This window comes from Tachyglossus aculeatus, chromosome 8 (assembly GCF_015852505.1).
Source record: "Tachyglossus aculeatus isolate mTacAcu1 chromosome 8, mTacAcu1.pri, whole genome shotgun sequence".
Classification (NCBI taxonomy): domain Eukaryota; kingdom Metazoa; phylum Chordata; class Mammalia; order Monotremata; family Tachyglossidae; genus Tachyglossus; species Tachyglossus aculeatus.
The window spans coordinates 22,375,633-22,447,721 of NC_052073.1; the positions used below are offsets into that span (position 1 = coordinate 22,375,633).

The 72,089-nt window shown below is 45.7% G+C and overlaps 1 protein-coding gene across 1 annotated transcript; it reads right to left on the reverse strand.

Annotated features, from left to right (window-relative positions):
* Positions 1-9,206: 9,206 nt before the first annotated feature.
* On the reverse strand, positions 9,207-54,451 carry PRPF6 (pre-mRNA processing factor 6). Its single transcript, XM_038749985.1, has 21 exons — positions 54,300-54,451; positions 43,855-44,023; positions 43,052-43,170; positions 41,151-41,229; positions 40,289-40,465; positions 37,880-38,035; positions 37,682-37,776; positions 36,888-37,044; positions 35,306-35,468; positions 32,219-32,337; positions 31,144-31,362; positions 29,855-29,977; positions 28,751-28,872; positions 26,441-26,579; positions 24,361-24,480; positions 23,644-23,820; positions 21,855-21,988; positions 20,436-20,527; positions 18,098-18,212; positions 14,441-14,567; positions 9,207-12,473 (listed from the first exon to the last, which is right to left on the reverse strand). The coding sequence occupies exons 1-21, from the start codon at positions 54,368-54,370 to the stop codon at positions 12,321-12,323; spliced, it is 2,826 nt and encodes a 941-aa protein (XP_038605913.1). The 5' UTR covers positions 54,371-54,451; the 3' UTR covers positions 9,207-12,320.
* Positions 54,452-72,089: the final 17,638 nt, after the last annotated feature.

A 72,089-nucleotide genomic window follows, 5' to 3' on the forward strand; every position in this document is an offset into this window, starting at 1 on the left:
TCATAGTCCATTTCCACACCTCTCCCCTTGCATGGAACTTCTGCTCTCAAATCCCTCTGACCGCTTCTCTCCCAACCTTCCAAGCCCTCTTGGAAAGTCACTTCCTCCATGTGGCTATGCCCACATGTCTGGTCATATTTTTCCAGGCTAGCCCTCATGCGAATGTCTCTTTTATGATTCGCCTACTTTTGTTTTTATCATTTGACTCTTGGCTCTGCTCAGCCACTTATGACAGCATCTCTCCCCATGAACCTCTAAGCTCTCTGTGGGCAGAGAACATGTCTGCCAACTCCCAAGCGCTTAGTACAGTGTTATGCACATAGTAAGCGCTCAATAAATACCATCGATGAGACTATAAAAGAGACCATTTCTTTTGGTTATACTGGATGGTCCCACGTGCCCAATATAGTGCTCTGTGCACAGGAGTGATTAGGGTTGCTTTTGACAACAACAGTGAGGAGGAGGAGGAGTGTTTCTGGTGCTCATGGCACATGGTGGCTCATGGTGTGTGGGCGGAAGGAGGGGGAGGTATAGAGGGGGTGGGGTCAGGGGGTGGTCCTGCAGAAGAAGATCTGACGCCAAGCAGCTCCTTGTGGCAACCTGGCTGTGACATCATCCTGCAAGCTCACAATTTCAGAAAACCATTGGAGGGGAGTTGCAAGAAACCCATTGGAGCCCAGAAAAATAATAATAAGTTTCAGCGGTAAGATGGAAGCGTCGAGTTGATGGGGGCACGTTATTTATTGCAAATGGACGACCAGGTTCAGAGGGGCAAAAAGATTTGCTGAACTGGAGAGTGTGAGGTCTATTTTCTGTTCTGCCATTACCTTGTTTTGTGGCTGTGGGAAAGTCCCTGTTCCCTCATCTGTTTGAACTTTACAAAATACTCCCCCCAAAAAGCCCCAAAGAATGGTTAGGTTTGATTTCCGCAAAGGAAATGTGGATAGTCTCATATCCGTTTCTCTGTCCTGAAGAGTCATTCAATCGGGGTCCCCTGCCACCAGGTAGGCACCAACCCAAACCCAAGAAAGTCTCACCTAAGCCAAAGATCTTTCCAGTCTCCTGTTCCAGCGCTGTCAGAAAGTTATTCCATAGACCTAGCCTGCATTGCTCCTGCTGCAGGCTCAGCCCTCACAGCAAGAAGAGTCAGAGGCTCTGGGTTCTAATCCTGACTCCTGCACTTACCTGCTATGTGACCTTGGGCAAGTCACTTAACTTCTCTGTGTTTCAGTTCCCTCTTCTGCAAAATGGGGATTCTCCCCCCACCCCACCCCCAATTCTTAGACTGTGAGTCCAATATGGAACCTGATTACTTTGCATTTACTCCAACACTTAGTACAGTTCTGGCACACAGTAAGCACTTAAATATTATTATTATAGGGTGGGGTGCCCCCCTCCCAACCAGCAGGGGCAAGCTGTCAAATGGGATGCCTCTCTGACCCAGGCATGCTGGCCTAGAATGAAAGCAGTCCAGGTGAAGTGGAGAAGCCAAACACACAACAGATCGGTCCGGTAAACCCCTCCCTTTCCCTGGCACCTCCAGGAGGGCTGGGAACTCACCAAGATCTGGATCTCCTCGAAGATCACAGCTTTGTAATGCTGTAGGACATCGGTAATGCTGCACCGCTTCTTGTTGCCTTTGCCCAGCATGAAAGCCCCCACTGCTAGAAGAACAACCCAGAGGAGACTCCTGGGGAAAATCTGGAGAGGGAGAACAATTATACTTGAGCATCAGACGCCGCGCCAGGAGCTGGACCTCAGTCAAGTGCACTTTGGCTCCGAGAAACAGCTGGCTCCGTCTAATGGAGATGATTCCGGAGAAGCCGGGAGCATGTGAGTGCTCAGGTTGCCGTGTCCTCTTCCTTCCGGGGAAAGCGAGAATGGGTTAGCAGGCAAACACATGGGCAGTCAGGTGGACAGACCCAGAGGCTCAAGGGAGGCACAACTCCGGCCTTATAATGGAAATGACATTTCCGTGGGTCTTCTTGGGGTCACATGCCTGTCCTCCAGATACTCTCCCAGTATCATCGTTGACAACAATACCCATTTTTTCCAAAGCATACATTTAGAAAAAAACAGAAGACTTTCGGGAGGCAGGGTGGTCTAATGGAAAAAAACATGGGGCTGGGAGCCAGAAGTCCTGGGGGTTTTTTGATAGCATTTATTAAGTGCTTACTATGTGCAAAGCACTGTTGGAAGCGCTGGGGAGGTTACAAGAAGGTTATCACCTTGTAACCTCCCCAGAGCTTAGAACAGTGCTTTGCATGTGGTAAGCGCTTAACAAATACCATCATTATTATTATTATTATTACAAGGTGATCAGGTTGTCCCACGGGGGGCTCACAGTCTTCATCCCCATTTTACAGATGAGGTAACTGAGGCACAGACAAGTGACTTGCCCAAAGTCACACAGCTGGCAACTGGCAGAGCCGGGATTTAAACCCATGACCTCTGACTCCAAAGCCCAGGCTCTTTGGTTCTAGTCCCCATTCTGTCCCCGGTCTCTTGGGTGACCAACTCACTTTAACCTCCCTGTGACTCAGTTTCCTCATCTGGAAAATGGGGATAAGCCACCTGCTCACCCTACTTCTTAGACTGTGAGCACCCTGAGGAACAATCCAGTGCTTAGCACAATGCTTGACACTGAAGGACTTGGTAAAATACCATAATTATCATTACTAGGCACCCAATTACCCATTTCCCCTCCTCTTCCCCCTTAAAAAAAATTGACTGCTGGATCGTTGTGTTCTAAATTTTTTGGATAGCAATAAACTCACTGGTATTCACTTTTGTTCTTAAAACCTCTCTGTCTTTGGTACATGAAAGGGAAAAGTCTGTGTTAAAAGTTCTCACCTGATCGGACATCATTCACCCCTTGCAAACTTGAAAGCTTCTTGCTTTCCATGTAATAATGAAACCCAGCCTAGAAGGGCAAAGCCTCTTTCACTTGGCAGTTCCCATACAGAGTAAATAAACTTTATCTTTGACAAGAGTGCTCAGTGCACAATCACCCAAAACCCTTGGCCCTATACAATCACAGAGAAACAAAGAGGTTTTAAAAAGGCATTTTGAGACAGGTTTACGATTCTCACATTAATATTTAATACAAACAATCGCCACTCCCTCACACACCCGCTTCCAGTTGGAGACCAGATTTTCAATTCCCTAAGCATGGACTACTAGAGACGCGGAAGTCTAGGAAACCATTGCTCGCGTTCCCTTACAAAGAGGCATTTCAGTGAACCTTTAAGTCCCTTTCGTGCACAGAAGCCTTTTCCCAGAAATTGGCCAGCCTGGGAAGGGTGAGGACGGAACTCTTGCCTGCAGGGTGGACTCTTCCAGTTCCCCAGACTGATGTTTGACCCCACCGGTGCCTTTATCTTCCCAAATCAAAAGCAGTTCAAGAATTGAACCCCGGGGCTTTCTAACTCCTCGTCGGCATTTGCATTCGATTCCCTTCCTACGCCAGACTTTCTTGTCTGGATCTTTTAAATAGCAATGAATTTGAGGTCAAAATGCAATGAAAACATTCATCTCTCTCAAAAAGTGACTTCATGCAAGCACATATACATGATGCAGACTTTCTATTCTGAGCATGGGATGGGGGGAGGACGAGAGGAAGAGGCTGAGTTTTCTGATGCTTCAACAGCACCCCCCCCAACTCCTACCCCATCTTCCAACCCAACTCCCACCCTTCATTCATTCAATCGTATTTATTGAGCGCTTACTGTGTGCAGAGCACTGTACTAAGCGCTTAGCATCCTGGGGGACAAATGATAGTCTCTCCCCTCCCTCCCTCTTCCTCCTCAGCCAGCTGGGCAGTGAGAGTGTGAGAGGGCAGGGGGCGGGACGGGGGTGAATGTGAAACTATCGTTTTGCCTCCCACACAGACCCCTCCAGCTCTTTGCATGCTCTCTTCTGCAAAGCCGTAGTCACACACAGGGACCTCTAAAACCCAAAATGTACAGACAAGCCGAACACATCAGAGCACAAGCAGTTAGAGGCACAAACAAGTTAGCAAGGCTGGTGTGAGGCAGTTAGCAAAGCAATTCCCACATTATCGGCTGAGGGATCGTTTTATGCCAGAAGCCAGGAATGGGGGATGGCCCCACTGATGACAACTGATCATCAAGGTGACTGCCCCACTGGCCTTCTCCTGTAAAAAGGGAAGACTCCGAGGTCTGCTTTTTCATAGTTTCGACAAGTCCTGCCTTGCTAAGAAAGGTTGTCCGTTTTTCCTCCGCAGAGGGCAAAGAGACACTGCACTTGGGAAGATCAAGGTTCATTCTTAGGAAGAATTTTCTGGCTGAGTGGAAGCTGAAAGGCAGACCCAGGACCTCCTTCCAGGAAGATCTTTAAAACCAGAAGCGATGCCGGCAGGCTGCGGAAGGGAGAGGATTGGCAGCGGCGACCTTTCAGCCCCTTCCGTCGGAGGAGCCGGTCCGTCTCCTGCCCGGCCCACGCGGGCCCGACCGGGCCTTGTACTTTGGACACGGACTGTTGGGTTGGGAAAAAGGGTGGGAAAGCGGGTCCGGGAAGGCGTCTGACCTTCCCGGGGCTGGGCCGGGCGGGTTAGAGCCCCCTGCCCCGAGCTGACCGCAAGCCCCCAGGCCCAGAAAGAGGACGACGACGAAAAGAGGGGGAAGACGAGGGTCGTGGGGGAGTGAGGAAGATGATCGAGGGCAGAGCAGAGGAGCCGGCAGATATGGAGACCCCCCCGTACCCCCCAACAGTAGCCCCAATTAGGAGCGACCCTGGGTCGCAGAGCACTGGGACTAGGAGGACCGGGAGGTAGAAGGAAAGGAAATGTGTATAGATCTGCTCTGCACCACAGTAAGCGCTCAATCAATACGATTGAATCTATAATTCTATTTATTTTAATGGGATTGACGCCTGTCTACTTGTTCTGCTTTGTCGTCTGTCTCCCCCCTTCTAGCCTGTGAGCCCGTTGTTGGGTAGGGACCGTCGCTAGCTGTCGCCGAATCGTACTATCCAAGCGCCTCGTCCAGTGCTCTGCACACAGTAAGCGTTCAATACGATTGAATGCATCTATAATTTTATATATTTTGATGGTATTGACGCCTGCCTATTTGCTTTCTTTTGTTGTCTGTCTCCCCCTTCTAGACTGTGAGCCCGTTGTTGGGTAGAGACCGTCTCTGTTGCCGAATCGTACTTTCCAAGCGCCTCGTCCAGTGCTCTGCACACAGTAAGCGTTCAATACGATTGAATGCATCTATAATTTTATATATTTTGATGGCATTGACGCCTATTTATTTTGTTTTGTCGTCTGTCTCCCCCTTCTAGACTGTGAGAGCGTTGTTGGGTAGGGACCGTCTCTGTTGCCGAATCGTACTTTCCAAGCGCTTAGTCCAGTGCTCTGCACACAGTAAGCGTTCAATACGATTGAATGCACCTATAATTTTATATATTTTGATGGTATTGACGGCTGCCTATTTGTTTTGTTTTACCGTCTGTCTCCCCCTTCTAGACTGTGAGCCCGTTGTTGGGTAGGGACCGTCTCTAACTGTGGCCGAATTGTACTTTCCAAGCCCTTAGTCCAGTGCTCTGCACACAGCAAGGGTTCAATACGATTGAATGCACCTATAATTTTATATATTTTGATGGCATTGACGCCTGCCTGCTTTGTTTTGCTGTCTGTCTCCCCCTTCTAGACTGTGAGCCCGCTGTTGGGTAGGGACCATCTCTAACCGTGGCCGAATTGTACTTTCCAAGCGCTTAGTCCAGTGCTCTGCACACAGTAAACGCTCAATACGATTGAATGCACCTATAATTTTATATATTTTGATGGTATTGACGCCTGCCTATTTGTCTAACTGTGGCCGAATTGTACTTTCCAAGCGCTTCGTCCAGTGCTCTGCACACAGTAAGCGCTCAATACGATTGAATGCACCTATAATTTTATATATTTTGATGGTATTGACGCCTGCCTATTTGTCTAACTGTGGCCGAATTGTGCTTTCCAAGCGCTTAGCCCAGTGCTCTGGACACAGTAAGCGTCCAATTCGATTGAATGCACCTATAATTTTATATATTTTGATAGTATTGACGCCTGCCTATTTGTCTAACTGTGGCCGAATTGTACTTTCCAAGCGCTTAGCCCAGTGCTCTGCACACAGTAAGCGTTCAATACGACTGAATGCACCTATAATTTTATATATTTTGATGGTATTGACGCCTGCCTGTTTTGCTGTCTCCCCCTTCTAGACTGTGAGCCCGCTGTTGGGTAGGGACCGTCTCTGTGGCCGAATTGTACTTTCCAAGCGCTTCGTCCAGTGCTCTGCACACAGTAAGCGCTCAGTAAATACGATTGGATGCATGAAAGGAGAAGGGCCCCCCACTCCTATCGGGGGAGGTCGCCGCTCCTCGCCCCCTCGCTGCCAGCCGAAGCCCAGAGAGGGTGGCAAGGGGGAGCACCCCCTCGTTGCCCGGCTGGCATCCCCCCCGCAGGATGGGGCCGCGGGGCAGCGTGCCCGGCTGCCGGGAAGTCCAGGGGCAGGGGGCAGGGGGGTTCCTGTAACAGTCGAGGGGGGAGTTTCCCGGCTGGAGGGTTTCAGGAAAGGAAATGGCAATCGCCTGCCCACCCCGCTGGCCAACCTCGCCCGGGTAGCCGGACCCAGAGAGCGCATGCCACCCGTGGGGAACCCAGGCCGCCCCAGCCCCCCGCGATGCCCACAGCCCCCTTACCATTGAGCAGCAGATCCCGGGCCCGTTTTCACGCCGAGCAGCTCGCCAGCAGCAGCAGCAGCAGCATGGTGCCCCTGCGACGAGGGCAACTCCTCGAGGGTGCCTCCTGCCAAGGCCCTCAGCCCCCCGGGCACCCCATGACCGGCTGCGAGGCGCCCCCTCCACCGGTTCCAGCGGCTGCTCGTCCCCTCGCTGTGCCCGGCTCCCTCAGTCGCCACCGGGCTCACCATTTGAACTTGGCTCCATGAACCGATGTAGGAGTGAAAGAGAGGGAGGCAGGGAGGGGAGAGAAAGAGGGAGGGAGGGAGGGGAGGAAGAGAGAGAGAGAGAGAGAAAGCACTTTGGAGCCTTCTCAGTTCTGCCCCCTCCCCCTGTTCATATCCTGTCTCATCAAGTCTTCCAGGCAGATGATCAATTAACCTGCTCTCCCTGCCAGAGCCCTGGGTTTCCAACTTCACTAGTATCAGGAGGGCCTTTGTCCTTTGATTAAATAGTTATCGGCAAAAAGTGAAAAACATCACAGAAGCGAAATCTCACACATGTCAACAGGCAGAATGTGTGACTCCACTCCGGGTGGCCCGGCCCTATCGGCTACCCCGGTCCACTTTCACGCTTCGGACTAAAGGCAGGTCCGGGCAGAGGACCCTCCGAGATACTGGATCCCGTGAGATCCGGGCTTCCCGAGGAGCTGAGAAAGAGATTTGAATTTGCTGATCACCCAGTCAACAGACTTTTTACACCAATGCCAGTCCCCGCCCTCCTCCCTCAACCTTGTGGAAGCAATAGCAATTGGTGGATTTTGCTTTCTCCTTTAACAAAAATGAAACGCAGCTCCGAGTTGGAGTGGCTGCCAGAGGATGGTTATTTTACTGTGTCATGGAAATGTCCCAGCTTCTGGGTCCTCAGTAAGGGAAGCAAAGAAAAAGCAAAAACTCCTTTCTCGCTTCCATTCCAGTAGAGCCAATAAACTCGGGCCTCTAGAGCTTTCAAATCAGAGCAACAATAGGCTATCAATGTAAAGGCCACAAGTGTTCTGGCAAACATCTCCCCACCCCATCCCCCTATCCTGGACTCTCAATAAATACTGGTTTATGATGATTGGAAACAAATTCTCAAAGCCGTGCGTGCAGACAGGGAGCTGCTGGAGCTTCTTCTCTTCAAGACCTATTTGAACTATATACGGGTTCCTTCATTTACCAAAGGTCCACAAGAGGCCAGACGCTGGGGAGACCCGAAAGATGCGTGACTTCCAGGAGCCTGCATGATCCTTGCTGTTATGGATTTCTAAGTCTATTTGGCATTCCTATTATACAAAGAAATTTCAGTGATCTCCAGGTAAATTCTTCCTTTTTCTTTCCAAACTACCAAGAAGAAAAAACAGGATTTAATACATTTCAACCAGGAGTACTCTAAAAAGAACTTTTATTTCAGGAGACTGATTTCCTCCCTCCAGAGAGCACAAGGACACCACGCAAATAGGTGTCTTGAATGGCCCACAGAGACACTCTCCCCCTTCCCCCACCAAGCTTCTCTAAGGTATAAAATTCCAGGTGACTTGAAACCATCCAGTCCTGTCCTGTCCCACGCAGCTCTCTATCATGGGGACTTCCAGAGACCAGGCTTTAAATCGGATCAAGAACAGATTTGGAGGTTTTGACCGTTCACAGCAACTCTCCCATAGTATACATAACCCAGGGGGCCCCTAATTGTGGAGTTGGTGGTCCTGGGGGATATGAATGAACATAAAGGCACTGAATCTCTATTTCCTGAACACTTCCAGACAGCCTGGGGGAGAGAGAGAGGAGTGGGGTGTCCTGCTCAGTTACTTCTGGTGCCTTTCACTCAGAGTGAAACCTGGCTCATCACTGGAAGGCACCTCCTCCCCCCACTACTCAGAGACAACTGACACAGCACAGACACAGAATTCAAACAGACGAGCTTTCTCATCTATGACATGGATGCAAGACTTATCTACTTCGAAGGTCATTTGGAGGACCTTGTCACAATGTACATGGAAAAGTCCTGAACACCCCCTCCACCCACCTACTCATGCAGACTACACACACTCGATTTGGGTGGGTTTTTCACCCCACCCCTGTCCCGAGTGAACTTTACCCAGGCCAACTGCAGTTCTCATGGAGGACATTTTGTCCTGGGAAAAAGATGTGGAGTGTTAAGGATGGGAGGCAAAGGAGAGCAAATAATGGTCAGGCACTTTCAAAATACTGATCTGGCTGAAGACAAAGACTAATGTTAATTTACAAGATTTTTCCTCCTGAAACTAAGGTCACTTAGACAACAGCAACTCTCCAGAGAAATCGTTGCACCCATTTACCTGCTCTCAGCAGAGTCCTAAAAGAGCAACTCGTTAACAAAAGGTTGATTGGGATCAGAGGATCTCCCAGCCCATTTCTTCCATGGCAAGAATAATTGGGTAATATCGCTGAAGAGTAAAGAAATCAAGCCTCAACCAAAAAAGGGATATGAAAGAACAAAAAATGGTGTCATTCATGTTTATTTATCCGAGTACTATCTTTAGGAAAAATTTGCAGCTAAAAATTATTCTTTGGGGATGTACAAAAAGTTTAAAAAAATAAAACTGCCACCCCTTTTCTTTTCCCTCTCGCACCCACTAGAAACAGCAGAGCTTTTCTAATTCAAGGCTGACTTTAATCAAATCAACATACTAGCCATTTCAATGTTTTCATGAAACTGGGCACCAAATAGCAAAAGGAAATTCATTTTGAAACAAGAAGGGGAACACAGAACAGCTCTGAAATTAATCAGGTGCGATGGGGAACAAGTCTTAATGACTTTCGCACAAAGTGTCCTGCTGTTTGTCAACCAGAATAAAAGGTTTTTCCCCCCTCTATGAATTTGTTTCTGAAAATGTATCCTCCAACAATCACTGATTGTACAGTTCAAGTGTTGCACAAGCACAGAGACTCCAAAGAAAGATTTCTTAGGCTTTAATAAAAACACCAGTCTATCTTATTCTCGTCACCTGGAAAATTAATACCGGCATACTCCCTGAAAAATTAGTCATGCTGCCTTAAATCATCCTGTTACCAGTATAAGCAGCACACTTCCAAGATTGAATACTCTGATATCTGTGAATGATCCGCTGATTGGTAGAAAGGCAATTACACTCATTTAGCTAGCAACAGGAGCTCACAAATTTACCAAGTCACTCAGGACTCATTTGATCACATAAAGGGTTCTGCTCTAAAATACTCAAATACTGATCACAACTTCTCACAGAACTCCCTAGGACACAGCTCTGAGAGGAAAAAAAAAACCCCTATGTACTCAGGAAGAGTGAATTTTGATATGAGCAGCACGAACATCCTGCCCCTCCATTTTAGCCCCAGACCAGTCAACTCACTCCATGCCCACCCAGGGGGAAGGAGGTGGGAGGGGGAGCAAAATCAGTGACAGTCTCCTCTCTCAGAAGAAGTGATCTCCCGTGAACGTTCTGCTGAAGGTGAAAACTTCGGTTCAGGAAACAAAGTCACCGGCAGCACTGTCTTTGCATACCAAGAAGAGTAACGAGGGGCACCAAACAAAATTTTCCTTTCTCATGAGAAACGTTGTTTTAGTTGTTCTCCCCACAGGATCCCGACATTGGTGCGAATGACTAAACTCACTGTACGCTCATCTAACTGCACCTTATATGTCAACCTTTGTAAAGTCTCTCCAATTACGATGCTTTCAGCAGGATGATATATAATCTTTTGTCTATCCTAGGTACTCTCCCAGTCTAAATGGAGAAATGCATATACAAAATGACGGATCAGTATTTTTCTGTACTGCATTTGTAAAATGTCCTCATGCTGACATTCAGTTTTTACCTGAACCTTTGGAAAGACATTCTCACAGTACCAGTCAGATATCTCCATCTACCTTCCATTAACTCTTTTGACAGTCAGAAGCCTCCAATGTTGGACACATGGCAGTGGAGAAGCTGGTGATCATATAGGAGCAAAACAAACAATAAGTAACTACGTAACAGGTTTATATTTTACACAATATCTGTACAGCTTACCAGAGTTGGACAGGAAATATCATTAAGTCCTAGCAATAAATGAGGTGTGAGGGTAGATACAAAATAATTAGATCAGACAGACCCAAATTTCTAAATCCTATTTCCTAGGTGAACTTATTTTCCATCTCACTGAACAAAAGTAGTAGGAGATATGATTCTCCCTATTAGCAATTCCTTACCCCAAATATGGACATTCACTAGGTTCCTTTTTGAATGAGATACTGCCAATCCTATTTACGTAAAAGTCATCTATATAATGTGGAAAATGGGCTTACGGCTCTCTAGACTTTAAGCTTGTCATGGGCAGGGAACGTGTACCAACTCTGCTATATTGTACTCTCCCAAGCGCATAGTATAGTGCTCGGCACACATGTAAGCATTCAAATAATACCACTGATTGAATGGTAATCTCTTACTCTGGCAAGCGGAACGAGTGATTGAGAGGAGCTACAACTCAAAATCTCAGGTTGACCATTTTCTAGAAAACAAGAGGAGCTGCTCTCTGTATGAATGGAAATGGTCTTCGTCCCTTCCGTTCATCCCTTCTAGAGATCAACTTCAAGGGCTGAAGGTATTATCAGTAGTATTGGACCTTGCCCAGAAAGATTCCATACGGAATGTCTCATCATGCAATACCTTCAGGCAATGTCTACATAAGCATTTCAACATTGCACTATTTTCAATGGACTCCTAGAGATCCCTAAATACTACTTGCAAAGCAGTGGATCTTCAGACTGCAAATCTTGTATGCTATGTACCAAAGGTAGGCCTGACTCCAACTTCCTTTTTGCTGTTAACGAAATCACTTCTGTTTTTTTTTTCTCCTGTAGGATGTGTTTTCCTGCTATTAAAACCTTTGGTAGAAAATAAAGTCAGTGGCTCTATCTAGAATGCCTGGTTGAATGTACTTGTAGTCTTAAAGTACACAGTTCAAAGCCCGGTCCCAAATTAGCCATGAAAATATGATGCACAAACAGGACTTATAATTCAAAATGGCAAAGGGCTTTCCCTAGGCCCACTGAACATTTCTGGTGATTAATAGCTCCAAAGATCACCTCGATCTAGTTGGAATTAAAGTGTACGTCAGCTCCAAGGGGCATCTTGGGGCAACCTCCCTTATGGGAAAACACCGGGAAAGGTCAAATTCCAAAAAACGGAAGGAAGGTAGAAAGGATTGGAAAGGAGCTCAAGACAAAGAAGGAAATCAAAAGGAAATGGAAGGTTATGAGGCTACATGTTGAATTAAAAAAAATAATTAAAATGAAAGGATCGGTAAGAGACGGCTCCGTACAATAGCTATCTCTATCCCTCTTAAAAAGGCTCCGCAACCAGAACTGTATTACTGATGCCAGAAGGGAAATTCTTGAACAAAACCCAGTTCCTTGGGGACACTGTCAGTACAGCTTCTGAGGGTGGAGCTGAGCCTTCTCTTTCAAAACGAATCTTGGAAACCAGATGAAATGACTATCCTGTCCCCAGATGGTGTGTGTGTTTTAAGGATCCCGCACTCTCCTGCTGGTTGAGGGTAATCCACTGTCCCGGGGTTGCTTTCGGAGGAAGAGACAAGGCTCTAAAAGGCGTTTTTAATTTTGGCTGCCACGAGCACAAGGATCTCGCCGATCTTCTTCTGCCAGTTCTCGATATCCTTGGACACATCGCACCACAGCTCTCCGTGGCGGGGCTCAGCATTCTCACAGCGCTTCTTCGCCTCTTCCTGCTGCTCCTGGAAGGGGAGTCCAAAGAGTGGTGTTAGTGACCACCCATGGTCCCTGAGACCCTTGCTTCACCCAGAAAACCCTAGCTCAACACCCCAATATATTATAGCCCCAATCTCAACACTGGGGGTCAGATGAGGTGAAATAAAATTTGCGCTCATGAAAGATAATAGCTTGGCTACAAGGAAAGTTAAGTCTTCCTCAAGTCAGAGAAAATGCCCACTGATCTGTCCATGGCAGTCATGGTTTCCCCCTCCCCACAAATGATATTGCTACTGTGCACTATGCAAACCTAACCGACTTCTTCCCCCAGGGCACAGCCGGGCAACAAAAATCACAGGGGGAACAAAGAGCAAGTTCCATGTCTTAATTCCTAAAGGCATCACATTACTCATGGCGCTATTACACTGTAACTCGATCCTCACTAGATCATAGGCTCTGAGGGCAGGGTTCGCGTCACCTTTTCCCATACGCTCCCTCCCCACGCAAGGTGCCCGGGACAGAGCACTGTGTTGAGTGGGCTCTCAATAGGCCCCGTCGATGAGTTGAGGTGGAAACTCAAAGCGTAACAAGCACTCACCTGCAACTAATGGATTCAGCCCACCTTAAATCAGTGAAGGGTGTTGCCATCTTGTACTTCCCAAGCGCTTAGTACAGTGCTCTGCACACAGTAAGCGCTCAATAAATATGATTGATTGATTGATTGATTGAAGGCCCCTCCTGGTTGCCCAGCCCATGTTACCACATAGCAAGGACATCTCGGTTACGGGAGGGTAAGGAGGGTGTCCCAGATCTCCTTTTCATTTTTTTGGCTCCATTAGCTCCCACTCAAGTCTCACCCGAGTCAAGAACACTTGAGTGGGGCAAAGAACAGCCAGTGGAGCAGTGGAATGCTGTCCCGAACTGAACCGAACCCTACTTGCTGCAGGGAATGTATCTGTTATATTGTTCTTTCCCAAGTGCTTAGTACAATGCTCTGCACACAGTAATGCTAAATAAACACAACTGACTGACTAAAAGGCAGCTGCAGCCAATTTCTTGAGACTCCACAGAGCACGCTTCAGCCCGAGATTCTCGCAACCGCTTTGGGGTGCGGGTTACTTCACTGGAAAAAGATTTGGTATGCCTTGCCTTCCCATACTGTAAGCTTTGTAGAGAGGGGTGAAGGATGACTGGAGAGCCCATTCCAGGAGTACAATGGCATATGCCCCAATTGGATGAGTGATTCACTGCCAAGCAATCCTCATCCATCCCTGCTCCTAAGCAGCCCTGGACCAAAACAGGTCATACAGGCTGAAAATGGGTCAAAATTCAAAATGTTAAGGCTCCTTAATTCACCCAGTTCACAAACAGCTTGGGTAATTTGAGCTTCTGGACATGGGGTTCTAGAGCCTGAGGCTCTTCCATATTTCTGCAACAGATTATACAGCCATTTAAGGCCCTCCAATCATTTCAAAATTGTTTGTCATTTATTTTAAAATGATGCATAACGGTTTATGTTTCAAGCTTAGGAGAGGGTGGCTACAAACAGCTCTAGATAAGTGAAGTGACACTGGGTCCGTTTATGTTTCCCCATCTGTAAACATTAATCATTACCTACTTTTAGCCCTTAAAAGGTTCATCTAGAAGACAATTAATCCTTTTCTGGCACACCAAAAAAAAAAAAAATATCATCATTATCCAATTAGCAACATCAAGCTTTAGCCTCTCACTTCTTGGACTCCAAGGCCAGGAACTCAATCACGCAAAGGGCGTATTGCTCAACAAATCACCCTCCGGCCATCCTGACAAACCCTGAGAAATCCCGCTAAAATTTGCCCCTGTATAAGAACCTGGTTCCCCCAAAGGGGAGACATGGGAATTCTGCATGGGATATTGGGGGTTCTTCAGAAGGAAGGCAGGCAGGAGGCGAGTGGGGGTGATGCCCGGGGAACGGCTCCCAGACCACAGCCTTATCCAAGAGAGTTTTCCTTACCTCTGTGCCGTGCTGCAGCTCAAATTTGTAGAAGAAAGCCCAGGCATCCCCTAAATCAGAGTCTATCTTCACTGTTCGGTGGAACCACTCTCGGGCCTTGGTTATTTTCCGCTCACTCCAAAACAACCTATTGCGCAGGCCCAGGAAAGAGGAAAATGTGGACGTGAGTCAACAATCAGTCTTCCATTTACTCCATAATCATTAGTCTGGAAGGGTCCTCAAGTGGTCATCTAGTCCAGTCCCTTGGGCTACGCAAGGGCTACACCTCAACCAACCTGGACTAAAGAAGGGCTCTCCTATTTCTCAAGACAGGGAGAGATTCTATCACCTCCACAGAACACTAAAGGTGATTCCCTTCGTCACTCCTCTCCAGAAGAAAATTGAGATGAAAAAGAAAGACTCGTGCATTAAGAAACAATTCTATTCTGGATAGGACTGATGAGAGAATACCTATCCATGATTTCACTATTTAGTTTCTCAGTTAATTCCATAACCAGGAAAAGGAAGTAGAGAAATTATCCTTTAGGGGAAGAAGGAAGTGTGGATCCTTCAGAGATTGTCTGACTCTCCCTGAGCCAAACAATGTGGAACGGTGCTGGGAACCAGTACTCAACCAAAAAAATAGATTTCCTTGGGAAAGCTAACTTGAGGGCTTCTCCTTCCAGGTCTCCCCTCCACACACTCCCTCCCCTCCCCCCTCCCCGGCCCCATGGTATTTGTTAAGCCCTTACTATGTGCCAGGGACTGGCTGGGATAGATAAAAAGCAATTAATCAATCAATCAATGGTATTTATTAAGCACTTACTACATGCAGAGCAATGTACTAAGTGCTTGGGAGAGTACAATACAAAGTAATCAGACTGGACACAATCAGACTGGACACAGTCCATGTCCCACATGGGGTTCATGGTCTTAATCCCAATTTTACAAACGAGGTAACTGAGGCAGAGAAGTGAAGTGACTTGCCCAAGGTCACGGTAGACAAATGGCGGAGCCACGATTAGAACCCAAGTCCTTTCTGAGTCCCAGGCCTGTGCTCGATCCACTGAGCCACACTGTTTCTCAGGGTGACCACTTTTGCTTGTGATTGTCAGTCCACAATGCTCACTGGCTGCAAGAAACACAGGGCATGGACAGAATCTATGGGACCCAAATTTCCAGGGTGTTTTTTCTCACCTCTAATTTACCTCCCCAGAAAGGCCTGAACTGGTCAAGTCCCCAGAGGCTCGAGGGGGCCCATCTTTTTGATGGATGGTCTGGCCATAGCCCTTTGAGAGTCTGAGCACCCATGCTACTAGGGGGACCCTAACCATGGCTTCCAAATGCGGCACCTGGGAGTAACAGCATGGCCTAGTGGAAAGAACACGGATGGTCCTGGAAGTCAGAGGACCTGGGTTCTAGTCCTGGCTCTGCCACTGGCCAAGATCACTTAACTGCACTATGCTTCAGTTTCCTCATCTGAAAAAAATGGAGATTCAATGTCCATTCTGCTTCCCCCTGAGATCAGGAGCCCCATTTGGAAAAGGGACTATATCTATTATCGACCTGACTATATCTTTTATCGACTCCAGCTTGGCACATCATAAGCCCTTAACAAATACCATCATCATCTTTGGCACTGGGCTCTTGAGTAGTTCTTGCTCCTTATGCTCCATTTCCAGAGCCATACTCCTCTGGAAGGGTAGTGACCCCATGGCCCAGAGCTGAGGAGGAACTTGTCAAGGCCCCAGTGAGTGACTACAAAAGGAGAGTATAAATTTTGGATGGGTTAGTCTTTTTTTTTTCTTCCATTTACAAGCCTCTGCCACTCAGACTCCAAGCTAACCCACTACCAGGCATTACACTTCGCCACCATGCAAGGCTGACCTGCTAGACCACCCCACTGCCAATTTAGCAGGAACCTACAACACATGAGACCCCCACACCAAGCTCACGGCAACCCACCCGGTGTTCATCTCCAGGGCAGTTTGAATTTTCGTTTTCTCCCAGGGCCAGAACGACAACTGTGCAAATACTTTATGGGCCAGTTTCTGTACATCAAATAAGGCTCAATTAAGCAAGTTAGTTCTTTATGAATAGGTGACTGTTTTGGCTGGTCCAAGTTACTAAACCGTATAATTTTTATGGTCTGATAACGTGATTGTTTTTTAAGCCTTTTGATACCATTAATTGCTCAGTGTTAGATAAACTATGATTTAAAGAGCATGAACCCTGATAGGAAAGATACAAAACACCAGCATGGGAATGACTAAGAGTAACTTATTTACTTTAACAAAAGCCTTTTACAAGGTTGTTATAGTTATCCATATCAGACTGTCATATATTAAAGTCATTATGGGAGGCGGAAGCAACATGAGCTGGATTTCGCTGGGTTACTAAATGGGCTGAAGTTGGGCCAGGAGGAGTCTGGAGAAACTTTTTATAAAGTGAAAGTTAAAATTCTTATTCTTTGCTGACAAAACTGAACTCATCAGCTGTCACCCATCTGGCGGCGACTAGGGCTGCAGCCACTAGAGCAAAACAGCCTTGATTTGCTCTGGCTTGGGAGAGGTTGTGAAAGGGCTGGTATACTGCTTTCCACGCCTCCTCTTTTAAACTCTTCTGGCATTTAAGAGCAAATCAAGTCGACAGCTGGATCTGATCACTATATCACCAAGTCAGTGCTACTCTGGAATAGGAGCCTCAGAGAGGGGAAAAAAAACAACGAGTGCGGGTGGCTCAGCAGTTATGTCTTGGGCCAGAGGCACTAGGCTTTTTACCGAGTCAAGTGGAGGACAAATGGAAGAGCCTGATCATCACTTCTGCACTCCAACGGGAAGTGGGAAACGGAAAGGGAAAGAGAGGAATTGAGGAGGATTTTACCAGGCCTCTGGCTACATGCATCAATCCCTCACTTTCGAGGCAAGTGGGTTCTTCTAAACAGTTTTCCAAACAAATTAAGATCAGGTTTGACGAGTGGCCTGGATCAAATGTACCAAACAGCTTCAGGAGCGATACTCAAAGCAAAAATGCAGACTTTCAAGAAGAAGCTAAGGCTCTCACTTGTCAGAAACGGTTTAGGCAAAGCTCAACTTGGCAAGGATCTGGACTAGATCATTCACAAAATCCCTGTTGGCGCTAAGATACTAAGTTCACTAATATTGCCATTACTTGGCTGCTGAATTTTCATTTTCTTCACTCATGTTTACATTCTGAAATGAAATCCATAAAACTAGTCCCAAGGGTCCTGTCAAATGACAGATTGTGGGGAAAGAGGAGATGGGGGAGGAGGAAGGGGAGTAACAGAAGGCAGGGAGCTCCCCTCTAGACAGTAAGCTAGTTGTAGGCAGGGAACGTGTCTACCAACTCTGTTATTTTGTGCTCTCCTTGGCGCTTAGTACAGTACTCTGCATACAGTACTCTTAGCACTCTGCAAAGAGTAAGCTCTCAATAAATACAATTGAGTGCAGAGAGAGGAGAATCTAATTCCACCTCTCCTCAGGCTCCTGTGAGCTCTTCTCTAAAGTTCCCCTGAACAGCCCTTCGCCCTGCCAACATTCCCTTCCACCCTCATTTTTTCGGCAGCTCTCAGGGGCAGCTGCTGACTGGTCAGAAACTTCTGACCTATGCCTAGGAATCTGATAACCAACACCTCAGATGATCCAGGCAGGTACTCACTTAGCCACAGCGAGGAGAACGTGGGGATCGTGCTCGCATTTCTTCAGGGCATCCACACTTTTGGTCTTCCTCTGTGGTCTCGCCTCGAGGAAAATGGCTTCTGACCACAAGATCCCTAAAATTCACCAACTCGTTACTGGAGAAATCAGACTTCCGGGCTTCTAAAGCTTCTCCCACAAACAAAACCTGTTCTCTATGCAGTACAATTTACATTATTTGGAATTCCCAGTATTCCTTACTTTGTGAACACAGAGCTCAGCGCTGATCTCAACTCTCCCCATTATCTCCCTGGTATCTGGTCTCTAAAACATCCGAGAAACTTAGGTGGGTTTCCTCAAACACGAACATTAATGTAACTGGTGAACTCTAGAGACTGGCCTTTGCAGCTCCTAACTTCAATCCTGGTCATCAATTTCGAAAGAATCCAAATCAGCCTAGCATCTAAGCAAATCCCATACTGGTACAAGTTTTCAAAATCTGCATAGTAGTAGTAACAACACTTATTATGTGCTTATTTATATAGTACCAGGAAAGAACCCACAGGTGGAAATTACACATGGTCCCTGTTATTCAAGGAGCGGCCGACAATCTAATAAAATTGCATAAACTTTTATTATGTACCTGAACAAATCACGCATACTGTCTGTTGCACTTGTGGGGTGAGGGAGAGAGACACAGTCCACCAGACTCCAAAATCTGGTGGGAAGTGTGTCTTCTGGCATTTTCATCATCCCACAAACAACAATCAAGCCACATAGGCAAGACTATCAGATTTGAATAGTTACGCAGATTAGCAGACGTCCAGGGCCCATATGAAATCAGTTTAGATCTTACAAAAATCAACCAATGAGCTAAAAGAAATATGACTTCTGCCTCTGACTTCCTATAATAATAATAATGATGGCATTTGTAAAGTGCTTACTATGTGCCAAGCACTGTTCTAGACCCCCTGGGTGAGGTCTTCCTATAAATTTGTGGCGGGGAGTGCGTGGGGGCATTCTACAAGAGTTTGCTGGGAGCAGATCTTTGTGGAGTAATAGACTGTAAATTCCCTGTGGGCAGAGATTGTGTCTATTGCACTGTACTCTTTTAAGGGTTTAGTACCTTGATCCATACACAGTCAGCACTCAAAAAATACCACTGATGGATCAATACAAAGGTAAAGAGTTCCATTTGGGAATCAGAGAAGCAGTTTGCCTCGTGGATACAGTGTGGGTCCGGGAGTCGGAAGGACCTCGGTTCTAATCCCAGCTAAGCCACTTTGCTGTGTGGCCAGGGGCAAGTCACTTCACTTCTCCACACCCAAGTTACCTCATCTGTAAAATGGGACTTTAGACTGAGCCCTATGTGGGACATGGACTGTGTCCAAGCTGAATATCTTGTATCTACCCCAGCACCCAATACAGTGCCTGCACATAGTAAGCACCTAATACCAACGGAGGGGGAAGAGTGGGGAGAAACACCAGTGGAACCAATGCAAATTGTCCAGGCCAATTACTATTTCCATAGGCCTGGAGAGTATTTTTTAATATAGTAAGCATCGTCTGAAAATACAGATCCATCTGAAATACAGTCCCATGTTAATTTCAGATAAGGTCAAGATGCCTATGATATTGTGTAACAAATATATTTTACACAAATGTTTTTACAATACTTAAAGAATAAAAAAGATTTAAATCTTCAGAGGAAAAGACCTCAATAAACTATAAAATGAACTGTCTACAATCCAATTCAGAGAAAAGCTGAAGTCATTCAATGGCAACATGACAATGGAAAGAAAAGTTCATTTAGATATGCATATGGGACCCCATCCTAGAAACTCCAGAAGCTTAAAAATCTCTCTCCCCGGAGGGAATTTTCTTTTCCTCTGACTGGAAATGGCTTGCATTTTAAGTGAACATAAAAGCATGATCTCCTCCTGTTAGTCCTAGTGGGAATTGTGTTCAAAGATTTCCTGATGGAACAGTCTCCTTTCCTGGGTGATGCAAGTGGCAGCCAGTCTATCTCTAAGAAGCAAATGTTCAACTTCATTTTCCCTTACTCAACAAGTTAAGGATAGTGCTCACAGGCTCATGTGATTGTCCCCTGTTGGAGGAGTGAGGGGAAGAAACAGACTCAGAGTGTCAACTGCTCAAATCTGTTCCATTTGGTTTAGCTGCCTGACCTCCTTGTTCAAGAACTATTTAGTTGACATTCCAATTTTTAACTTAAGGCCCCAGTTGATTCAACGCAACCGCTTCAACTAAATTCCAAGCTTCGGGCTCTAAAGCTGCGGCGGGTGAGGATCTCTCAATGTCCACTGAGTTAGCATAATTTAACTGAGGAAAACTCCTCCTACCTGAGTTGGGGCACTCCTGCAGCGCCTTTGCCATCAATGTATTGGCGATGTTCTTCAGCCCAGCTCGATATTCCAAGCGCACGGACTCTAACCTGTACCAGGAAGAGGCATAGCTGTTAAAACTCCGCAACTGGTGAATTCATCAGTGAATTCAGATGACACTTCGAAAGCCCCTGTTAAATTTTAACTCTACATATGATGGCTGAAGCACTCTTTGCAGGCCTAGGATCACCAATATTAGGTACGTATCTTTAGATTCTATATTATAGATTACTTATATTGTCTGTCTCCCCCTCTAGACTATAAGCTTATTATGGACCGGGATCAAGTCTGCTAATTCTGATTTATTGTACTCTCCCAAGCGCTTAGTACAGTGTTTTGGACGTAGCTAGAGCTCATAAATACAACTGACTGATATCCGCTGGGTGCTGAATGACCTGTCTGCAGAAATCATGGTGGAACTCAAGTGTTCTCTTCTCACTGCTTAATATTAAATTGGCAATTCTGAAAAATGACCCGAGAGGGCTGAGATCGGATACGCCACCACATTGTTTAAATGGAAAGGGAGGAAAGGTGAAGAATGATGCTTTTGCCTTCAAATACCTTTCTTGTTTAAATCACGGTGGCGACCAAGGAGAGAGACTCATTACTAAATGAGAACTCAAGCCTCTGGGCCCAACACAAGCCACAGATGGGCAGTTGCAGAGCAACATTTCACGGGAATGCAGGCAAGGAAAGAGACATCGGCCCTTGTTTTGGACAGCAGCAGTTGAGGTGAACTCTCACCTAGGCACCTTCAAGCGTGAGCCAACGACAGCTGGAATTCAGACTTGCCCCCTCTGGGTTACATTTCACCGAGGGTCAACTGCACCTTGGTGGAAGGATTATCCTCCCCTCTCCTGTGCACGGCTCCCACGGGATGAACACGGCAGAGGTGCAGCCCAATGCAGCCCCCTCCAAACACAAGCCCCTGCCCCAGATGGCCCTGATCTCACAGGGCTAACACAGGGAGACAGGAGGGGAAGTGAGAGGTGAGGACGGTGTATGGGTCTCTGTTCCACCCCAGGGCTCAAGAAGGGGCATCTGGGGCCCACATCTTGGGCAATTGGCACGGCCCTGACTCTGTCCCATACTTGACCTCCTTGCTGCTGTACGTGCTGCTCGGCCAAACCAACTGCCCTAACCGCAGGCCGTGGCTGGCTTAGGGACATGACCCTGGGGGCTGTTCCCAAGACAAAGGAATGGATCCTGAATCCAGAGTTTTCCCCCCTCGGCTTCCCCGGCATCCCCAGGGGGAGGAAAGACTCGGTGAGCAGAGGTGACCCTGGGCCAGGCAGGAAAGGTAGGGAAGGGTGGCTCCTTTTCTGTTCCCTCCTCACCTGCATCCACTCGCCCTGCCCTCGTTCCATCTCTACTCACCACAAATCTGGGTTCTTGGGATTCTTCAAACGAGACTTCTCTAAGATGGCTCTTGCTCTGGTCAGCTGTCCAACCTTCTCCTCCAGTCTGGAAAGTAAAAGCCACAGGGGTGTGGAATGGGGACACTTCTTCAACTGTTTTCGAGAAGAAAAGGGGGATGAAAAGAAAAAAACAGCGGCAGTTATGGTCATCCATGTTTAGAAACTGGGTTACAGAAGTGAGAGGGAGTCTACAGCCCCAAACAAAAAACTCTCGCAAATATAGTTACACACTTTCTCCTACTTTCTAAAAATTTCTCTCTTTGCCCTGTTCAGAATCAAAAGGGCCTGAGAAGGGGAGTTCAATTACTCTACACACTCCCAGAAATTCAATGGAAAACATTAATCTTGCATGTAAAACAGAGAACAGAAAACCAGGTTATGGACAAAGCGTCATTCTTAGCACCTCCTAATTCAGCTTTATGTTTTCACAGAGCACTTTGCCTACCAGAGAGAAACTGAGGCAGGGAGCCTATCTTAGCCGAGTCAGTGCTTATTTCCGGTTCATTCAATCGTGTTTATTGAGCACTTACTGTTTACAGAGCACTGTACTAAGCGCTTGGGAAGTACAAGTCGGTTGAACTCAAATGCTCCACTCTTCACACCTGCAGATTCCCCTTCCCAGAGGCAAGCTTCTTTCGACAGGCCAGAAGCCATTCCCAGGGCATACGAATAGACATGCTCCTGAATACTGCATTTTTCTGGCATGATAGAAGCTGTATCAGGTTTTCCTCTCAGACCCCACCGGTTTTTCTCCTGCCCGGAAACATTTCTCAGTTTCTTCTTTAAAGGAGCTTTGAGGCTCGCTGATGCACAGCCAAGTCCTTGAGTCTGAGTGACTCAAACAGCACTTGAATGTTTGATGAATGCCTCACGGCAACAGCTATGCTTTCCTTGGAGATGCTTTCCCCGGCTTTGCCCTGTCACCCTCACTCTGTGCCCAGCTGCCTCACAAACGGAATGGCGCACCTAGGACTCTATTCAGAGTTCTGCCTTGATAGTAAATTAGGTACTTTGGGAGGAGGCTTCAATTTTTCCAGACCTCTAGGGAGGCTGTTAGAGCACTACTGCTGCTCACAATCTCCATACACTGCAGTGACGTACTAGTGACAGTCTCCTGGTGAGCTGAAAGAGTTCATGCTCCGCCAGAGCCTAGCAGACACCCAGAAGTGGCTACCAAGGCACTGGGAGGACGGGGCTTGGAATTCTTACAGCGCACCTACTGAAAAGTCACAGAAACAAAATAGGAACACTGGGTTTAAACATTAGTACACTAAATCCCCTAACATGTGTATATTGGCCCAGGTAAAAACCAATACTAGGTCCAGCAATTCAGAAAAGATAGAATTAGGGACTCTACAGATCTGACTTAGGCCATAACAGACCCCAGTTAAGCATCACAAAGAGGGAAGCTGTGTGGCGTAATTGAAAGAGCCCGGGCCTGGAAGCCAGAGATCTGGGTCCTAATCCTGGCTCAGGCCACTTGTCTGCTCTGTGATCTTGGGCAAGTCACTTAACTTCTCTGTGCCTTGGTTTCCTCACCTGCAAAATCAAGATTCATTGCCAGTTCTTCCTTCCGCTTAGACTGAGCACCATGTGGACTGTGTCCAATTTAATTAACTGGTATCTGCTATCTGCCCCAGCACTCAGAACACTTAATATGTCTTCAACAAAATAATAATAAGCACTTAACAAGTACTATAAAATGGGGGAGGGGGGAACCTAAGGACCAGTTGAATCTAGTCTCATACCCCTTGATTATAGGCTTCCCGGGCCTTCTCAATCAACTCCTCCTGCTCCTCAATCTGTCCTTTCATCATCCACAGTTTGGGGAAGTCTTCATAGTGCTTCAAGGCTTCTTCGCAGAGTTCCTGAGCGGCAGCAATGTTCCCAAGCACCCACTCCAGTTTCACAGACTTCATGAACACCTGGCCAAAGGGCAGAAAGAACATGCTTTATCACTTGTGGCCATAAACCACTATACAGCTCCCCACACATACTGGAAGAGCCTTTCTGACCCCAAGGACCTGCATTTTAGGGCTAATAATGCCACCAGTTGGGCAAACACTAGAAATCAGAATAAAAGGAATCCTACTTCAAACTGAACGGTAAAGAGGTCACCACTCCACTTAGTTTTCTGCAGAAAGGTATTGCGCAAAATGACAAGTTGGACAACATAACCTTTTGGTTGGTGGGGCCTGTCACTATTAGCACAGTGTTTACTCCTTCTTAAGGACAAGGCCCCTTCCTAGAAGCCAGATCAGAGTGGCCATGTTCGAAAACACCATATGTTTCCTCGCGCTAATGCCCACTTGCTTTTCAAATCAATTCACTTTTCAGAAAACTAAGAACCATCCTACCACCACAAGCATTCATGCAAGAGAAAGGGCTTCCGCAGGCTCTCATCGCAAGCCGGTAGTCATTCAAAAGGCGATAAGCTCAAACCCTCTCCCCCAGTCTTTCCTTACCCGGGCTGTAGGCGCACTGCTTCTAGCCTTAGCCAACAATCTCCTGGCCCGCTCGTACTCGTTATTTTCAGATTCCAGCTTCACGGCAGCCAACCAGATCTCCTCACTGTTGGGATTGGCCTATGAGAAAAGACAGACAAGTCATCAATAACACATTTAGCCTTTTCCTGGTTCAAAACAAACAACAACAACAACAATGCAAGAACTGGACTTCAATTAAGCAAAAACGGCTTCATGAAACCGGGACCTCTCATTCCCTCCGGGATATTTTCAGTCCAAGCTTTTCAAGGGTTTTCAGAGACACCCGAGGCTATGCTGGCGGTAAAGATGACAAAGACCCCTTCTCATTCTGGGGGTAGCACAGCCAAGCCTGAGGCTAGGGAAGGGAATAGGGAGGAGGCCAAGACACACAAATCAAAGATTGAGGGCATTTCAAAGCAAGTGTTTAAGTTTTGGAATAAGATGCCCGTCCTAAGCAAGGCCCTTCAAATCCAGAGTGTAGGCTACCAGTGGCCCTTGAACTCATCCGTGTCATAAATAGTGAGATTTCAGAAGGAAGCCCAGACAGTTCTATTGGTAGTAGTTCTTTTAATATTTAGGTATGGTGACCCCTGTCTTCAGTCATCTTTAATGTGAGTGTTACCGTCTCCTGCAAGTGGCAGGGTCCTACTCTAGTCATAGTCTGTACATAAGGCGCAAATGTCTGGGCCAGATAACACCCTTGTCAATAGTCCAGCCTGGCCTATTTTTCCCTGGACTCCTCTTCAGAGGGTGCCCAGAGCAAGACATGGTGACCTAATAAGTCACACACTGGCAGAAACAGAGGCAGGTGATATAGTAATAACAACGCAGCTCCAACTCTCCATGGGATTTTACATGTTCCGAGCGTTACATGAAGCACGGGCTAACTGATCGGCTGAAGGACTGCCACATGTCACGGGGAAATCCAGCTCAATCAAAAGGTAAGAGAACCTGGCAATTGCAGGGATAATACCTGAAGAATTTGTTGTGAAGCAACTGTGGAGACATTAGAAGACAGGCAAAGATTTTGGTGACTGGGGTGGTTGCTTATCAACTAGTTAAGGTTCCTGGGAATACATTATTCGTAGGCAACAACTCACTGGGCAGTACTTCTGGATATCTGATTGTTAACAGGTTTTTGGCTAAGCTTTGTATTGTTGCAATGTGTAATAACTGGATTAATCGGGGGAATTACGATACAGTAATATTACTCAATGATTTGCAGAGGATAACAGTAATGAAGTGCAGTGCACACTCTTGGAGTTGTGTTCAGAACCCAAGAAAACTTAAAACCAGGCTGCCAGTCATCCCAGGTGCCACTGGGGAAACTAAGATGGTTCTTCCAGCTTTTTTCAGGAGCACAGGAGGCAAAGCCTCACCCCTGAAGAGCTAGTCCATCAGAAATGGGCTGCCTTTCCCCTTCTGCCAAAACAAAAATATGGCAATCTTTTCAGCAAGTCCTGAAACTACTTCACTTTATAATCTAAAGTAGTATGGTTGGAAAGGTAGTGTTTATATATTTGCCGTTCTTTGTGGGCGGGAAGCATGGTGTGACTTTGGTCTCATCTACTCCGCTGGGCCAGCCACCCAATATGTTCATATTTTGGCCTTTTCAGGGTGAAGAGAATCTAGGGGACAAGCTGAGTTGTCCCATCTACCATCCTCAGCTACGAACACAAACCTAAAATTGTGGGAACAACAAGGTGACTGAATTCCTAGCCTGCAGAACGTAAGATGTTTTATCATTTTTGTTGAGCCGTCAAGACAGCCGCCAAAGAGGAACCAGATCTTCCAATGCCTTTCCCATTTCCTCAGCCTCGTGATGCTTGAATTTTTTCACCCTCATATGAAAGACATCACTCCACCCAGCCCCTTCAATTTTCTAGGTAAAAACGAGATAAGATTGATGTTGACCTAAGCTTCACCAGGCTGAGCAAAGCGACTAAAGTACAATGCCTTCAGGACAGCTCTGCTGAACAACCCCAGACCCCAGTTCTCTCAAGACTCTGGAAGCTCCACTTCTCACAGTGGTATAAAAGGAACGACTACATGTACACACCTGAAAAGCCAGGGCCAGAATGCTTCTCGCAGCCGGCACATCACCGGCTAGCCACTTTGACTTGGCCCCCATGAGCCAAAGGACTTCAGCTTTGGGACAGTGAGCCACCGCTCTCTGTAACAGGGCTTCCAATGATTCCCTAGAACAACAACAGGTAGAAGCTGCATCACTCAGAGCCACAGCCATAAATCTCAGCACACAACACAGCCAACTTCCACTATCACCTGATGCTATAAATACGGTGGCAAAGTCCGGAGCAATTCAATGATTCATCAAGGTTTACAATGGGGAGGGTGCCGGGAAATCTTTTTTTTTCCTCTTTGGGTCCTAAAATCAACTTCTGAAAAAGACTCTACAAAGCACCTCATTGTTTAGATACCACCTTATGATAAAGGCATCTGCTGAAGAGACCCCATTTATAACTTGGGTATCTTGGAAAGGTGCTGTTTACAGGAGCAATAACCCTGCCTGGAGATGGGGGCAAGGGAGGCCTTTTCGGCTTTAATCACTGAAAACAGCCAAGACCCCACTGATAAAGATTATTGTCCTGGGTCTATTCTTCTCTCAGGAAAGAGAGGTTTTAAAGATTTAAAAACAAAGCAAACAGAAAAACCCACTATTACTTGAGAGGAAAAAAACTCCTTTTGGGCAAATGAGTTTGCAAGGGCAATTCCCTGCTTAGAATCAGGATCCAGGACTTCTACAGTATTAGGTGTCCTGTGATGGTGCAGAATAACTAAAAATGCAGGTGGGTGGCGAACAGAGATGCAATGTTCCACTACCTCATTAAAAACTGGACAGCTCTCAGATTGTGTTCACATGCCAAACTGCCAAAGGGCTCAGATGTCAACAGTGCATGCTTCATCCAACAGTCTGACGTGCCCCCAGACAAACTTTTCGAGGGCAAAATGATGGGACCGGTGTTGTGCAAAGATGAGTCCACGGTTATAATCCTAACCAGCATCTCTGGAAGCATCCACACCCAAGACTCCTATTCATCCCCTTGCTTCCTTACTAATAAGCCAAATAGGATTTAAGACACATGCAAATGTCCCATAGGGTGGAACCAGATCACTTCACTGCACCCTTTCTTATCTGACACCCTTAAGATGACACACGGCCGAGGTAGCAGGGAAGAGGGAGCCAAAAGTTCAAACCCTCAAAATAAAATAAGGATGTGGTAGGGATTTGACTGGGTGCAGGGGGGAAGTACCTAAAAAAAGGTTAATTATCTAGCTATAACAGAAGGGTGGAAAAGCATAATTGTCTACAGAACCTTTATACTGGACATTAGTTTAAAATTACGCCAGTTAGGAATTCAGTATGATTTGAGCTTGTCCCTGCAGTAAATGTCAGTCATACATCATACAAAGTATTAAAGTAACATTAGCAATAATGTATGTGCGTCTGTGTTAACACCCAGGGGGCATAAGCATTTAAAGAAAGAAATTGCAACACAATTTAATTTGATCAGAGTTTGCATCCAATAAAAGCACAATATTTTTTCAATTAGAGACAATTTGAAAAAACTATCAACGACCTCCTAGAGCACATAAGTTGGCCAAAAGCCATGGCCAGAACAGTTTAAATGAAAAACAGGTGACCCTAACCCCGAAAGAGACTTCCTCCCACACTGCTAAGAGCCTGATTCCCAAGCTATGACTCTAAGCACCCTTGTTCTCATAACCCCAGCGTAGCAAGCATCACCCCTGACCCGGGCAGTTTGTCATGATCCTTTCCTTATCAAGCATTTTGTCCACCACCTCGAGATACAAATGGCTCAGTCAGCGAGGCTACAGACTGCACATTCTCCTACGGAGAGTTCTAATCCTGGTCCTGCCACCACCTTCCCGTTTGATTTTCGGGGTAAGGATCATTCTCAGTCTGTGCCCCCGTTCCCGCATCCATAAAATGGGGATAATGCCAGCAAGCCAGAAGAGATGAATACAAATGACTGCAGACAAAACACCATGAAATACTTTGCTCATCTCCACCGCAGACAAAACACTATGAAATACTTGGCTCATCTCTACCTGTTCTTTCATCTGGTCTCTCTCTCTCAGACACTCACATTTGAGGATGAAGTCTCCCCACTGACAGCATCATCTTTGAACTGAAAGGTCACTCTACTACACCCGATCACCAGCACAGTGCTACTGGGTCCTCTCTGGGGCTCCTTAAATCTATGGGGCATTTTTTTTTTTTTTACATCAAGCTGCAATTCAGAGTTTAAGGGTACTCTTCCGTGTTTACAACCCCCAGGAGGACCTCCCTCCACCTCCCTTCCCTGAAAAATCCATTGCAACGTACCTGGTACCGTGGTTTTTTTCAAAATAGGCTGCACGGAGCCAAACGCTCTTCTTACTGGGGAAGACTTGCAGGGCATAGGCATAAATGGCTCGAGCACACTCCAGGGCATTGTGGGCAACACACTAGAAAAGGTCGAAGGGAGAAACAGATTGCTTTCTGCTGTCAAAATGAAGTCCAGTGGGAGCAGATGGAACAAATCATCTCTCCACAACCTTGTGGGATCCCAGAGGAATAATACTGACAAGGGATTACATAAAATTGGTTGATTCCAATTAAATGGTGTAATCTAGAAAAAAGAAACTGTTGAATAAATACTGAAACCCCAAATAGGGAAATGGTGAGGTGTTTTGGTTGTGGCTGGTTTTTGCCTGTTAGAAATGTTAAAACTGAAACTCGAGTGTCTGCTCGGGTGAAGGACATAGGCCTGGGCCCATCCTCCCCCATCAGGCTGCACGCAGGGACTGTTGGAATTCAAACCCCCCACAATTAACGTTCAGATAAGACTTGTGCACCCAAATCTTGGAAAAGCTAGCCTTCATTTGCCATTCCCGAGATACAGAATGCAGTTAATGTCAAATGACAATCACAAAATCAGTGCAACTCCATTAACCCAAACCACATTAGCCAAAATTTGCTCCCCATCCTTTCCCGGCTCAGCTGAGGTTGATGCTCCCTCTTAAAGGCTAAACCTTGAATCATCTGAAGTAACCCACCAATTAAGATGCTTTGTGTGCAGAGCAAGGTAGAAGTGGTAAGGGCTGTCTGTGCTGGCACACAAGGAAAGCTTGGTATGTTCTCTGTATCAAAGTTCAAGGTGACTCAAAATTGGGTACCATCTCCCTCCTGGTTCAGCCATAACTTACTGATGGCTCTCACACTTGACTCTGGCAAGTATGTTTTAACCACGGCAAGTATGTTTTAATCCCATGGCTTTGTAAGGGCACTGCAATATGCCCAAGATGTTGGACTGTGGCCTCCACTTTCAGAAATTGGGAATTGGGGGTGGTGAGGGGATAGGTTTATGGATTCTTCAGCTCCTATGTCTAGTCTGTTCCCACTCCAAAAATAAATAAAAACTACAAAAAAAAATAATGCCAGACTTACACTGTCTGCATCTTCCATCCAGGTGTGCTTTCGATCTTCTTCCTCAATTCCAATACCAATCACAGCTCGCATGACAGCCTGGCAAGTGGCTACACTCCCAGCTTTATCACATTCCTCGGCATCCTGTAGGCAATTCAACACCAAATGGGTAGGGCTTGTGCTTGGGGACAGAGCACACAACAACTAGCACATCCCTGAGTTAGGGCAACAAACCTTGGAAACTAAAACTAAGCAAAGCATTCCCCATGTCCAACGCTCTGCCTTGCTTTTCTTTCTCCTCCACCCTAAGTCAGCAGGCCAATCCAGTTTCTTTAATTCTGGTACTTGCAAACCCGATCAGATATTTTGTAGGGTGAAGCCTAAACATTCCCTATCTTTTCAAACCAGAGGCCATATCTCCCTTTACAAACTCAAATTTCAGTTCGGCTGGCAAAGTGCCCCTAGTTCCCAGGGTGTAATACAGATCAGAAATACATTTCCAAAATGCTTGAACAAAGACATTTACCGGGGAAAAAAAGCAAGAACCTATGTTCTAAGGGATGCATGAGAAAAACAAAATGAACATCTTCACAGGAACAGGGACATGTCTAATTGCCACGTGTATTCTCGTCCAGTGCTCAGTACAGTGCTCCACACACAATAAGCACTTAAATACTATTACCACATCATGAAGGGGAGGTAGTACCGCCTAATGGATAGAGCACAGGCCTGGGAATCCGAAGAACCTAGGTTCTAATCTCAGTTCCACTTGTCTGCTGTGTGACCTTGGGAAAATCACGTAACTTCTCTGTGCATCAGTCACCTCCTCTGTAAGATGGGTATTAAGGCTGTGAGCCCCATGTGGGACAAGAACTATGTCCAATCTGAATACCTGTATCTACTCCAGTTCTTAGCAAAGTGCCTAGCATACAGTAAGCACTTAAATACCATATAAAAACCCCCACAAAAAACCCCACTATGTAATTTTGCCAAGGTAACTAATGCTTACACCAATAACCAGGTTTTCTAAACATTATTCTAACACGGCAAGTTTTAATTCACATAGAGGCCTTTTAAATGAAAGAGAGGCAATCATCACCAGCAGTATTTATCACCGATGGCATTCACTGAGAGCTTATTGTATGCAGAACTCTGTACATAGAAGAGTACAATGCAACATGGTCCGCAGACTTATCCCTTACCCACAATGAGCTTACAGACCAGAGGCAATGTATACTTTTGGACTCCAAACTGAAAACCTCACTTGATCCTAATCTTTAAAGACTTACAAGGGGGAGGAGGGGGAATACCTGGATCCACTGCTCTCTGTTGATTTCTACCCCATTGGCCCTGAGGGATGTGATAGCTCTGTCAATGATTTTCTCCACCATCTGAGTATTTCCATTGGCTTCCTCCAACTTGGCAGCAGTAATCCAGATGTGCCGGTCTGTGGGGATGTTCTCACGGGCTTTGTTCAAGACCTTACGGGCATTTTCATAAGTCTCCAGTCTTGCTAGAGCGAGCCATAGCTGAAGGCAAAAATCAGTAAATTTGAGATTAACAGAAATATGGGAGACACTGCCATGGGACACAGTGCCATCCCAGGCTACAAATGAGCCAAAAGACATGACTCTAGAGGAAGACACCACCACTTTACACACCTCTCTCACAATACAACTGGGTTGCAAGCATCTCCCTTAAAACTATACCGCAGATCTCTTTATTAAAAATTACAGAACTGAGCTATCTGATCTTCCTTATAGAAGTGACCTTCTGCTGATGAGATGGTCTGTTAGGGCGATTACGGAGTTAATGAGTAGTAAAGTGTCCAGTTGACAATCTGCAAAGACACACTAAGCATCCCACCCAATTATTGTTATAATTAATCCATCACTTTTACGCACCGAGAAACAAAAAGACATTTAAAATGTGGTGAGCTAATAGGCTTTTATGAAGGGGTACTGGATCCAAGTTGCCTCTCCCATACACAGCAACGATTTATCCAACTTCTACCACTGGGAAACCGTGCTGTACACTGAACGACAAAAACACGATTAAAACGGAAATATCCAATCTAGTCATTGTGGCAATAATCCTTCTCAAAGTGCCCCCCCGCCGGCTGTTCTCTCTGTTTACAAATTCAGTTTCTTCATAGGAGCCAAGCTCGGGAAAGACCCAAGTGATTGACAACCCTGGCCAGCAGCTGTGCAATAATTAACCCCAAATGCCCTGACTCTCAATCCTCGGATCAAACACAAGGAACCTGGACGGGGGCTGAGTTCAGCATAATCGCTCGTTTCCAGGCTTCCGGACCCGGGGCCCATCCATTCGCTGAGCCCCAGCCTGGGCTGATGCAGTACAGTGGAAGTAACTTCACCGACTCACCTCCACGCTAGTTGGACAGCATTCCACAGCTCGACTCAGCATTATTCTAGCATCTTCTGGCTCCTCTAACTCCACCGCTGCCTTCCACAAGCGCACTGAGTTTGGAACATGCTCAAGGGCTAGGGAAAAGCGATGAGAAACAGAGTCATGGAAAAAAAAAAATACAAGATTTGGATGGAGAAAGCTTATGTCGGTTGTGAACATGGTTGCCAATATGATAAAGTGGACTCTCCTCTGGGGGACATTTATTCAAAGAACAGGTCTAGAGTCTTGCCCATTAAAAATGTTAAGAAACCATCCATCCTGAGGGCCCCTGAGGGCTTTTTCCCCCCTGCTTTGGAAGTGGTGCCAGATAATGCCTTGGAGGGGAAGAAAAAAAATCCAAGAATAAAACGCTATACCCAGCAAGGTTGCTTGTTTGCAGGCTCTGTGTTAACTCTTTCCTGTTCAAAAGACAACTGAAGCCACTTCTGAGGGCAGAGCGACAAGGAAGTTATAAAGTATTCAGTTCCCTGTTACTACACAGATGATAAGGGCCAGCCAAAACACAAGGCACTTAGGTAGAAATCAAACACAACCGCTCACTTTTGAAGGTGCTGTTTACTATAGCCAAGTCCATTGTTTCATTTGCTATATTTACACCGAGCAAGACAAGGAGGAGGAGGCAACTGCCAATGCTCTACTTCCTTGTATGCGAAGTTTCCATTTGGTTTAAGTAAAGCTCCGAGATACTTTGCAAATCCAAGCTATCATCCCCAACTGTGGCCTTCTTCTCATAATCACACCCACATCTTCAGCGAGTGGAGCCCGGGAAGAACAGTGGAGCAGAGATCAAGGGATAAAGCCAAACACCAGAGCAGACAGGCAAATTCAGTAAGGCTGAAACGCTAGGCCTTTCTGATACAATCTTGCTCAAGGACTCAACCCCATAAACTCACATCAGGTCATGGTTGATGTGCCATCTCAGAGGCCTGGGACCCACTTTGAAGAGGCAACTCTCTAGTGAAGGAACTCGGAATCTGTGTGCTCACTCATCACCTGCAGCAGATTTCTCAAGCAAAATCATCCTCTGATAATACAGTTGTCATTCCACAATTCGCAGCAGCTTAATGGACAGCGGTCTAGCTTTTCCAAAGGTAATCTATCATCACGTCATCCAAAACCAGGAGTGCGTGAGAATAAAAAAAAAATAATCTCAGGCCAATACTAACATTAAGATCCAAGCAACTGAAGCCTAAGGGTCACTTCAGTAACACGATACGCTTTCAATTTCACCAAGGGGTTTTCAGTTTAATCTTAGCCAAGCATTTTCTCCCCAAGAAAGAAAACATGCCGTCAGCAGATCTGCTGGGCTGCACCATCCAAAATTTCCAAGGCAACAACGAACCACTCTACTCTTTGCCTCCTGATGGCTCCAAAATGTAGTTATACAAACACTGACAAACAGTCAAAGATTATGCCACCATGGCAGTTTCATTCCCCCTTATGGATGGAAACAATGAAACACAGTCAAAAGTCCAACAACTGAGGAAATGGCCACCCTGACATTAATTACCCAAATTCATAGCTGCAGAAGATTTCTGTAGCGCTTTCCTAAATGAATAATGAGAATCTCTAATAGCTTTATGTGTTACTCATCCATAAACTGTTTTTCTGGTTGCAAAGATAAGCAGTCGCAACCCAAGACAGATGCTAGCTCTCAGCCTGTGGCCTTCACGCCAAGACATTGGCACAAAACCCTCCAGTGGACAGGCTAGATTACAGAAATGCAACTAGACTTCAGCAAAGCAAGACACACATGAATGCACACACACAAACACACACTGAGCCAAGGAGAACGGGGGAGCACAGATCACACGAGAAGCAGATTTCATCTGGCATTTACCAGGAGGGGCGAGAAAATAGTCAGAAACTGAATTTAGTAAGGGGTCTGTTTTCAAAAGGTTATTCATCTGAACACCTCTGGCTGTCAGTCTACCAATGCGTTCTGCAGCAGAAAGTCTTAAAATCAGCATGACATTAACAGCAATATGGTGGAGAACAGAAACGGCATGAAAAACTCCCTTAAGCTTACACAAACTATTACCAGAAAACACATCAATCCTTTGCCCTTCGATTCACAATTTCATTTCTACCAAAAATATATTTTACTACACCTGGGCTACTAGGCCTTGGCTGTGAAGAACATTCTCACAATTAAATCTGAAATAGCCTTGCAACTAACATCTGTTTATCAATTACTCAGTAAACTTCCAGGCACAAAGTTCAAAAAGGGCTTCTCTGCTCTGGTATTCTCCCTTGCATGGAACTACTTTAAAGAAAACGGCGCAATCAACGGCATTTGTTGATTGATAATAAAAATATAAAAAAGATCATAAAACAAAAACAAAAGCTCCATCAGCTGCCCTGACATGCAAACTATTTTCTTCCACGATACGAGAGAAATGGATTTCCTCACATTGCCAACTGATAACAAACCCAACCTTGGATCCCACCCAAAGCAAGAAATAAAGCAGTCCAGGCCGGCCGCCCTCTGTCCCGCTCTGCTGCAGCCATCTTGATAGCAGCCTGAGTGGCTGCTGATATCTCTCGGATAATTTTTTTCCGTTTCTGAACCAAATGCAGTGCCTTTCGCCTCGCTAGTTTTACGAGGAGATGCTGGGGCTAAACAGAACTGGAACACTAACATAATACGAGGAATAATAAAGCTCCAAGATCGGAGGCGCAGGATTCAAACTCTGGAGAATCTCACCCACACAGATGGTGTGGCTTATGCCGTCTTTTCTGCTATCAGGGAGGCCAGGAAATACATATTCCCCCCTCCTCCTTTCAGAAAGGGGGATAGGAGAGCCAGGTCGTGCCAGCACCTCATTGGGTTGGCAAGAGCTGGAAGCATCAGAAAAAGAAAAATAGTTCATTCATTCAATTGTATTTACTGGGTGCTTACTGTGCTTACTAAGGGCTTGGGAGAGTACACTATAACAACAGACACATTCCTAGGCTTGCTCTTTGAGGACATGTAGTAGTTGCTTTTCAGGAAGGCTAACGGACTCACTCATCCACATTCCACCAAGGAGAGGGGCTCACCTTTCCTCAAAACCCGCTTCTTCGCTCGAATGTCTGTTTCTAGCTCGGCTGCTCGGATGTAGATCCGGACGGACTGGGGGAGGTGGCGGACTGCTTGGGCCACCACGGCCTTCGCTGTGTCACCGGGCTGTAATCGGGCAGCTTCTAACCAGACATCTTCACTCTGCGAGCAAAGAAATTAAATCACTCTGTGTACTTGCAAACCAGAGAGTGAAATCGGTGGGGGTAGCCTGGGAATTAACATGGACAACTCTCTCCAAGAAAGACTGAGGGCAGGCTTCAGAGAACCACAGAAAGACAGTCTCTCTCTGCTTCTGAGGCAGTGAATGTTTTTATCACCCAGAAAGACAACTTTTGACTTTTCAGAGAGATCCAAGAATGGAAACCCCATTACCTCTCTCAGTAGCCTATTCTGGTATTTTATTAACAGCGAAGTTAAGAGGTTCTCTTACGGCCCAACAGAATCTTTCCCACTTCTTCGTTCCCCAGAACAAACGGTTAGTAACTGCCCCTTAGAAAAACCTTGAAGATAGTTATTCAATCACCTCTTTTCTTCTCTCCATGGTGAATCACCCCCAATTTCCCTAACCTCACCTCAGAGACCTTAACTTCTATTCTGTTGATAATTTTTATCACTTCCCTGACCTCAGCTTCATTTCCACCTTTTTAATGCGAGAGGACACATTTGGACACAATAATATAGTTCTCATCACTGAATAATACGGCAAGAAAGATTGCTTCCCAACTCTTGTCAATCATATTCTTAGCACATGCTAATATTACATTTCTGCCCAATTAGGCTTGTGTTTGAGTCTTTCCTGCACTAGGGCTTAACAGAAAAACATCTATTTGTGTTGCTTGGCTTTTATCCCAAAGTGAACTGCCTTGTATTTCTTCTTATTAAGTGTTTTTGTCTTTATAAGAATTAAATTTCCAATTTATCGAGTTCACTTTGAATTTTATTTTCTTCCTAGCTACCACGTTAGTGTCTGCAAGCATGATGCACAGATCTTCAATTGCATCATCCCAATCCCTTTCTTTGGACTCCCTCTCAAAGAAAATTATGAATTGCCCTCTTCGTTCATTTTAGGAGTCATTTTCTCATCACCCCACCTTTTCTGCCGCCCACTCAAAATGCTGGTAAGAAGCAGAACTTTAGTTTCAAGTTCTCTTTATACTGGGCCCAGAGGGAGTTGACTGACTTGTCTCTTCCAGTTATCACAGCTTAAAGAAGGAGCAATGGGACTAATTCCCATTGACTGATAAAGCGACAAGTCAGAAAACAAAGTTAAGATTGGGTATTTCAAGTAATCACACCCAGTGGAAAGCAGGCAAAAAAAAAAAATGCCTGTCTACTTTCTCTCATCCCCTATTTCCCTTTGTTGTTGTTACAAATTTGCTTTTCTGCTGCACTTTTCCCATCTTTAAAGCATCTCCCTGGGTGGCATTCATCTTAGTCCTATCACAGTGAAAATCAGATATCCCCACCAGTCTCTACTGACAGCAGGATGGCAAATTGGGACTTTTCAGTGGCAATGAGCAGTCCTTAAAAGCAGGGAAAACGCGCCTCAAAAAGTCTTACCTTGGGACACATCTCTGTCCCCTTCATAATGAGGTTTCGAGCTACTTGTAATTTTCCAGTGACTTCTTCTAAGCGGGCTGAAGCGATCCAGGCAGGAGGGTGATGAGGATTAGTTTCTCGCACAGACTTCAGGAGTAAACGGGCTTTTTTGATGTCACTGATGGGGCAAAATGGAAACCGCTAAACCTTTCACGGTATCAGAGACCACACAAATTAGCAGCACTACTCCACCCCATCGTGCCAAAATATTTTTAAATACCCACACAAAGATATTTTAACACCCGTCAGACCACTCCATTAATAAACAATGACCAATCCAGATACCATTCTGCCAAGTACCCAGACCTCACACCCCCAATACAGGGAGGAGAGCTGGAAAGAAAGTCTGTCCACAGGGTAAAGGGCTCTCTGCCTTTAAAAGAGATTAAGAGGAGTGAAGATGCTGAAGAGTTCTGAACCAGCTGAATTTCAAGACACTTCACACAGATGTTTACTGAAGCAAAGACAGATCCTACTGAAAAATACAAGACCCTCGGGTCTCCTATAAAGCAGATTTGCAGTCTTGAAGAATGCTGCATTAGGAAAAAGTTCACGGTGCTGCATCTGCCAAAGTCCAACAACTCAGGCCCAAGCACAATTTGTTCCTTCCAACGCCGCATCATGCTGTGCCTGTCCGGAGAGATTCCCCTAAATCTGCTATCAGTGAAAACCCGAGTTTTGGCATATCTGAGTGTACTGCAAGATGCCAGCTGACCAATACTATCCCCAAATGCTCTGCTCCCAACACTACTTACTTGATATCCCCTCCATGAGTGGGGATCATAGAATTCAAATCTGTCAAATAGCCCTTAGGATCCACGACAGTCTGCCCGCTTACTGAATCCGACACCTGAGAAGATAAATTCAAGTGACCACAGCACCATTTGGAAAACGAATGGCCTTAGCTCCAAATTCCACATTCCCAGAAAAGTTCTGAACATCAAGCGCCTTACCTGGCTTAATCTCATATCCATCAAGGTGTTCCTGGCTTGGCCAATCTTCCTCATGTCCAGCTCACCTGTCCCAGGCGTCATTAGCCCTGGTGTCATTCCACCTGGATAAGGAGTATTCAGTCCCCCGGGATAGGGAGTGTTGAGGCCCCCAAATTGCTGAAAGAAACAGCATGAGAAGTGGTTTCTGCAGCTTAGTATTTGGGGATCAGTCTGGTATGGGCTGGGAATCCGAATTTACCCCGATGCAGCCCGAGCCCAGACCCAGCCTGACACTGTTACTGGCCTCTGAAAGCTGATCTGGGCTCACTTCCAGGCTCTGCTACTGAGCGAGGGCTTCCGCTAGCTCACCTGACCCCACCCACATTGAGGGGATTATTTATTTATATTAATGTCTGTCTCCTCCTCTAGACTGTAAGCACGTTAAGGACAGGGAACATACCAGCTAATTCTGTTGTACAGTGCTCTGCACACAGTATACGCTCAGTAAATACTACTGATTGATTGATTTTAGCCCAAGGGGCTTGTCAGGCCCAGCCCAAATCTGTCTGGGTTCTACTTAGTGCTGGCCCAATTGTCCTTACAGGCCCTGAATCTGCCAAGCTCAGCCCACGCATGACTCCAGTGAAAAACTACAGTACTCTCTACACGTTCAACGGCTGTCCCTTGGGAAAGTGTTTCCCAGTGGCTAATGCTCTGAGCTTGCTAGTAATGAATAGGTCACCAAAATACACCAAACCATATATTAGTCCAATTACATTATTCTACAATTTAAAGTATTTTAATTGTACAAACATCCCAGAAGTGTGACTCTTGTCCAATTCTCCCTACAGCCATTACATTGCGAGTTCCTTGAGGACAGGGACTGTGAACTTTTCCAGGCACTCTTCCCAATGCTCTGCTTACAGTAAGCACTCGATAAATACCTTTGATTTGATTACTGATTACATTTCTGCTCTCTTCACTCACTAGTCCCCAGCTCGTTCACTTGAATTCTCCCTAGAGGAGCTTCTAACAACCTCACACTCGATTCTCCCACCTCCATCCCTTTGCTCACACTGTTCTCCCAGGCAAAAACTCCATCTCTCCCCAAATCCATCAGACCACCACCTTCCCTATATTCAAAGCCCTCCTGAAATCCCACCTCCTCCAACAAGTCTTCCCAGCAACACATGTCAAACAAACCCACCAGCCATCCCTAGCATTTATGTATTCATCTACACCCATTCGGCACTTGCTTATTTACGTAGATTACTCACTGCATTTATTTCTAAATCTGCTCCCTCATCGCAGTGCAAGCTGCTTGTGGGCAGGGGATACCATCATTTCTTTTGTAGTGAATTTTCCCAAGCACTCTGCAAGTGTAATGCACTGAACCGGGTGAGTAATAGTAGTATTTTTTATTGAGCACCTACAGAAGGCAGAGCACTGTATTCAGCACTTCAGATATATAGAATTTAAAAAATGACAAATTCCCCGCCCACAAGCAGGTTACATCTTAATCGGGTTGGCAAACATGTTTACAGGATTAGTCAAAATAACCCGGACAACCAAACAGACATAAGTACAAGACTGCTGAGGAAGGGCATGCAATAAATACTGTCCTCCTAAGCACTTACTGAGGTGCTCTGCACAGAGCAAGTGCTCAATAAATACCACTGATTAACTGATTAGTAATGCTGCTGCTGCTTTGTGGGCAAGTTCTGGGTTGAAACAGTTGCATGATGCGACTAAAACATTCCCGGCTAAATGTGCGTGCGTCAGCCCCAACTGAGTGACGTTTGATTGCATTAAGCGCTTAGCACAGTGCTCTGCACATAGTAAGTGCTCGGTAAATCCCACCGATTGATACATTCCCAGGCTTGGAGGTTTGGTTACTATATGGCAAAAGTGATGGCAAAGTGTTTTCTTGGCTCTTTAGGTCTAGGCCCTCTCCAGTAATTTTGTTTGTTTGGCTTCTTATTTAAAATAATCATAACGTTTTGTGCTGAAGTGTTTTTGTTTTAATTTCCATCTATCCAGTCTTTTGGATAGCACTTGCTACTCATGTGCCCCAGCTATGGTATGCTGGTTCACTGGACACTTTCAGGTATGCTGCTGCTACTTTTCATTTGACTATATGTACAAGAACACGCTCCCCCATGTGAGCCAATTCCTGGGCCTGGGATTACACTCACCCTGGGAAATCAAGTAGCAGAGTCCCCAAACTGTGTAATTCCAAACTCCTAAATGATGGGAAACACTGATACGTGGGATCTGCCTCCAAAGCATCTGATCAATTCCAGCCCACTCAGCAATCTGATAAATAGTAAGACCAAAGCCCAACTCCAACACTAAAAATCAAACCCTACAATTACTGAGAGCATCCAAGTTTGACGGCAACAGCTTCTTTCCCGTCCTTTAGGTTCTCACCGTTTGTCGGGGATCAACCGAAGTGTGATTTTCTCCTGTCTGTAAATGTTTAGCAAAGAAACTGTCAGGTACAGGAGTCAGTTTCTCATATCGGGGGTTCCTCTGACGTTTGTTTCTAGCATCTCCAACTTCAGGAATACTCAGCCATTCTTCCTCCGTGACTTCTGCCAGCTTCCTCTGGAGAAACACGTGAACCACACTGGCTTCATCAGACATGAGGGCATTTATTTCTCCTGAAATGCTTTCACATCCCTTCTCATCTTCCCCTCCCAAGATGCTTGTGAGGTCAGGAGGGGCAACTACGGTTAAACAGATGAGGAAATGGAGGCACAAAAAAGCAATATAATTTGCCTGTGGTCATCCACGTCTCCAGACTCCCAAAGCCATGCTCTTTCCAGTAAGCCACTCTTCTACCCTTAATAATAATTTAACTCCAAAAAAACAATTCTTGGCCTTAGCCAGAGAGGACTAATAGTCATATTTTTTCCTACATCTATCAATTTCTATTTCGCTAGCAACTGGCTCCTTATTAGTTCTACTTCATTTCATTTGGCAAAAAAGTTTACGGAGTCAAGAGGGCAGATTTTCCGGGTAAGCCAAACATGTTTTCCCTGAGGGTTCAGCTTTTAGATTTTAAATGTGTCCCCCGACACACACCCAAAATCAGCAATGATATGAATTGTTTTACTGTTGTTAACCCTATTTTCAAGGGTGAGCAATTTTTAAAATGTTGAAACAGGAAACCCCCCAGTGACTCAATCATTTTGAAACAAATGAAATGGTAAACAACAAAATTAAAATCATTTTGTCCCAAGAGTAAAACTACAATGAATCACACTGGCATACAAGAAGAGTTGCTTACTTTCAGATCTGAGAACTGTTGCTGAATTTTGGGACGCTCCATACGGTATTTTTCAATCTCTTCTTTCTCCCTCTGCTCTCTAGAGGAATAAAAATATTGAGTCTCAGTTCTACCAGCATGATTGAACCTTACCGCTCTTTCTTAAGTGCATGACCACCTTACAGAACTATCTCTCAAGCTCTTTAGTTAGGCCACATAATGAATTATCGCTACTGATCATATTTACTTGGCACTCACATGACGTTCAGATACTTTCAGAGTCAGACACTACAAAATGCAAAACATAACAAGGTGGAATAAAAGATATACTGTGAGTCTAAAATTCAAATTACTACACCGGAACCTTTCTGGCACAGGCATTCCATACTGTGTACTGCTTTTTTTTTTCTTTCTGGAAAACTGGAATCACGTAGCCAAGCGGAGCGGGCATGCACAGGAAGGGCTTCTTCTTGTTCATGAATTCTGTATACTAAGCAAACTCCTGCGCAATGCCAGATTCACTGGGGATGCTTAAAAAATCTGTAGATGCTGATGTATGTCTTAAATTCTTATATGTGCAGACTTGCTTTTTCCCTTGTACTAAAATGAATCAGCAGCTCAATTATACTGCGCAATTCAAGACACGCTCATTTTAATGGGCCACCCCACAATATGTGCAACCTAGGGCATCATTTTGCACTAGTGGCTGATTTAGCTCAGCATACATACACCCTGCCCCAAAATTACTTCCAATCACTGCAGGTACGTAAGTTACTCCATGTCACCTCTCCCCCATCACCTTTCCCTCCTAGCAGCTTTCCGGCACCACCCTCCACACCTCAAACTCGGCTGCCTCTCCCTTGTTTCCCCAGTCTACCTTACCTTTTCCACTTCCCAAAGCATTTCCTTTTTTTTTTTTCCTGTTTGATCACAGCAGTGTCACTGCCACATTCCCCACTCCCTAACTCCTTCCTGGATTGTAACCCGCCTCCCACCCACAGCCATAGGGACAGGGACAGACTAGGAGACAAGAAATGTGGTATGGTCCCTTTCGGGCCACCACTGCCCCCCAATCCATCCCTATCCCCATCCCCAATTTTTGGCCAGGGCAGAGTTAGGGCTACAAACCACTGAGCAGGCAAGAAGAAGGGATATGAAGGTGGGGTGGTGGTGGAGGTCATGCCCTCAGCAAACGCTACTGTGATTAAAAGTCATACAAAGAAAAAAAATCCTAGGGCATGGGGGCGCAGGGGGAGGAGAAACAAGGGAGGCTTAGTTTGGGGTACAGAAAGAGGAGGGGTAGGACAAAGGGAGGGGGGGGCAGGGAGAGATTTATAGTAGAATTTTTATTTAACCTGAGGGCTCAGCCAACCTGTCAAGGCTGGTTCTGGAGTGGATGCTAATTGTATGGAAATTTACAGAAAAAAATACCCTACTCTACAACCATCTTTCCGGGGATTGTAACCCAGTTACATGGGGTATGCCTACAGATGGAAAAATTAATACAAACTAGAACTCTCACTTAATCCAATACTTCAAAGAGATCTTAGGCACAAAAAGAAAGCAGTAATGCTTAATAGTTTGGAAATATTGTCCTTTCAATCTCTAACTGTGGTCATGTCCATGAAACTTCAGTGATGTCAATCAATATCGACAATCATGTTTCACAGGTGAGGGATAGAGAGCACAAAGAAACTAAGTAACTTGCTCCCTCAAGTTTCAGGCAGAACCAGGTTTTCAACTAGGAATTCTTTATTGATTACAATCAGAAATTTATAATTTGTGGGGGAAAAAAATCTAACAAGATCATACTGCTTCCTTCCAATAAACCAAGACATGGCCCATCAGGATGCTACCACAGATGAAAAATCTAAGTTCCCTCTTCAATAGGTACCAAAATTTGGAGAAATAATTAGTCTTACCTTCTTTCTTTCCTTCTTTCATCCATTCTTTTGTCTAAAGCTGCATAAATAGCATCTGCTTCCTCATCATCTTTTTCATAGGGCCCACTTGAGAAGAGACTTCCAGCATAGCCGTTAAACTGAAAACAAAACAATATCCTTAAAAGCCCAATTTATCTATCCAGTATAACAGGGATAGAAATAAGGAAAAAAGAACCAGAACACCTCTAACAACAAAACACTTTCCCTCTGAATACTGACTCTATGGAGAACCCTTATTTGTAAAAGAATAATGTATTTCTGTAAACAAAAAAGAAACAAAGCAATGAAAACAGAACAGTAAAGTTAAAATTCTCAGCTTATTCAAAACCTTATTTAAAGTCAAGATTGAAGAAAGCCTCCCAAGCATTCAGATATCAATATGCAATTGAATAACAAAGATAGTGTCTATTACTAGTATTTATTAAGTTCACTGCTCTTTTCACAGGAAGCACTGGAATAAAACTTAATTCCAAAATAACCGCCAAGGCTGCATCCTCTTGATTTAATTTTATCCTTTTAAGTCTTTCTTCTTGTTAGCAGGCTACCTTTAATACCTACTCAAACCAATAAAAACCAGAGCCCCAACACACAGGTGCTCTCATAAAATCAGTCTACAAACATCATTCTTAGTGCCTAACACCAAACTAACACCTTGGGGTACATAAAAAACACGGTTTCTGACTTGAGATTTCACTCAGTGTTCAGATTTTAACAAAGAGCATCTCATAACTGTCTACACGAGATCGATGAGGAAAGTTTGGGAAACGGCCAAGATGTGTCACCTCATCGTAATTGGTGTCGTTCAGATCTTCATCATCATCATCTGCAGCCTGGTTTTTCTTCATCTGATCTCCCACAGTCCTCTTGCCTGGGGGTGCATGGCGGTCATCAACAGGATCATTGGCGTCCCGAGCGGGGCCAATATCTGATCGTGTCGTGAAACCGGTGGCGCTGCAGAGGAAGATACGGGAGGGTCATTGTTGGGTAATCCCGATGGCACAACCAAAAGACCTTCAAAGGCCTCCTGACTGTCCACAGTCCTGGCCCTCCTCTTCTGGAATACTTCTAGTGTTGCCAGGGAGGACTGGCTGGAAAGGAGAGGTGGGGAAGAAGAGAGGGTTGGGTTCCCAGGTCACACCTTAGCCTAGCTCAGGACCCCAAGTCCCAAAACTGGACTCTCTGGTCTCCCAGGGAATTTTACATCTTGAACAGGACGGGGAAGGGAACTGGAGATTCCTTAACTTTACGGGCAGTAGACCAGGACCTTCCTTGCTGGACTATGGAGTACCTTCATTGGCACTTCAATCAAGAAACTGTATTTACTGAGTACTTTCTGTGTGCAAAGCACTGTACTAAGTGCTTAGGAGAGTACAATATAAGGGTTGGCCTACCGACACATTGAAGGAACTGTGGTACAAGTGGTGAACGAGTATGCTTATGGTGTTATTTTATTTTAATTTTCCAAGTTCGGATACAGGAGCAAAGATGCTGCAAGCCTGATATGGGAACTGGGGCCTAACACTGCTTGGTAGCCAAAAACTGGAAAAATAGAGACACAATTTAGGGCATACAGAGGCACACTGAGTTTCTCAAGTCTGCCTGGTCTTTCTGATCCCTCTCCCCAGGCGCGTCTCCTGACATTCTGCCTGCACCACACCAAATATAAAATCTCACCCAACTCAATTTATCCTTCACTACTCCAAACCAAGAACCACTTTAAAAAGCACCAATTTTCCAAAGACTTTAGCAGAGGATGAAGCTATCCACCAGCCACTAATACAACGCTCATTTACTGTAAAGTGGTTACAAACTGATCCCCTCTGTTGAGGACGATGTCTCCCCTGTCTTTTTTCACTAATTTAGGTGATGAGTCAGGACAGGGGCAGGTGGGGTGAGACTTCCCAGTATCTGGATCTGTTTCAAGGAGCTGGGGTACTAGGATAAGAGCGAAGGGCAAGGCGAAAGGGAAAGGAGGTGCGTGTGGCGGTGCTCCCAGATTTGCAACTCCCAATTACCGCATGAACAAGCCCAAGTTATCTCTTCCACCCCTCCTGGGAATTGTGAAGATGCTTTTCTTTCCCTGAAGGGACAAAGCTGAAGAATTTTAAGCTACTATCATTACTGCTGTTGTTTCGGGGCAAAGCATGTGTGACTTTGGGCAAGTCACTTAACTTCTCTGTGCCTCGGTTTCCTCCCCTGTAAAACAGGGATTCAATACCTGTTCTCCCTCTCTTCTAGATCGTGAGCCCTATGTGGGAAAGGGACCATGTCTATCTACCCTGTATCTACCCCAGCACTGGCACATGTTTGGCACACAATTAACAACTAACAAATGTTCTTGCCTATCTTATACCTACCCCAGCACTAGCACATATTTGGAACATAACGGTCGCTTAAACTAAATCAACCTTGAACTGTGCTTGATGGACACCTGGCCCCAGTTCCCAAGATAAACACATAAATGAGAGACCAACCAGAGAGGCAGTGAGGAGACTGTGATCCCTGTGTGGGCCAGGGGCTGTGTCCAACCCAACTTGTCTCTACCCCAACGTTTAGAACAGTGTTCAACACATAAGAAACACTTAAAAGCATGGCTTAGTGAAAACAGCTGGGCTTGGGAGTCAGAGGTCGTGGGTCCTAATCCCAGCTCCGCCACTTAGCAGCTGTGTGACTCCGGGCAAGTCACTTCACTTCTCTGTGCCTCAGCTGTAAAATAGGGATGAAGACTGTGAGCCCCATTTGGGACAACCTTGTACCTACCCCAGCGCTTAGAACAGTGCTTGGCATGTAATAAGTACTTAATAAATACCATTATTATTATTAACAAATAGTATGAAGCAACGTGGCTTAGTGGAAAGCGCCCGGGCTTGGGAGTCAGAGGTCATGGGTTCTAATCCCAGCTCCACCACTTGTCTGCTGTGTGACCTTGGGCAAGTAATAATAACAATAATAATAATAATAATGGCATTTATTAAGCACTTACTATGTGCAAAGCACTGTTCTAAGCGCTGGGGAGTTTACAAGGTGATGAGGTTGTCCCACGTGGGGCTCACAGTCTTAATCCCCATTTTACAGATGAGGTAACTGTGGCACAGAGAAGTTAAGTGACTTGCCCAAAGTCACACAGCTGAGAGTTGGCAGAGCCGGGATTTGAACCCATGACCTCTGACTCTTAACTTCAAGTCACTTAACTTCTCTATGTGAACCCCACGTGGGACAACCTGATTACTTTGGATCTACCCCAGCGCTTAGAACAGTGCCTGGCACATAGTAGGAACTTAACAAATACCATTATTATTATTATTATATGTGCCTCGGTGACCTCATCTGTAAAATAGGGAGTAAGACTGTGAGCCCCACATGGGACAACCTGATGACCCTGGATCTCCCCCGGTGCTTAGAACAGTGCTTGGCACAAAGTAAGCACTTAAATACCATCATTATTATTATTATTATTCTCTGTGTCTCAGTTCCCTCATCTTTAATATGGGGATGAATAATAATAATAATGGCAGCATTTGTTAAGCGCTTACTAGGTGCCAAGCACGGTTCTAAGCACTGGGGAGGATACAAGGTGATCAGGTTGTCCCACGTGGGGCTCAGTCTTAATCCCTATTTTACAGATGAGGTAACTGAGGCACAGAGAAGTGAAGCGACTTGCCCAAAGTCACACAGCTGATGAGCGGCTAAGCCAGGATTTGAACCCATGACCTATGACTCCCATTCATTCATTCATATTTATTGAGTGCTTACTGTGTGCAGAGCACTGTACTAAGCGCTTGGGAAGTACAAGTGGCAACATACAGAGACGGTCCCTACCCAACAACGGTCTCACAGGCTAGAAGGGGGAGACAGACAACAAAACAAACCATGTAGACAAGTGACCAAGCCCAGGCTCTTTCCACTGAGACGCTGTTTTTGTGAGCCCCACATGGGACAACCTGATGACCACGGATCTCCCCCAGCGCTTAGAGCAGTGCTTGGCACATAGTAAGTGCTTAACAAATACCATAATAATTATTATTATTATTCTCTGTGCCTCAGTGACCTCATCTGTAAAATGGGGAGTAAGACTGTGAGCCCTAATTGGGACAACCTGATTACCTTGCATCCTCCCCAGCGCTTAGAACAGTGCTTGGCACATAGTAAGCGCTTAAATACCATCATTATTATTATTCTCTGGGCCTTGGTTCCCTCATCTGGAAAATGGGGAGGGAGACTGTGAGCCCCACATGGGACAACCTGATGCCTTGGATCTCCCCAGGTGCTTAAAACAATGCTTGGCACATAGTAGGCGCTCACTAACTGCCATATTATTATTAACAAATATCCCGCTGATGATGCTGAGAAGCAGCGTGGCTCAGTGGAAAGAGCCCGGGCTTTGGAGTCAGAGGTCATGAGTTCAAATCCCGGCTCCGCCCACTGTCAGCTATGTGACTTTGGGGAAGTCACTTCACTTCTCTGTGCCTGTTACCTCTTCTGTAAAATGGGGATTAAAACCATGAGCCCCACGCCCCCCACCCCCGCGGGACAACCTGATCACCTTGTAACCTCCCCAGCGCTTAGAACAGTGCTTGGCACAGAGTAAGTGCTTAACAAATGTCATCATTATTATTATAATTACTCTCTGTGCCTCAGTTCCCTCATCTGTAAAATGGGGGTGAAGACTGTGAGGCCCATGGGGGACAACCTGGTCACCTTGTAACCTCCGCAGTGCTTAGAACAGTGCTTGGCACATAGTAAGCACTTAACAAATGCCATCATTATTGTTGTTATTATTATTCTCTGTGCCTCAGTTCCCTCAGCTGTAAAATGAGGGTGAAGACTGTGAGCCCCACAGGGGACAACCTGCTCACCTTGTAACCTCCCCAGCACTCAGAACAGTGCTTTGCACATAGTAAGCGCTTAACAAATGCCATTATTTTTATTATTCTCTGTGCCTCAGTTCCCTCATGTGTAAAATGGGGGTGAAGACTGTGAGCCCCACGGGGGACAACCTGATCACCTTGCATCTCCCGCAGCGCTTGGAACAGTGCTTGGCACATAATAAGCGCTTAACAAATACCATCATCATCATTATTATTATTCTTTGTGCCTCAGTTCCCTCATGTGTAAAATGGAGGTGAAGACTGTGAGCCCCACGGGGGACAACCTGGTCACCTTGTATCTCCTGCGATGCTTAGAACAGTGCTTGGCACATAGTAAGCACTTAACAAATACCATCATCATCATCATCATATTATTCTCCGTGCCTCAGTTCCCTCATGGGTAAAATGGGAATGAAGACTGTGAGCCCCACGGGAGACAACCTGATCACCTTGTATCTCCCGCAGTGCTTAGAACAGTGTTTGGCACATAATAAGCACTTAACAAATATCATCATTATTATTCTTTGTGCCTCAGTTCCCTCATGTGTAAAACGGGGGTGAAGACTGTGAGCCCCACGGGGGACAATATGGTCACCTTGTAAGCTCCCCAGCGCTTAGAACAGCGCTTGGCACATAGGAAGCGCTTAACATATACCACCATTATTACTATTATCCTCTGTGCCTCAGTTCCCTCATGTGTAAAATGTGGATGAAGACTGAGCCCCACAGGGGACAACCTGGTCACCTTGTAACCTCCCCGGTGCTTAGAACAGTGCTGGGCACATAGTAAGCGCTTAACAGATACCATCATCATCATTATTATTATTCTCTGTGCCTCAGTTCCCTCATGTGTAAAATGGGGATGAAGACTGTGAGTCCCACGGGGGACAACCTCATCACCTTGTATCTCCCGCAGTGCTTAGAACTGTGCTTGGCACATAATAAACGCTTAACAAATACCATCATTATTATTGTCTCGGCCTCAGTTCCCTCATGGGTAAAATGGGGGTGAAGACTGTGAGCCCCACGGGGAACAACATGGTCACCTTGTAACCTCCCTAGCACTTAGAACAGCGCTTGGCACATAGTAAGCGCTTAACATATGCCATCATTATTATTATAGGGACCGTCTCTATATGTTGCCAACTTGTACTTCCCAAGCGCTTAGTCCAGTGCTCTGCACACAGTAAGCGCTCAATAAATATGAATGAATGAATGAATGAATGATTATTCTCTGTGCCTCAGTTCCCTCATTTGTAAAATGGGGGTGAAGACTGTGAGCCCCACGGGGGACAACCTCATCACCTTGTATCTCCTGCAGCGCTTAGAACAGTGCTTGGCACATAATAAGCGCTTAACAAATACCATCATTATTATTGCCTGGGCCTCAGTTCCCTCATGGGTAAAATGGGGTTGAAAACTGTGAGCCCCACGGGGGACAACCTCATCACCTTGTATCTCCCGCAGCGCTTAGAACAGTTCTTGGCACATAATAAGCGCTTAATAAATACCATCATTATAATTATTATTATTCTTTGGGCCTCAGTTCCCTCATGTGTAAAATGGGGGTGAAGACTGTGAGCCCCACGGGGGACAACCTGGTCATCTTGTAAGCTCCCCAGCGCCTAGAACAGTGCTTGGCACATAGTAAGCACTTAAGTGCCATCATTATTGTTGTTATTATTATTCTTTGTGCCTCAGTTCCCTCACGTGTAAAATGGGGGTGAAGACTGTGAGCCCCACGGGGGACAACCTCATCACCTTGTATCTCCCGCAGTGCTTAGAACAGTGCTGGGCACATAGTAAGCGCTTAACAAATACCATCATTATTATTCTTTGTGCCTCAGTTCCCTCATGTGTAAAATGGGGGTGAAGACTGTGAGCCCCATGGGGGACAACCTGGTCACATTGTATCTCCCGCAGCGCTTAGAACAGTGCTTGGCACATAGTAAGTGCTTCACAAATACCATCATCATCATTATTATTCTTTGTACCTCAGTTCCCTCATGTGTAAAATGGGGGTGAAGACTGTGAGCCCCACGGGGGACATCCTCATCACCTTATATCTCCCACAGTGCTTAGAACAATGCTTGGCACATACTAAATGCTTAACAAATACCATCATCATTACTATAGGGACTATATATGTTGCCAACTTGTACTTCCCAAGCGCTTAGTACAGTGCTCTGCACACAGTAAGCACTCAATACATACGATTGAATGAATGAAGGGTTATTCTTTGTGCCTCAGTTCCCTCATGTGTAAAATGGGGGTGAAGACTGAAAGCCCCACAGGGGACAACCTCATCACCTTATATCTCCCGCAGCGCTTAGAACAGTGCTGGGCACATAGTAAGCGCTTAACAAATACCACCACCATCATTATTATTATTCTTTGTGCCTCAGTTCCCTCATGTGCAAAATGGGGGTGAAGACTGAAAGCCCCACAGGGGACAACCTCATCACCTTATATCTCCTGCGGTGCTTAGAACAGTGCTTGGCACATAGCGCTTAGCAAATACCATCATCATCATTATTATTATTCTTTGAGCCTCAGTTCCCTCAAGTGTAAAATGGGGTTGAAGACTGTGAGCCCCACGGGGGGGCAAACTGGTCAGCTTGTAAGCTCCCCAGCGCTTAGAACAGTGCTTGGCACGTAATAAGCGCTTCACAAATACCATCCTTATTATTCTTTGAGCCTCAGTTCCCTCATGTGTAAAATGGGGGTGAAGACTGTGAGCCCCACGGGGGACAACCTCATCACCTTGTATCTCCTGCGGCGCTTAGAACAGTGCTTGGCACATAGTAAGCGCTTAACAAATACCACCATCATCATTATTATTATTATTTGTGCCTCAGTTCCCTCATGTGTAAAATGGGGTTGAAGACTGTGAGCCCCACGGGGGGCAAACTGGTCAGCTTGTAAGCTCCCCAGCGCTTAGAACAGTGCTTGGCACGTAATAAGCGCTTCACAAATCGTATTTATTGAGCGCTTCCTGTGTGCAGAGCACTGTACTGAGCGCTTGGGAAGTCCAAGTTGGCAACATATAGAGACAGTCCCTACCCAACAGTGGGCTCACAGTCTAAAAGCTGTGCTTGGCACATACTAAGCACTTAACAAATACCATCATCATCATCCTTACTATTCTTTGAGCCTCAGTTCCTTCATGTGTAAAATGGGGGTGAAGACTGTGAGCCCCACGGGGGACAACCTCATCACCTTGTATCTCCCGTGGCGCTTAGAACAGTGCTTGGCGCATAGTAAGCGCTTAACAAATACCACCATCATCATTATTATTATTATTCTTTGAGCCTCAGTTCCCTCATGTGTAAAATGGGGGTGAAGACTGTGAGCCCCACAGGGGACAACGTCATCACCTTGTATCTCCCGCAGCGCTTAGAACAGTGTCGGGCACATAGTAAGCGCTGAACAAATACCACCACCATCATTATTATTATTCTCTGTGCCTCAGTTCCCTCATGTGTAAAATGGGGGTGAACACTGTGCGCCCCACGGGGGACAACCTCATCACCTTATATCTCCCGCAGCGCTTAGAACAGTGCTGGGCACATAGTAAGCGCTTAACAAATACCACCATCATCATTATTATTATTCTTTGTGCCCCAGTTCCCTCATGTGTAAAATGGGGGTGAAGACTGTGAGCCCCACGGGGGGCAAACTGGTCAGCTTGTAAGCTCCCTAGCGCTTAGAACAGTGCAGGGCACATAGTAAGCGCTTAACAAATACCATCATCAGCATTATTATTATTCTCTGGGCCTCAGTTCCCTCATGTGTAAAATGGGGGTGAAGACTGTGAGCCCCACAGGGGGCAAACTGGTCAGCTTGTAAGCTCCCCAGCGCTTAGAACAGTGCTTGGCACGGAATAAGCGCTTCACAAATCGTATTTATTGAGCGCTTCCTGTGTGCAGAGCACTGTACTAAGCGCTTGGGAAGTACAAGTTGGCAACATATAGAGACAGTCCCTACCCAACAGTGGGCTCACAGTCTAACTACTAAGCGCTTAACAAATACCATCATCATCCTTATTATTCTTTGAGCCTCAGTTCCCTCATGTGTAAAATGGGGGTGACGACTGCGAGCCCCATGGGGGACAACCGCATCACCTTGTATCTCCTGCGGTGCTTAGAACAGTGCTGGGCACGTAGTAGGCTCTGCCAATTGTCAGCTGTGTGACTTGGGCAAGTCACTTCTGTGTGCCTCAGTGACCTCATCTGTAAAATGGGGGTGAAGACTGCGAGCCCCCTGTGGGACAACCTGATCACCCTGTAACCTCCCCAGCGCTTAGAACAGTGCTTTGCACATAGTAAGCGCTTAATAAACGCCATTATCATAGTAGGCGCTCGACATATACGATGATGATAAGCTCGCTCTCTTCCTCCCTTCAAGGCCCTGCTGAGAGCTCACCTCCTCAAGGAGGCCTTCCCAGACTGAGCCCCTTCCTTCCCTCCCCCTCGTCCCCTTCTCCATCCCCCCCATCTTACCTCCCTCCCTTCCCCACAGCACCTGTATATATGTATATATGTTTGTACATATTTTTTTACTCTATTTAATTTACTTGTACATCTCTATTCTATTTATTTTATTTTGTTAGTATGCTCGGTTTTGTTCTCTGTCTCCCCCTTTTAGACTGTGAGCCCACTGTTGGGTAGGGACTGTCTCTATATGTTGCCAACTTGGACTTCCCAAGCGCTTAGTACAGTGCTCTGCACACAGTAAGCGCTCAGTAAATACGATTGATGATGATTGTTTGGTTTTGTTCTGTCTCCCCCTTTTAGACTGTGAGCCCACTGTTGGGTAGAGACTGTCTCTATATGTTGCCAACTTGGACTTCCCAAGTGCTTTGTACAGTGCTCTGCACATAGTAAGCGCTCAATAAATATGATTGATGATGATGGGCCTCAGTTACCTCATCTGTAAAATGGGGATGAAGACTGTGAGCCCCCCGTGGGACAACCTGATCACCTTGTAACCTCCCCAGCGCTTAGAACAGTGCTTTGCACACAGTAAGTGCTTAATAAACGCCATTATCATAGTAGGCGCTCGACATATACGATGATGATAAGCTCGCTCTCTTCCTCCCTTCAAGGCCCTGCTGAGAGCTCACCTCCTCCAGGAGGCCTTCCCAGACTGAGCCCCTTCCTTCCTCTCCCCCTCGCCCCCCTCTCCATCCCCCCCATCTTACCTCCTTCCCTTCCCCACAGCACCTGCATACATGTTTGTACATACTTATTACTCTATTTATTTTACTTGTACATATCTATTCTATTTATTTTATTTTGTTAGTATGTTTGGTTTTGTTCTCTGTCTCCCCCTTTTAGACTGTGAGCCCACTGTTGGGTAGGGACTGTCTAGATGTTGCCAATTTGCACTTCCCAAGCGCTTAGTACAGTGCTCTGCACATAGTAAGCGCTCAATAAATACGATTGATGATGATGATGATGTGCCTCAGTTACCTCATCTGTAAAATGGGGATGAAGACTGTGAGCCCCCACGTGGGACAACCTGATCAATCAATCAATCAATCGTATTTATTAAGCGCTTACTGTGCGCAGAGCACTGGACTAAGCGCTTGGGAAGTACAAGTTGGCAACAGATAGAGACGGTCCCTACCCAACAGTGGGCTCACGGTCTAAAAGGGGGAGACAGAGAACAAAACCAAACATATCAACAAAATAAAATAAATAGAATAGATATGTACAAGTAAAATAAATAAATAGAGTAATAAATATGTACAGACATATTAACAAAATAAATAGAATATGTACAAATAAAATACAGTAATAAATACACACAAACATATATACATATATACAGGTGCTATGGGGAGGGGAAGGAGGTAAGCCCGGGGGGATGGGGAGTATCCACGTGTATCCACTCCAGCGCTTAGTACAGTGCCTGGCACATAGTAAACACTTAACAAATACCATAATTATTATTACTACTTTGATTATAATCTTCCCAGCACTTGCGAACAGGGAATGTCTGTGTTATTATCATATTGTACTCTCCCAAGTGCTCTGCTCACAGTAAGCGCCTAATAGCTTACTGTGAATGGGAAGCAATGGGAAGCGGCGCGGCCTAGTGGGAAGAGCCCGGGCTTGGGAGTCAGAGGTCATGGGTTCAAATCCCACCCCTGCCACTTGTCAGCTGCGAGACCTTGGGCAAATCACTTCGCTCCTCTGGGCCTCAGTTCCCTCACCTGATCACCCTGTAACCTCCCCAGCGCTTAGAACAGTGCTCTGCACATAGTAAGCGCTTAATAAACGCCATTATCAGAGTAGGCGGTTGACATATAAGATGATGCTGACGAGAGTTCCTCCCGTGTGTTCCCGGCTCACCCTCGGCCCAGCCCCGGCACGTATCCGAGCGGGGCGGGCATGCCCAGGAACGGCTTCTTCTTCTTGTTCATGGCGCCGCTGAGGTACCAGGGCCCTCACGACGACGACGACGACGACGACGATGGCGCCTCCCTCCCGGAAGTGGAGCGGGCGCGAGGCCCCGCCCCTTCCGCTCGCGCCCGCCCGCCGACTTCCGGCCCCAGCTCGGCGGATCGCGCATGCCCAGACCAGCTTGGCCCGGATTGGGCCGTTGCTCAGCGCCCCCCCCCCGCACCCTAACAATAATCATTCATTCATTCGATCAATCGTACTTATTGAGCGCTTCCTAACAATAATCATTCATTCATTCAATCGTATTTACTGAGCGCTTACTGTGTGCAGAGCACTGTACTAAGCGCCTGGGAACTACAAGTTGGCAACATAGAGAGACAGTCCCTACCCACAGTGGGCTCACAGTCTCATCATTCATTCATTCGATCGTATTTATTGAGCGCTTCCTGTGTGCAGAGCACTGTACTAAGCGCTTGGGAAGTACAAGTTGGCAACCTATAGAGACGGTCCCTACCCACAGTGGGCTCACAGTCTCCTCATCATTCATTCATTCAATCGTATTTATTGAGCGCTTCCTGTGTCAGAGCACTGTACTAAGCGCCTGGGAACTACAAGTTGGCAACCTAGAGAGACGGTCCCTACCCAACAGCGGGCTCCCAGTCTCCTCATCATTCATTCATTCGATCGTATTTATTGAGCGCTTCTTGTGTCAGAGCACTGTACTAAGCGCTTGGGAAGTACAAGTTGGCAACCTAGAGAGACGGTCCCTACCCACAGTGGGCTCACAGTCTCATCATTCATTCATTCGATCGTATTTATTGAGCACTTCCTGTGTGCGGAGCACTGTACTAAGGTGGCAACCTATAGAGACGGTCCCTACCCACAGTGGGCTCACAGTCTCCTCATCATTCATTCATTCGATCGTATTTATTGAGCGCTTCTTGTGTCAGAGCACTGTACTAAGCGCTTGGGAAGTACAAGTTGGCAACCTAGAGAGACGGTCCCTACCCACAGTGGGCTCACAGTCTCATCATTCATTCATTCGATCGTATTTATTGAGCACTTCCTGTGTGCGGAGCACTGTACTAAGGTGGCAACCTATAGAGACGGTCCCTACCCACAGTGGGCTCACAGTCTCCTCATCATTCATTCATTCAATCGTATTTATTGAGCGCTTCCTGTGTCAGAGCACTGTACTGAGCGCTTGGGAAGTACAAGTTGGCAACCTAGAGAGACGGTCCCTACCCACAGTGGGCTCACAGTCTCATCATTCATTCATTCGATCGTATTTATTGAGCGCTTCCTGTGTGCAGAGCACTGTACTAAGCGCTTGGGAAGTACAAGTTGGCAACCTATAGAGACGGTCCCTACCCACAGTGGGCTCACAGTCTCCTCATCATTCATTCATTCAATCGTATTTATTGAGCACTTCCTGTGTCAGAGCACTGTACTAAGCGCCTGGGAACTACAAGTTGGCAACCTAGAGAGACGGTCCCTACCCAACAGCGGGCTCCCAGTCTCCTCATCATTCATTCATTCGATCGTATTTATTGAGCGCTTACTGTATAAGAGCACTGTACTAAGCGCTTGGGAAGTACAAGTTGGCAACATATAGAGACAGTCCCTACCCACAGTGGGCTCACAGTCTCCTCATCATTCATTCAATCGTATTTATTGAGCGCTTCCTGTGTGCGGAGCACTGTACTAAGCGCTTGGGAAGTACAAGTTGGCAACCTATAGAGATGGTCCCTACCCAACAGCGGGCTCACAGTCTCCTCATCATTCATTCAATCGTATTTATTGAGTGCTTCCTGTGTGCAGAGCACTGTACTAAGCGCTTGGGAAGTACAAGTTGGCAACCTATAGAAACGGTCCCTACCCACAGTGGGCTCGCAGTCTCCTCATCATTCATTCATTCAATCGTATTTATTGAGCGCTTCCTGTGTCAGAGCACTGTACTAAGCGCTTGGGAAGTACAAGTTGGCAACATATAGAGACGGTCCCTACCCACAGTGGGCTCACAGTCTCCTCATCATTCATTCAATCGTATTTATTGAGCGCTTCCTGTGTCAGAGCACTGTACTAAGCGCTTGGGAAGTACAAGTTGGCAACCTAGAGAAACGGTCCCTACCCACAGTGGGCTCGCAGTCTCCTCATCATTCATTCATTCAATCGTATTTATTGAGCGCTTACTGTGTGCGGAGCACTGTACTAAGCGCCTGGGAACTACAAGTTGGCAACCTATAGAGACGGTCCCTACCCACAGCGGGCTCACAGTCTCCTCATCATTCATTCATTCATTCAATCGTATTTATTGAGCGCTTACTGTGTAAGCACTGTACTAAGCGCTTGGGAAGTACAAGTTGGCAACATATAGAGACAGTCCCTACCCACAGTGGGCTCACAGTCTCCTCATCATTCATTCAATCGTATTTATTGAGGGCTGACTGTGTGCGGAGCACTGTACTAAGCACTTGGGAAGTACAAGTTGGCAACCTAGAGAGACGGTCCCTACCCAACAGCGGGCTCACAGTCTCCTCATCATTCATTCATTCAATCGTATTTATTGAGCGCTTCCTGTGTGCAGAGCACTGTACTAAGCCTTGGGAACTACAAGTTGGCAACAGATAGAGACGGTCCCTACCCAACAGCGGGCTCACAGTCTCCTCATCATTCATTCATTTAATTGTATTTATTGAGCGCTTACTGTGTAAGAGCACTGTGCTGAGCGCTTGGGAAGTACAAGTTGGCAACATAGAGAGACGGTCCCTACCCAACAACGGGTTCACAGTCTCCTCATCATTCATTCATTCATTCATTCAGTCGTATTTATTGAGCGCTTCCTGTGTGCGGAGCACTGTACTAAGCGCTTGGGAAGTACAAGTTGGCAACAGACAGAGACGGTCCCTACCCAACAGCGGGCTCACAGTCTATTCATTCAATCGTATTTATTGAGCGCTTACTGTGTGCAGAGCACTGTACTATGCGCTTGGGAGGTACAAGTTGGCAACATGTAGAGACGGTCCCGACCCAACAACGGGCTCACAATCTATTCATTCAATCGTATTTATTGAGCGCTTACTGTGTGCAGAGCACTGGACTAAGCGCTTGGGAAGTACAAGGTGGCAACATATAGAGACGGTCCCTACCCAACAATGGGCTCACAGTCTATGTGCCAAGCACTGTTCTAAGCCCTGGGGGGGATACAAGTGACTTGACACCTGTCCACATGTTTTGTTTTGTTGTCTGTCTCCCCCTTCTAGACTGTGAGCCCGCTGTTGGGTAGGGACCGTCTCTATATGTTGCCAACTTGGACTTCCCAAGCGCTTAGTACAGTGCTCTGCATACAGTAAGCACTCAATAAATACGATTGAATGAATGAATGAATGAATGAATGAATGAATGAATGAAGTGGATCAGCTTGTCCCACGTGGGGCTCATAGTCTTAATCCCCATTTTACAGATGAGGTCACTGAGGCCCAGGGAAGTGAAGTGACTTTCCCAAAGTCACACAGCTGACAAGTGGTGGAGCCGGGATTAGAACCCTTGACCTCTGACTCCCAAGCCCGGGCTCTTTCCACTAATAATAACAATAATGATAATAATAATGGCATTTGTTAAGCACTTGCTATGTTCCAAGCACTGTTCTAAGTGCTGGGCAGGGGGTGTGGGGGGGGAATACAAGGTGATCACGTTGTCCCACGTGGGGCTCACGGTCTTAATCCCCATTTTACTGCTGAGGTAACTGAGGCACAGAGAAGTGAAGTGACTTTCCCAAAGTCACACACCTGACAGTGGCAGAGCTGGGATTAGAACCCTTGACCTCTGACTCCCAAGCCCGGGCTCTTTCCAATAAAAAAAAAATAATAATGATGGTATTTGTCAAGCGCTTACTATGTGTCAAGCACTGTTCTAAGCACTGGGGGGGGTACAAGGTGATCAGGTTGTCCCACCGGGGGCTCACAGTCTTCATCTCCATTTTACAGATGAGGGAACTGAGGCCCAGAGAAGTGAAGTGACTTGCCCAAAGTCACACAGCTGACAAGTGGTGGAGTCAGGATTAGAACCCATGACCTCTGGCTCTCAAGCCCGGGCTCTTTCCACTGAGCCACGCTGCTTCCCCCTATTCACTCATTCATTCACTCGTATTTATTGAGCGCTTACTGTGTGCAGAGCACTGTACTAAGCGCTTGGGAAGTACAAGTCGGCAACAGATAGAGACGGCCCCTATCCAACAAGAGGCTCACAGTCTAGAAGGGGAGACAGATGACAAAACAAAACATGTAGACAGGTGTCAAAACCGTCAGAATAAATAGAATTATGCTATATGCACATCATTAACAAAATAGAGTAGTAAATATGTACAAGGAAAATAAATAGAATAATAAATCTGTACAAATATATACAAGTTAATAATGATGGCATTGGTTAAGTACTTACTATGTGCCAAGCACTGTTCTAAGCACTGGGGGAGATACAAGGTGATCAGGTTGTCCCACGTGGGGCTCACAGTCTTCATCCCCATTTTCCAGATGAGGCAACAGAGAAGTGAAGTGACTGGCCCAAAGTAGCATCGCCCCTCCTCCCCCTCTCCATCCCCCCCACCTTACCTCCTTCCCTTCCCCACAGCACCTGTATATATGTATATATGTTTGTTCGTATTTATTACTCTATTTATTTTACCTGTACATATCTATTCTATTTTATTTTGTTAATATGTTTGGTTTTGTTCTCTGTCTCCCCCTTCTAGACTGTGAGCCCACTGTTGGGTAGGGACCATCTCTAGATGTTGCCGACTTGTACTTCCCAAGCGCTTAGTGCAGTGCTCTGCACACAGTAAGCGCTCAAAAAATACGATTGATTGACAAGTGGCAGAGGCGGAATTAGAACCCACGACCTCTGACTCCCAAGCCCCGGCTCTTTCCACTGAGCCACGCTGTTTCTCTATTAGGCTTCTCTCAGGCTGTGAGCTCCATGTAGTCATTCATTCATTCATTCAATCGTATTTATTGAGCGCCTTTTGTGTGCATTGTGCAGTTACTCTGTGTGTGTATGTGTACTGTGTGCGGTTACTGTTGCCTGTCTGTCTCCCCCTTCTAGCCTGTGAGCCCGTTTTTGGGTAGGGACCGTCTCTATATGTTGCCAACTTGTACTTTCCAAGCGCTTAGTACAGTTCTCTGCACACAGTAAGCGCTCAATAAATACGATTGAATGAATGAATGAAATGAATGCAGAGACAATCGGCAACAGATAGAGACAATCCCTACCTAACATCAGGCTCACAGTCGAGAAGGGGGAAACAGACAATAAAACACAGCAAGGAGACAGGCAACAGTACCATCAAAATAGATGAATAGAATTATATATACAGCATTAATAAAATAGAGTAATAAATATGTAAAATATACACAAGGCTGTGGGGAGGGGAAGGGGATAGGGACCTGTCTATATGTATATATGTTTGTACATATTTATTACTCTATTTATTTATTTATTTATTTTACTTGTACATCTCTATTCTATTTATTTTATTATGTTAGTATGTTTGGTTTTGTTCTCTGTCTCCCCCTTTTAGACTGTGAGCCCACTGTTGGGTAGGGACCGTCTCTATATGTTGCCAACTTGGACTTCCCAAGCGCTTAGTACAGTGCTCTGCACACAGTAAGCGCTCAATAAATACGATTGATGATGATGATAGAGAAGAGGGAGGGAGAAGGGGCGATGGAGAGGGGAGAAAGAGCAGGGGAAAAAGGGGGGCTCAGTCTGGGAAGGCCTCCTGGAGGAGGTGAGCTCTCAGTAGGGGTTCTAATCCCTGCTCTGCCACTTAATAATGATAATAATAATCGTGATATTTATTAAGTGCTTACTATGTGCCAAGCACTGCTCTAAGCACTGGGATAGAGGCAGGGTAATCAGGTTGTCCCATGTGGGGCTCACACTTTTAATCCCCATTTTCAGAAGAGGCCCAAAGAAGTGAAGTGACTTGTCCAAGGTTGCCCAGCAGACAAGTGGCGGAGGCAGGAATAGAACCGACTGTCTACTGTGTGACCTTGGGCGAGTCACTTCATTTCTCTGGGCCTCAGTTACCTCATCTGTAAAATGGGGATTAAGGCTGTGAACCCTATATAGGACAGGGACTGCGTGCAACCCAATTTGCTTGTATCCACCCCAGCACTAAGTACAGTGCCTGGTACATAGTAAGTGCTTAACAAATACCATTATTCTTCTACCATTATTAATACCCTTGTATCTACCCCAGCACTTAGCCCAGTGCTTAGTACAGAGGAAGCACTAGCAAATACTACAATTTTTTAAATGATGTTTGTTAAGCACTTACTAGGTGCCAGGCACCATACTAAGTGCTGGGGTAAATACAAGCTAATCAGCTTCGACACAGTCCGTGTCCCACATGGGGCTCATGGTTTTAATCCCCATTTTACAGATGAGGTAACTGAGGCACAGAGAAATTAAGTCATTTGTCCAGGATCACACAGGAGACAAGTGGTAGATCCAGGACTGGAACACAGGTTCTTCTGACTCTGTCCACCAGTCCACACTTTCTCCAATTATAGTTATAATAATAATAATGATGGTATTTGTTAAGCCCTTACTATGTGCCAAGCACTGTTCTAATCATTACCATTAATGGTAATTCAAGATTGTCTCTACCTTTTTACTTTGCCTTTTTTCCTCATCAAAGTGGAACAACATAATCATTATAATGATAATGATTGCACGATTTTAAAACCCCACAAATATATGCCGAGATGATGGATAGACCAAAAATGTGTCTGTGTATTTGAAGGTGTCAATATGTACAGTATAATAACAATAATAATAATGATGGCATTTGTTAAGCGCTTACTATGTGCCGAGCACTGTTCTAAGCACCGGGGGAGATCCAAGGTAATCAGGTTGTCCCACTTGGGGCTCACAGTTTTAATCCCCATTTTAAAGAGGAGGGAACTGAGGCACAGAGAAGTGAAGCAACTTGCCCGAGGTCACACAGCAGACAGGTAGCGGAGCCGGGATTAGAACCCCCGTCCTCTGACTCCTAATCCCATGCTCTTTCCACTAAACCATGCTGTTTCTCTATATATGTAAATGTGAGTGGGAGTGTGACTGAGGGAATGAACATGTGAACCAATGTAAAGCAGCATGGCCTTGTAGAAAGAGCATTGGCCTGGGAGTTGGAGGAGCTTATTTAAATAGATAGAGATATATCTATATATCTATATATCTCTACCTATTTAAATAAGCTCATGGATATGTACCTAAGTGCTGTGGGGCTGAGGGTGGGGTGAATAAAAAGTGAAAACTAAAGAGTGCAAATTAAAGTGCAAGGGGGATGCAGAAGAGAGAGGAAATGAGGGCTTAGTTGAGGTGTGGTTTTAATAACGTATGGACTGGAGTGGGGAGAGACGAGGAAGAGAGGTGAGCAAGGAGGCTGGTGCAGTAATCAAGGTAGGATAAGAAAAGTGCTTGGATCAACATGGTAGTAGTTTGGATGGAGAGGAAAGGGTGGATTTTTAATGATGTTGTGAAGGTTGAACCAACAGTATTTGGTGATGTATCATTAAGATTCACATCTAAAAAGGTGGTATCATAACAGACTACCCGAGCAACTGGGTTTCACTGCGATAGTCTAATGAAATATCAGACCTAGAAGAGTTTATTACATAATGTACTATGAGGTAGTACATTAGACAAGTGGTAGATCCAGGATTGGAACACAGGTCCTTCTGACTCTGTCCACCAGTCCACACTTTCTCCAATTATAGTTATAATAATAATAATGATTGTATTTGTTAAGCCCTTACTATGTGCCAAGCCCTGTTCTAATCATTACCATTAATGGTAATTCTAGATTGTCTCTACCTTTTTACTTTGGTAGAGTGTACAATGAGGCAGCCACAGGAATTAGATCATAGGTACTGACTGAACCTCCTTGTAGTCTGATCTAGGCTGCAGGCCTCGATATCCTTTACATGCAAGGTTTGTTAGGTCCTGGCAAGTTTTTGAGAAATGAAGATGTCACCCTTTGTGCGGAGGGAGCACCTGGGAAAAGGTATTCTGGGTGATAGCTTCACTTTTCCCCCACTCTACACTTCCCCCCTTCCTCCTAAAATACTGCTCGGCTCCCAACCGTGTCTTAGCATTAGGGAGAGGGAATTTGGGTTTGGTTCTCCCTCCTGCTTAGATTGTGAGTCCCATGTGGGATAGGGACTGTGTTTGACGTGATTAACTTGTATCTACTTCAGGGCTTAGAATGGTGCTTGACACATAGTAAATGCTTATTAATTATTATTATTATTATTATTATTATTATTATTATTATTATTATTATCATTCCTGATTTAGGGTGCCTGCCACCAGAGGGAGTTCTAGATGCAGAGACTTTCCCAAGGCAATTCCCATCTCCTAGGAATTTCATTGACCTTGAAAGAAGAGAAGGAAACAAAACTCATTTTCTGCATATTCAAGCTTCTCCTCGTTCAGTTGCTCCTCGCCTGAGTCAGAGCAGGTGAAATCTTTGCATTCTCCCTTGTCTCTGGGGAGAGGAAAAACTGTGTTGTGGAAAAGCTTATCAACTGTATAGTCTAATGGTCTAGCACTAGTTTGGTGTTAATGTGCAGTATGGCTTCGAAAGGAGTTCTGAAAGGACTCTGGACTGCCTGTGTTCCCTTTATGGAGAGAAATGAATTCTGTGCATATATGGTGTGCTTCTAGTTTTAGGAATCGTGCTCACAGGGAGAAAAGTATGCAAAGCCATAAACGGTGTCTGCAGTTGACTGAAGGCTGGAGCTCGGCAAAACCATTTATTCAACTGCCAGCGCCTTTTACTGCAAATGTGTCTCAGCCCTGTGAACATTATTGCTCTTACACAATGAGAGAATAGGGTTTGCGGCTATTTCCTTTCTGAAGTGGCTGCTCTGAGTTCACTCTGGGCTGAGTTGGCTGTTGCAGCAGCTGCTGTCTCCTGTGGCCTCTACAGCAGTTGGGGGGGCTGCACTAGTGTGGGAAAGCCCAGGAGAATGAAGTTTGATCCTTTTGGAGTGTCAAGCCTCAGTTTTTTCCTCTTCAGAAAGGAGTTAAAGCCAATAACCTCCTCCAATGTTCTCTTTCTCCCAAACGAGACCCATCACCATAATTTGGGTCATCTGAACTCCTTCAGTATAGGGATCATGTCTACTAACATATCTACTGACTCTATTTTACTCGCCCAGACCTAGTTACAGTGCTCTGCATACACCAGGTACTCAGTAAAAATGACTGTCTACTAACATATCTACTGACTCTATTTTACTCTCCCAGACCTAGTTACAGTGCTCTGCATACACCAGGTACTCAGTAGAAATGACTGATTGATTGGTTGAGAGTGTGAAGGCAGCAATATAATAGAACCTCAATCCTTCAAGAGAGGCTGTTTCCGACAGAGAAATAAAAAATTTGACTAACTAAACAAGAGCAGTTACCCAAGATAACTAAATCTCATTATGTTTGGTTTTCAAGATTTCATTTTCTCTGAATTAATCTCAGTCCCGATTTGTTTGGATAATTTGCTTTCTACTCTTATTTTGCACAGAATATATTGTTTTCATTCGCAAATACAGAGTAACTGCAGTGTCTTCTTTGTAAGTACTGGCATTGAGAACCCACCTTTATCGTCAGCCAGAAGACTTAGTTGAGGAGCTTAGGCTTCTCAACTCCACTGCAAATTCATTGAAGATAAGGATTGTTTTTGTACTATATTCTTCCAAGCTCTTAGTAATGCCTCTGCATAAAGTTAGTATGCAATAAATACCACTGATTGATTGATTGGAAGTGAGAGGAGGATAAACAAAATTGGGGAAGTAGCACATTGTCTAGTGTATTCTCGCCACAGCTCTGCTAATTGTGTCAACCCCTAATAATTAGCCTTGCAAATACTGTAATCAAAGAATCTCCCAGCCTGAAAAAAGTTAACACGGGCATTAAAATTCCTCAGCCCTGTCCTTCCCCAAGCTTCAGCAATGATGGGTAGGAAAGTCGTGAGCAACAGAAAAAGAAGAGCATGAACAATCATGTAGTAGAGTAGCTTAGTGGAAAGAGCACGGGATTGGGAGTCAGAGGTCGTGGGTTCTAATCCTGTCTCCACCAATTGTCATCTGTGTGACTTTGGACAGTCACTTAACTTCTCTGTGCCTCAGTTACCTCATCAATAAAATGGGGATTAAGACTGTGAGGCCCCACATGGGACAACCTGATAACCTTGTATCTTTCCCAGTGCTTAGAACAGTGCTTGGCACATGGTAAGCACTTAACATATACCATCATTATTATTATTATTGTCTTTCTGCCTTTTTTTTCCCCATCTAGGCCCACTGTGCTAATTTGGATGGTTTCCCTAATCATGCACAGGGAAGCAGCATGGAAAGAGCATGGGTTTGGGAGTCAGAGGACCTGGGTTCTAATCCTCACACTGTCCCATGCCTGCTCTGTGACCTTAAGCAAATCACTTAACTACTTTATGTTTCAGTTTCCTTATCGGCAAAATGAGGATTAAAAATCTGTTCTCCCTCCCCCTTAGATTGTGAGCCCCACAGAAACAGGATCTGTGTCTAATTTGATTATATTGTATCTACCCCAGCACTTAGCGCAGTGCTGGGCACAATAGTAGATGTTTAACAAATACCACATTCATTCATTCAGTCGTATTTATTGAGCGCTTACCGTGTGCAGAGCACTGTACTAAGTGCTTGAGAAGCCCAAGTTGGCAACATATAGAAACGGTCCCTACCCAACAGCGGGCTCACAGTCTAGAAGGGGGAGACAGACAACAAAACAAAACATATTAACAAAATAAAATAAATAGAACAGTAAATATGTACAAGTAAAATAAATAGAGTAATAAATCTGTACAAACATATATACAGGTGCTGTGGGGAGGGGAAGGAGGTCAGGCCGGGGGGATGGAGAGGGGGAGAGGAAGGAGGGGGCTCAGTCTGGGCATGCCGCAGGTACTATTATCAAGCACTTGTGAAACTGAAAAACAGGAGAGGTCACCCATAAAACTGAGCTGCAGGCATGAGAAAGACAATTTGGGGTGAGACTGGACAACAGAAGGAATTGGGGACACCTGGCCTACTGGAAAAAGTGCAGGGCAGAGAGTTAATAGACTTGTGTCTAGTCCTGGCTTTGCCCCTGACTCACTGAGGGCTGCCATGGGGGAAGCTCAGACAAGGCATTTAACTTCTTTGTACCTCAGTTTCCTCTCCTATAAAATGGGAATAGTAGTACCTACCTTTCCCTGGCTCCCAGGGATAGTGGGAGGATAAACAAGAAGCTGAAGTTAATATGGAAACTCTTTGAAAATAAAAGTGCCTTATAAATTCAAGGTAAGAATGATCTTTGGGGTTGCATGTTGACACAGGTGGTGAGACCATCAGCGAACTTCTAAAGACAAGTGGGTGAGAACAATGCCAGGTTGCTGCTTAAGTCACTCCACTTAGATCTCTTTTCTGTGTGCTTGTGTGTTTGTTTGAGTCTCAATCAATCAGTAGAGTTTATTGAACACTCCCTGTTCGCAAAGGACTCACTTTTTGAATCTCTCTCTCTCTCTATGTCTCTCTCTCATCCAGGTACAAGGAGGCACCTTTTTCTGACAGCAGTCGGTTGGCCCAAGAGGATACAAGAGCCACTAAATATCCATCTTGCCCAATGCCTGGTGTAGTCTGAGTTCCTTGAGCCCCAGTGCAGCTCCTTCTCATGCTGCCACCTGCTTAGCAGATACTGGGTCACAGAGGGGTTGACCGGGCAGTAGAAGAGGCCAGTCATAAATCTGCACCATAATCTCCCACTCTCCACCTGTCAGACAGCACAAAAAGAGCCTCCAGGGTTGCCTGTTGGGTAGTGAGTGACTGCGGTTGGCCAAATTGGGGACGCAGGGAAGTGACTGGATCTGAAGATCAATGTTCCCATTTTTCAAGAAGCCAAAGCCTGCTTCTTTCATCAATCAATCAGTGGTATTTATTGGCATTTACTGCATGCTGAGTACGGTATTAAACACTTGGAAGAGTATAATACAGTTGGTATACACGATCTGGGCCCTCAAGGAGCTTACAGTCTAGTTGGGAAGACAGAAATTCAAATAAATTTCAGATAATTTCAGCCCCTTCTAGACTGTGAGCCCACCGTTGGGTAGGGACTGTCTCTATGTGTTGCCAACTTGTACTTCCCAAGCACTTAGTACAGTGCTCTGCACACAGTAAGCACTCAATAAATATGATTGATAAGGGAAGCAGCTATTGCTGAGACCATGTGCAGGAGTTCCCATTTGGGTTTGGGTGAACAAAAGCCCTGGGCCCCAGCCCAGCCCCAAGTCGGGATCTGTAGCCCCAACTGCTGGAATTGGGAGGGAGAGATAAGAGACAAAAGGAGAGCAAAGGAGACACAGAGACCTCTGTCCCAGTCATACTCCTTCAATTGTTCTTTCTCACTTCCTCCAATGGACTCAAGCCAGCTGATTCCTTTTCCTTGCCCTGTGCCCTGGAAGCACTTAAAAAGCTGCCCCAGCTATACCAACCAAGAGGTTCTCAGGAAGACATTTGCAGAGTAAGGAGCTTTAGATGGATTTATCTGGGATATGGCAACCTGATCTCGGAAGCAAAGGTCAACTCGGCTACTGAAAACAAATAATGAAGACTGGGAACGGGAAAAAAAATGAACGCTGGAGGAGAAGGGCTGTTTGTCTGAGATTGGCCTAATAAAGGGAGGAAAATTTTAATAGATTCACGCTTTACTGTACCCAAGACGTGCATACATTTTAAATTACCTTGACTCTTTCGTTGCTTAACATCAAACTGGGTTCTTCTATTTTTCATATGTAATGAAGTTGAAGCAGATGGTGCAGGCTTCTCATAAGAAATATCGGTGACTCCCTGAAAACATTCTGAGACCCTCCATCCTGCCCACCTCTCCAGACAGGCTCCAATTGCTAGCCAGAGTCAGTGGGAATGACTCCCTTCAATAATCAATACTGTATTAATTTTGGTCTAAACAGGGTCATCAATTTACTTCTGAATTCCTGAACTCCCTTGCATCATCCTTCCATCAGAGCTCTAAATTGGTGTTTGGATGACTTACCCTTGCTCTACCCCTATATGGAGTAGGGTATACCCCTTTCATGCCTCAGTGTCTCCACCTGCAACATGAGGAGTAGTGTGGACTAGTGGAAAGAGTAAGGATCTTGGAGTCCGAAGACCTGGTTCTAATCTCAACTCTAATCCCCTCTAGACTGTGAGCGTGTTTTGAACAGGGAATGTGTCTGTTCGCTGTTATATTGTACTCACCCAACCACTTACCACAGTGCTTTGCTCACAGTAAGCACTCAATATATATGAATGAATGAATGAACTCTGCCACTTGTCTGCTGTGGGGCCTTGGGTGGGTCACTTGACTTTCTGTGCCTCTGTTTCTTCACCTGTAAAATGGGGATTTGATACCTTTTCTCCCTCCCACTTAGACCATGAGTCCCATTGGGACAGGGACTACGTCCAGACTGATCATCTTGTATCTACCCCAGCGCTTAGTACACTGCTTGACATCTATTAAGTGCTTCTCAAATACCACAGTTATCACAAGGTGGGATAACATAGTGAGGAACGACCTTTCTAATTCACAAGATGGAGAAGACAAAGTTAGAGTGAGAGCATCTTAGAAGAAGTGGAGTTTGAGGAGAGATGCAAATTCAGGGCACCAAAGGATCTGGGCTGCCTTCTAGTGTGCTGTGCTCACCTGTTCTATTCTCTCTGTGTTTATGAAGAGGGACCATATGAGTGATAGGGGAAAACACATTATCTGGGGAGTTACAGTCATAATAATCTGCCTTGGGGGTTTAATCTCTTTTCTTCTCCGTGAACTTTAATATAGAGATGTTTTCAGAGCCGCAGCACTTTCTGGGTGAGTAGATTAATTAAGCCCCTGAGCGGTTTCCTTCACGCAGCAGTGGCGGCTGAAGGCCAACAGGTGAAAGTGGCTTTAATCTCCCATCTTGTCTCTCTCGGCCCCCACTGCGAGCTGGGCAGGATGGATGGACCGGGGGTAGTGAATGGCAATGGAGAGAGTGCCCAGTGAGCCACTCAGGCAGCAGGAGGGAGGGTAGAGATGGGACTGGCATGAGGCCAGGTGAGCAGAGGGAGTTCCCTGGCACTTAGGGAAGTGGAGAGAAGGAGACCCGATTGCCCATTTACAAAATGAGGGTTGGGTCCCCTAACTGGGTCAAGGGATTTCTGTTCTCAGAGAGGAGGGCAGCATTTGGGAGGAAGGTGGGTGCTGTTACATGGTGGCTCTTGTCTCTGAGGAATGGCTGGCGGAGTTCTCAGGCTCATGCTCGTAGGAGGAGGGGGGAACCAGGGAGCTTGGTGTCAATCAGCGGCTTTGCTTGGCATCAACCAATTGACCAGCTTTCGGGCTGTCAGGTGGCTGGTAAATTGCTTAATTACCCCCCAGCATGGGGCCTTCCTTGCCTCTTGGATGCAGCAGAGACCTAATTCAATCAAATTACACGCAACATAATTTAAAATAAACGGTCTAATCGACACCAGGGCCCAGATCAACTACAGAAAGAGAAAGGAGCTTTAAACCCCTGAGGTCTTGCATCTCCTGTCCAAGGCAGATGCAAACAGTTTCACAAGTATATAGGACCTGTGTTTGCATGTTCACAATCATCAATTTCCACTGAAACACATATGTATGCTGATACACATATGTGCGTATGTTTGTTCCAGTGCTTGGCATATAGTAAGCGCTTAACAAATGCCATCATAATTACTAATAATATACACTGACACAGTTCTTTGCTTCCTTTAAAGTTCTTTGCTTCCTTTAAAGCCTCCTAGCCAAAATACAGGGTTTTCCAATGCTCACCTCACTCCCTCTGATATTTTTCTTCTCCCACCAAGCCCACTCTTTCCTCCTTCTGGAAAACTGGATCCAGTAAAGAAGCATGGGCTGTCAAAATCTCTGCACCAGAAATGACAGGGAGCTCTTTTCCAGTCACACAGGCAGGAAGAGCCATCCACTTGTCTTTTGATAAGATTTTGCTTTCTCCAACCATCCTTATTTGATCAAAGGGCTTTGTTTGGGACTTAAGCCTGAGAAAGCCTGGGCTGCTGTTGTGTGGATTTAGTTGTAGGTTGGATGGAAACAGCCTAATCCTTTCACTTTCCATGCTGGCGGCCAGCTGTTTAGGAAAATATCTGGAGACATAATTAATTGGGGGAGAGCGGATAAGCCCCTAAGCTGCACAGTAATAATTGCAGGAAGTGCTTAATTTGAGGATTCAACTGAAACATTTTGCATTCACTTCCGCCTCCCCCAGCCAACGGCAGCCTGAAGATTGTCTCCACTAGAGCTCTCAGCCTCAGGATAAGATGCTAAAATTGTTTGTAGGCAAACGAAAAATGGAGAAGGCTATAGGGGCAAGAAGACGGAGTATTTAATTTTGCTAGGCAGAGCCAAGAGAGTCGAGTGGCAGAGGTGAAAATTTCCATGGCTTGCCCTGGTGGTCTCACTTGCTCATTCACAGGGGTTTCTGGCCAACAGGGTTGTGGTGTCCCAGACTATAACGTAAAACTTTCTTTCAGCCCCAAGAAGTGAAATGGAAGACAGGAAGTGCAGGAAAAGGGAAATGTGTTTGTAGGCGGAGGTGAAATCCTAATCTAACAGTGGCTAGGCTAGAGGCCTCAAGCGTTCTGGAAAGACTTCTCACTCGGGAAACATTCAATCTGTCACAAAATCCAGTTGGTTCAACCTTCACAACATGTGCCTTTTTCTCTCCATCCAAACCATGTTAACAGAAACTCCTTACCACAGGCTTTAAAACACTCAATCACCTTGAGCCCCCTACCTTACCTCCCTGATTTTCTACCACAACCCAGTCTGGTTTAGTAGATAGAGCCTGGGCCTGGGAGTCAGAAGGTCATGGGTTCTAATCCTGCCACTGCCACTTATCTGCTGTGTCACCTTGGGCAAGTCGCTTCACTTCTCTGGGCCTCAGTTACCTCATCTGTAAAATGGGGGTTGAGACTGCAGCCCCACAAGAAACAAAGACTGTAACCAACTTGATTTGCTTGCATCCACCCCAGTGCTTAGTACACTGCCTGGCACAAAGTAAGTGCTTAACAACTACTATCATTATTACTGTTAATAATAGCAACTTACTCACTGTACCTCGATCTGATCTAATCTACTTCACCACCAACCCTTCACCCACCCTCACCATAGCCTCTGGCTTGCATAGGTTCTGGATTCAACCTTACCTCCTTGCCTCCCCATCTTACCTCCTTCCCTTCCCCACAGCACCTGTATATATGTATATATGTTTGTACATATTTTTTACTCTATTTATTTATTTATTTATTTATTTTATTTGTACATATCTATTCTATTTATTTGATTTTGTTAGTATGTTTGGTTTTGTTCTCTGTCTCCCCCTTTTAGACTGTGAGCCCACTGTTGGGTAGGGACTGTCTCTATATGTTGCCAATTTGTACTTCCCAAGCGCTTAGTACAGTGCTCTGCACATAGTAAGCGCTCAATAAATACAATTGATGATGATGATTCAACAAAAGGATTGAGGTCCTTCCACTGTTTTCGGTGGGAGATCCCTCAACCACCACTATGTACTAAGCACTGGAGTAGGTACAAGACATTCAGATCAAACTCAGCCCCTGTTTCACACAGGGTCACAATTTATGAGAAAGGAAGAGCACCGTTGGAGACAGAGTGCCAGACAGGATGGACCATCGGTCCAAGCAAGTAATGGCCTTGCTTGTGTTCTTTTGAAATGCCTTCCCTTGAAGGCCACAGGTAACTGATTAACCTTGTGCGGGTGAGCATGGCTAGGCCTGAGCCTCTCCACCCCCTCACTCAATAAATCGCTTTCATCTCCTGAGAAAAGTGAAAATAGCACTCACAATGCCCCCTGCTTGAGACTTCATTACAATTCTCTTCTGGCCTAGGCAGGTTCTCACACCCTAGTGTCTATTGGGAAAAACACCTGCATCAACAAAGAGAGAAATGATCAGGAGCAGAAAGGGAGTGATTTAAAGAGGCAGAGAAAAGAAGAGCTCCTGTAATGGAGTGAGAGAGAGAGACCGAGAGAGAGACCCCCAAGAGGCACAGAGGGAGAGAGTAAACTATTTCCTTCGTGTGGGCTTCTACTGCTATTCATCACAACTCATCCCAGGGCACCACACCTGCTAGAGACTTCCGCTAATCTGTTCAGGCTGCTAATTACAAATTTCATGCTTTATTGAATACTCCCATCCAGTCCTGAGCCTCAGAAGGAGATGTCAGCAGAGGGGCCCTGGGCTGCCTTGTGATTGTATTTAATCTCTTTAAACCCACAGGCAATGTCCATTCCAATGTAAGCTGGGGAGTGTGTATGTATAGGGTTGGGGGATGGTGGGGAGGTGTTGAAGGCTGAGGAGAAGCGATGGGGGGGGCCCTCAGCAGATACTACTCCCCAGAGCTGAGCAGAGAAGGAAATTCAAGCTAAGCACCCAGGAGTTGTGATCAATTCACTCCCATGGGCCCAAGTGGGCACCGTACAGGCTAATCTTATGGCTACAAGCATGCTCATTGTTAAACAAGCCTGGGAATTCCCCCCTTGAAAGCCCACTTGGTGGAAGGACAAGTGACCTTGGGCAAGTCACTTCACTTCTCTGTGCTTCTGTTATCTGTAAAATGAGGATT

What these genes read in the sequence shown, in the direction of transcription:
- PRPF6 (XM_038749985.1), bottom strand. Translation starts at nt 54,370, where the DNA reads ATGAACAAGAAGAAGAAGCCGTTCCTGGGCATGCCCGCCCCGCTCGGA. An exon ending in GGACAGAGATGTGTCCCAAG is followed by an intron (nt 35,469 to 36,887) that starts GTAAGACTTTTT and finishes CTTTGCTCGCAG; the next exon opens with AGTGAAGATGTCTGGTTAGA. An exon ending in GGGAAGCCTATAATCAAGGG is followed by an intron (nt 21,989 to 23,643) that starts GTATGAGACTAG and finishes TCTCGAAAACAG; the next exon opens with TTGAAGAAGTGTCCCCATTC.